The 70,786-nt window shown below is 52.8% G+C and overlaps 2 protein-coding genes across 2 annotated transcripts in view; one reads left to right on the forward strand and one right to left on the reverse strand.

Moving 5' to 3' along the window:
• LOC128917656 (adenylate cyclase type 10-like) overlaps positions 1–4,521 on the reverse strand; it is a gene marked incomplete at its 3' end in the record, with an annotated part of 5,420 nt that extends 899 nt beyond the window's left edge. The window contains exons 1-5 of the mRNA XM_054221004.1: positions 4,363–4,521; positions 3,968–4,072; positions 3,051–3,082; positions 277–306; positions 42–163 (exon numbers count right to left, since the gene is read on the reverse strand). Coding sequence (XP_054076979.1) covers positions 42–163; positions 277–306; positions 3,051–3,082; positions 3,968–4,072; positions 4,363–4,510 — 437 coding nt within the window. The remainder of the gene's footprint in view (positions 1–41; positions 164–276; positions 307–3,050; positions 3,083–3,967; positions 4,073–4,362) is intronic.
• Positions 4,522–42,105: 37,584 nt separating this feature from the next.
• LOC128917657 (adenylate cyclase type 10-like) lies at positions 42,106–59,107 on the forward strand (the record flags this gene model as incomplete). Its single annotated transcript, XM_054221005.1, has 8 exons — positions 42,106–42,139; positions 53,709–53,846; positions 54,137–54,241; positions 55,127–55,158; positions 57,903–57,932; positions 58,046–58,167; positions 58,759–58,835; positions 58,926–59,107. Coding segments are annotated over exons 1-8 (720 nt in total), but the record flags the coding sequence as incomplete, so codon positions are not given.
• Between the last annotated feature and the right edge of the window lie 11,679 nt (positions 59,108–70,786).

Genomic DNA, 70,786 nt, shown 5'->3' on the forward strand with positions numbered 1-70,786 from the left:
CCAGGCAGCATGCACCCCGCCGACCCCCGCCACACACTCACTCTGTTTCCTTGAGCATGGTGGAGCACGAGTTGAAGATCTCCAGAGCACTCTGCAGGGCGTGAAGGCTCTCGCAGGGCAGCTTGTTTCCAGGGAGTCCCAGCACGCAGAGGAACGTGCAGCCCTGCCCAGGACAGATGTGGAACATGTTGCTACAGCGCCTAAGAGGGAGTCTCTCCCTCGCGCTCACTGCCCACCCTCTGGCGCTGGGGGAGGCCACCGTTCCCCCCCACTCACTTTATCACACAGGAGGACTTTGTTGATGTGGCCCTTGTGAGGAGAGAGGATTTCTAGCATCACCCTGCTGGCCTCCTTGAGGACGGTGCTGAGATGCTCCGAGCTGGTACCTGCAGCAAGCTGCAGCTGGACAAAGATGCAGGTGACTGGCCGTAGCTCAGAGAGGAGGTCCATGGGCAGTCCTGCATCGAGCTGGAAGACAAGAGCACGACGGCTTCACCAGCCTGCTCTCCCGGGCTCTTACTGCCCACACCAGTACCGAGGGAGAGCAGGCGTGCTGGCGATAGCGGGTAATAGCAGAGGAAGGGATAAATCCTCCTCTCAGTGCAAAAGGGCGGGCAGGCCGCCCAGCCTGCGGCAGGCAGACGCCGAGTCATAACACAAATGACAAAGGAGAGAAGACTGCTCCGCTAACACGCCATCTGGGGACCGGTACGGACATGAGGGGAGACCCTCAGGGATGCTCCAGGGACTTCAGGGGAATCTCCCCTTTATCCCACCATCGTGTCCGCGGCACACCCAGAACCATAGCCACGGAAAAGACAGAGGGACAGGAGTCCTCCTCCTGCCACCCATGTCTCTCTGAGGACAACGCAGACAATGGTGCAGCACCGGTGCCCCTGGGCTCAGTTTCCCTGCGTTGTCATCGCAGGGCGCATTTTCTTTGATTGGTCTGTTCCCGTAAGAGCTCCATCTCTGCAAGGCACCACTTCTTCTGCCCTCCGAAAATGCAGCCCCCAGCAGCGGCGGCCTTGCCGTACCTTCCCGAGAGCAGCGACTGGTATGTACTTCCTAAGCACATCCTTGGCGTTCAGGTCACTGGGCAAGAGAAGAGCAGGCCTCATGGCACCTGAGGAGAGAAAAGGCAGGTGGTCGCTGGGTGGACGGGACTACGAGCCATTGCAAAGCAGGGCCTGGCCCTGGAACCGGGGGAGAAAGAGTCTTCTGCGCTTGCTCATGTTGCCACCTCCAGATGCTGAGGGCAGAGCTCTCCCCTGGAAGGAGGAGGCGGCAGCAGCCACCGCCCTGGGAGGCCCAACAGCCTGAGTGCTAACGGACAGAGGGAAGAGGGAGGAGGTGGTTCCTCTCTGGCCCCTGAAGCAGCAAAGCCCCACCTTTCGGGACAATCACAGAGCAAGGGGAAGTGGGCACTCACCTTCCCTTTTTGAGCGGTGTCTCACTGGGTCTTGTACGAGCTTGCGTAAGGCGTCTTGGCATTCGGACCAAGGCATCGGATCCATGCCCGTCACCTGAAGACACACAGAATGAAAGCACTGCCACTGGCCTCCCCAGGACTCCCAGGGGACAGAGCCTGCCCTCCACCGTCACTGCCCAGAGAAGGGGAGAAGTAGCCCACCTGGCTGGATGGGACAGCAGTGCTTCCTCAGAAGCACCGGAGCTGGACAGCCATTCTCCAAGCATGCCCATCTCCAAGCAACCACAGCTCCATGGCCCACAGAGGACATTGCTGCTGGGGCTCAAACCCTCCCAGCGCCTCCTGACCCCTCAAAGCAAGAAAGCCCAGCCCACGGTTACCCTTGAGATGGAAGGACAAGACCTTCCCCTGCCTGCCCGCTTTCCCACCTACAACTCTCTCCACATTCATCTCCTCAGCCTTCCGACACCTCCCTCCTTCATGGCCAGGCCCAGGCCCTCAGAATGGCTCTCGAGGCCGTCCCATCCACCTGCCTGCACAGCTCTTGTGCCTGCGAGATGCTTGGTCCTCAGCCGGTGCTGCTCACAGAGCTCCCAGCAGGTGGCTGAGAGGACAACTTCACCTGCACCCGCAACCTCTTCGGCATCACGAACTTCAGCCAGGCACGGGCCAAAAATGCAGAAGTGTTGCCAGCTCTCATCTCCGAAAACCGGGAGGCTCATGGTCCCTGCAGAGATCCCTGGGGAGAAGGAGAAGCAGAACTGACACAGGAACATTTGGAACTCCACAGCCCCCAGCATCTCGGCTGCTCAGAAGCTCCTCTGAAGCCCAGCGGGGAGACGGGCATTACGGAGGGGTAGAGCATCCTCCCTCCTCCTGGGGGAGACGCTGACACGAGTCCCTAAAACAGGCGTCTAGAAATAGACGAACCGAGTTGACATTGAGAATGTGTTGAGTGCGCCAGGCGTCATCCCCAGCTGCCTGCCCCAGAAGCCCAGCAAACCAGAAGCACCCTGTGGCATGGCAGAGTGCCACACAGCTGCGTCTGGCACAGCGCCCGTACCTATCTTCAGTTGGATCTTCTGCCCCACATCTGTGTCACGCCTTCCGTACTTCTTCTGGATCTGCTGGCTACAGTGCAGCACCAGGCTGATGGTCCTGGCCACCTCCTGGGGTGGTGTTCTCCACAGCACCAGCACAGCATCTCCTGGGGAAAGGGAGGGAAAGTAAAGGCTCTGCCGAGACCTGACTCTCCCTGACCTACGGTCTGGTTCTGCAGAGACAGCAGAAACCAGCTGCCGTGCGGAGGAAGATGGGCTTGTGGGAGGCCATCGTTCTGGGGGACCATGTCCTGGGCACCGGGACACCTCTCCTATCCCGGGCCAGCCACAGCAGCAGACGGCTGGCAGCGGTGACACCCCCTGTCCCGAGCGCTCCTCTGCAGCTGCAGCACTGGAGAGAGGGCACTGCTGGAGGGGTGCGTGCGTGGCCAAAGAGCTGGCTCAAGGCGCTGCACAGAGCCTCTTGAGAAGGAGCGCAGAGCAAACGGCCGCCACAGGAGTTAAATGCTACAGCTCAGTGCCCGAGGTCATCGTCGTCCCAAGAACCTACCAGCAAACTTCAAGATGTCTCCTCCAAAAATCAGGAACTCTGTGGACAGAGGGAAGAAAAGGCAGAGTCATGTGGACACCTTCTTCCAGAAGCCACCGAGCAAGGCCCTCTGCCTGAGGGGAGCACCGGGGCAAGGGTGCACTGTGGGGCACAGCTCAGGAAAGCACCGCTCCGGCCTCTCTCCCAGGCTCATGGTGGTCACAGCCCTTGTACCCGCACAGCAGGCAGGGAGGCAGGGCCTCCAGATGCCACCAGACCTCAGAAAGGTGAAGGCTGGAAGGTACCTCTGGGGTCCATCTGGTCCAAGCCCGCTGCTCAAGCCCGGCTGCACAGAGCCAGCTGACCAGGACGGTGGCTGATGGTTTCAGAATAGCTCTAAGGAGGGAGACTTCACAAGCTCCCTGGGCAACCTCTGCCAGTGCTCAGTCACCCTCACAGTCGAAAAGTGTTTCCTGATGCACAGAGGGAACCTCCTGTTCCACTCTGGGCACCACTGGGGAGAACCTGGCTCTGTCCTCTTTGCACCCTCTCTTCAGGTTGTAGGCACGTTTCTAAGGTCCCCCCCGCAAGCCTTCTCTTCTCCAGGCAAACCAGGCCCAGCTCTCTCAGACTTTCCTCATAGCACAGACGCTCCAGACCCTGGAGCACTTGCTGGATGCCCTCAGCCTGCTCTGGGCCCTGACGCAGCACTGAGACGGCTGTTCACGCCAGAGGCACCGAGGTGGCTGCTAAGAAAGTGGGTGCCTCCTCGGCCGCAGCGGGGAGCAGAAAGGACCCGTGCTGGTGCTGACCCGCCAGCAGACCCTGGCTGCGCTCACTGTTCCTCACAGAAAGCCCCAGCCCTTCCAAGGAGGCAGGACCAGGCTGCCTCCACCCTCCACCATCACGGCGCGATGCCACACAGTCCTGCAGCACGGCTCCTACCCTCCAAAATGTCGCACAGGTACTCATTGAGCGTTTGCGCCAGCTCATCAGTGCCTCTGTCCACGCCGCTCCTCTGCACGAATTTCTCGGTCAACGCAGTGAAACCTGGAACAGGGACATCCAGAAATCAGGAAATGCCCATGTGGGCCAAAAGACCTGGCAGCTGTTTCCACGATGCCCGGCCCGAGAGCCTGTAGGGGACACCTTCCCGTGCCAGCTCCGCACTGGTGGCAGCCATGATGGACCGCCCAAGGTCACCCATCCCGCTCTCTGTGGGCGTCCCAACAGAAGACCTCAGCAGTGACAAGATGACCACTCTGTCTGAGGGGCTCCAAAGGGCCTGCTGTGTCCCCACATGGCTCATGTCCGTGGCTGCTCCTCCCTGCTCCCCCCACCTGAGATATCCGCAAAGAGCAGCACTCCGTGGACACTCTGAGCGGTGTCGTTGCTCCTGAGGGAGCTATCAGCAAGGAGCGAGGGGAGGAAAGCGACTGCTTTCTGCAGGTCCCCGTAGTGACGATTCCTCTCCCAGGCAGAAGCCATCGTCAGCGCCCTGTGGCACACGGGGTACCTCAGGAGAAGACGGCCGTGCCCAGCCGGGAGGAGGACGAGGACCTCACTGCACAGTGCAAGCTGCACACTGGGCCCGGGGCCTCTGTGCGGGGCGACTAGCCCTCCGCCTTCCCGGGGTGGTCACAGTCACCAGGCGGCGGCCTCCTCTGCAGGTCATCGCTTGCCCGGCAACTCACCTCACGCATCACAATCGGCTCGCAGTGACATCTTCCGTCTGTCACCGCCATTACCCGGTGTCCTGCTGTGAGCGACACAGCACTAACTTCTCTTGTAATGCTGGGGAAAACTGCACTTCTAGAACTCTCTTGTCTGAATTTGGGAAAATATGTACTTCATAGCCAGCTAGCCTATGGGGGATTAGCGGTCTCGGTGCTTTTAAGCCTTCCCAGGTGTAGAAATGAGGACTTGAGGCACTTGACCCAGGCTGGCCCACAGCATTATTTCATACCACGAAATAATTTCATACCATGAAATAATTTCATCCTTAGAGAGAGAGCTTTTTATTTTCGTCTCCTTCTAGATACAGAAATTAATATTATTTTTCAATAGCTATCAAAAGAAGAGCTTGTTCTCTATTCCAGTGCCTCACACCCAGAGTTACAGGTTTGAACGTTTTTTAAACACTGCGACCCCCGCCCAACTTCCAGACATTTTGGGGCCGTGACCCACCTCTTTTGGGGGGAACTCAGCATAACCCGCACTTCCCCCCTCGCCTGCTCCTCCGCCATGTGGGCCGGGGGACGGAGAGACAGGGAGAGACGAGGTGGGCGGAGGGGGAATGGTGGGGGTGGCAGAGCCGGCAGTACCTGGCCATCCCGGCCACCGCCGTCTCGCCCCAGCAGGCCTTTGCCACCGGCCAGAGCGGCCTGGAGCATCGGCGAGCCGTCCTGGCGCCGGAGAACATGGGCCACATTCTCTCGGCACTCGCTTTCCCACCCCGCCTCCAGAGCCAAACTGCTCAAAACTCATCCCTTTCTATGGAATTTAAAAAATCACTCAGTGCTGCAACATCCCACTTCTTTTTCTTTGTTGAAAAGGAAACAGCCTCCAGGTTTTCTGCTGAAAAACTCCCAGTCCTCCCAGCTGGCAGGGCTGCCGCTGACTCCAGCCTTACTGGGAGGCCCGTCTTGGTTTCTGGAAGGCAGCCGGTTTCCCTTTGGAATCGTTAAGGGCTAGATAAAAACGTTCCTTTGAGGTTTATTTTGAAAAATACAAGCCTTGAGAAGCCCAAGGAGAACGTTCCCACACGCCTTCTGCTTTGGGGACAGGAGTTTATCGAGGCCCAGACCTGAGGATTGGTCCTTTCAAGAGAAAAACAGAACCAAAATATAGATTATTTTTCTTTCCACTGGACATGAATATTCAGCAAAAATTAAACAAAGTTATCAAAATCTGGTGGCTCGGAAACAAAAAAATCAGCCTTTTTTATACTGTTGGGAGAGACAAGATGCCTTTCTTTCCATTTCCTTCCTTCAACTAATCAAACCCTCCATGTTCCCTCCCAAATGCCATGTTAATTTATGCAAATAAGCACCAATTAATAAAATAAACATGCAACGGGTGCTTTAAATACGACCGAGATGCCTTGCCCAGAGCAAGGACTAGTCCCTGCAGAGAGCGAGCAACCAGTGCTCCCCCAAACTGACCGTCGAGTCACAAGGTCTCGCTTGTGTCTAGAGATCCAGCCGTGGTTGCTACCCGGTCGAAGGCTGCTGTTAAAAAAACTGTGGGCACCCAGACAGAGGCCCCACGCAAACATATGGGCAGCCAGGCCTCTGGCTGCAAAGAGTGCCGGAGCCTGGCACTCGCCATGGAGGGCAGCAGAGACAACACTTGTGTCAGATGTGAACAGGTAAATGATCTGCTCATTCTGGTGGCTGAGCTGAAGGAAGAAGTGGAGAGGTTGAGGAGTATGAGAGAATGCGAGAGGGAGAGTGACTGGTGGACCCGCTCCCTGAGAGAAAGGGAAGAGGGTGAGGCCCCACACAAGTCAGAGGACCCCCTCCCCTCTCGTCACCAGGCAATAGGAGGGGATCGCAGAGACGAGGGGGAATGGAAACCGGTCCCTGCGCGGGGAAGCAGGAGAATGCCCTCCCGGCCCCTCCCACCTTCCCAGTTACCTTTGCAGAACAGGCATGGAGTCCTGCAGGAGGAACTGGCTGTTGGAGAGGAGGATGATACACCCAGGCCAGGAACGTCAGAAAGACCAAGTCGCCATGGACCCAGCATCACAGCTGGCTCCAAAAGGAAAAGCAGACGGGTCATTGTGGTGGGTGACTCTCTATTGAGGGGGGCGGAGGGGCCAATATGCCGTCCAGACCCACTTCACAGGGAAGTCTGCTGCCTCCCTGGGGCACGGGTCAGGGATGTGTTAGGCAAACTTCCGGCCCTAGTAAACTCCTCTGACTACTACCCCCTCTTAGTATTTCAGGTGGGTAGTGACGAAGTGGGTAGGAGGAGCCCAAAATCGATTAAAAGAGATTTTAGAGCCTTGGGGCGACGGCTTAAGGGGTCAGGAACACAAGTTGTATTCTCCTCTATCCCTTCAGTGGCAATCATGAATGAGGAAATTAACAGGAAGAGGCAACAGGTCAACCCGCGGCTCCGGGACTGGTGTTATTGGCAGGGCTTTGGGTTTTTTGATCACAGGCTGCTATATGAGTCACCTGGCCTGCTGGTGGCAGGTGGGACGCACCTGTCCCAGAAGGGGAAAAGAATTTTGGGGCAGGAGTTAGCAAGGCTCATTGACAGGGCTTTAAACTAGATATGAGGGGGGAAGGGGAGACAACTGGGCCTGTCAGGAATAAATCCAAGGGAGGCATGCCAGGGCTTGAAGGATGGTGGGCTAGCGAGGACTCTCACTCTGACATTTCATTGGAGAGAAGGGATAGACGCTTAGAAATCATGGAAGCACCTGAAAGGGGTCTGGTGGGAAATGGGGCCCACACTCACAAAAAGGTGCTGGAGTCATTAGCACATCTGAAGTGCATCTATACCAATGCACGCAGTATGCGCAACAAACAGGGGGAGCTTGAAGCCATGATGCACCAGGGAAACTATGACACAGTGGCTATCACAGAAACGTGGTGGGATGCCTCACATGACTGGAGTGCCACAATCGATGGCTACAAGCTCTTCAGGAGGGACAGACAGGAAAGGAGAGGTGGAGGAGTGGCCCTGTATATTAGAGAATGCTACGAGAGCTCAGAAATCGAGTATAGTGATGACGGGGTGGAGAGCGTTTGGATTAGGTTAAGGGCCGATAAAGCTGCTATCGCTGTGCGAGTCTGCTATAGACCTCCCAACCAAAGCAGTGAGGCGGACGAAGCTTTCTATAAGCAGCTGGGGGAAATCTCGCGATCACTTGCCGTTGTTCTTGTGGGGGACTTTGACCTCCCGGATATCTGCTGGCAATACAGCACAGCTGAGAGGGAACAATCCGGGAGGCTCCCGGAATGTGTGGAAGATAACTTCCTCACACAGCTGGTAAGTGAGCCCACCAGGGAAGGTGCCCTCCTGGACCTGCTTCTTGTGAAGAGGGAAGAACTTGTAGGGGAAGTAAAGGTTGGTGGCCGTCTAGGGCACAGTGATCGTGAGATGATCGAGTTTCTGATTCTTGAGGAAACAAGGCGAGGGGTTAGTAAAACTGCCACCTTAGACTTCCGGAGGGCAAATTTTGACCTGTTCAGAAGACTGCTGGACAAAGTCCCTTGGGAGGCTGCCCTGAAGGATATAGGAGCCCAGGAAGGCCGGACGTACTTCAAGAGAGAAGTCTTAAAGGCACAGGAGGAGGCTGTCCCTGTGTGCCGAAAAACAAGTAGGCGGGGAAGGAGACGGGCCTGGCTAAATAGGGACCTTTGGCTGGACCTCAAGAACAAAAGGAGAGTCTATGACCTCTGGAAGAGGGGGCAGGTCTCTCATGAAGACTGTAAGGATATAGCGAAGCTATGCAGGGAGAAAATTAGGAGAGCCAAAGCGCAGCTCGAGCTCAACCTCGCTACAGCTGTTAAGGATAACAAAAAATGTTTCTATAAATTCATTAACAACGAAGGGAGGATTAGGGAAAATCTCCCTCCCTTACTGGATGCAGAGGGAAACATAGTCACAAAGGCTGAGGAGAAGGCTGAGGTGCTCAATGCGTACTTTGCCTCAGTCTTTAGCAGTGGAACTAACTGTTCCCTGGGCACCCAGCCTCGTGAGCTGGGAGACAGGGAGGGGAAGCTGCACGAGGCCATCGCAATGAAAGAGGAAGTGATCTACGACCTGCTACGCCGCTTGGATGCGCACAAGTCTATGGGACCGGATGGGTTACATCCAAGAGTGCTGAAAGAGCTGGCAGACGTGCTCGCCAAGCCACTTTCCGTGATCTACCTGAAGTCATGGCTAACTGGGGAGGTCCCAACGTGTGGGAGGATTTTTAGTACAAAGGGGTCATCCTGTGAACACTCCAAGCACCGAAGAATTGTTAACAACTGTGTAGGCCTTGTAAGTTTGAAGGTTATGTGAAAACATTGTAGCGGTGTTAGAAATGCTGAGACAAACAAGATAGGAGAAAGTGTGCTGAACTCAGCGTGCAAAATGCAGAACTTCGCCCAGGATATAGGAGGGGTGATTGTTCGCGTGGACAGATGTTTTAAGGCAATTATAATACGTTGCTTACTGCATGTACAGCTCATGCAACCAATCAGCAAATTGTCGGCGCGTGATGCGGAATCAGAATGTCTATAATAACTGAGCTATCTGTGCAATAAAGTGGCATTAACCTGATCATATTGGTCGTGGTGTTACTGTCCGAGCCTTCTGCGTCGACAAGTGGCGCCCGAACAGGGACCCTCAAATCGGTGTTGGGATCAGCGAATACCCGATGAGCAACCAACGGACGGAAGGGGCAGAAGAAGCCGGTCGATAGGTGAGTGCTGCCCCGGCACTCGGGAAGACGCTAGCGCATCAAGTTAGGGAATCTCACTCTGGCCAAGCGAGCGGCCGGGGAGGAGATGTGGTCTATGCACTCCAAAGAAGAAGAGGCGGTAGTTAAGCTCCTCCAACATATACTCTCTACGAGAGGACTGAAGTATGATACGCCTACCTTGAAGGCGCTCTTAGCATGGGCGCGGGATAAAGGACTTATCCCCACTGTTGCTGCCGCTTTTGCTCAAGATACGTGGGCTAAAATAGGAGCGGTGTTGTGGGATGAAGTAAGTAAAGGATCCAAGGAGGCACAGAAACTCTCCACCGTGTGGAGGTTAGTATCAGAGACTTTGAAAACAATGCAGGCAGAACGTGCTGCGGCCGCCTCTGCCTTTGCAGCATTAACACCCAGAGTTAAGGATGTTTCCCCCACGAGCCTTTCTTTTGGGGGATCGCCAGAAGCTGTCGTCCCTCAACCCCGGGGCTGCAGAATAACACAGGGGAATGTAGTGAGTCATGCCGTTACTGCCCCGAGCCAGCCTACTCCCGCTACAGACCCTCTTGAGACGCCTGTTTATGAAAGTGGAAAAGAGGAAGAAACTACGTTTCCTCCTCCCCCTCCCAAAGACACTGTTGTCGAAAGTACCGAAGGAGACCGCCCTGAGGATTCCAGGGATCAGCCAACGCCGTACCCTCCTCTGCCGCCCTCTACTCCGCCATCACCTGGCAGCAGCACTAGAGTACCACCTGGTGGACTGACAGACCTTCAATTCTGGGAGCTGTTAAAAAAGTTGGAAGCGTTGGAAGCTCGTCTAGACGATCAATCCAGTTCACGAGCTCCTCCAGCTTACCCTGCTCCTTTGCCACTGCCTCATCATGCCTTGTCGTGGCCGCCATTGTCGGGATTTGAGGGGCATGGGGGAGCGGTAGGAGGGGAGGAAGGATTGAAAAACCGATGGAGGGGAGAAATTAGAGACGCGGCAATTGAGGGCGTGTTTCTTGAGCCTATGGCGTTTCCGGTGTTTGCTAATGCTGGGGGTGGAAAGGATTGGGAACCGTTTGATTGGAAATTGTTAAAGGAGGCGAAACAGGCTGTTAGTTAATATGGACTAGGCTCTCCCTATACTAGGGCTATAGTGGAGCATTTATTTACTGCAAATTTACTCACACCACATGATTCAAAGCAGATTTCTCAAATGTTGCTCACCCCTTCTCAGCAGTTGCAGTTTTTCAGTGTGTGGCAGAACCTATGTGATCAGGCTGCTGCCACCCGGCGTCCTCAAGGTGATCCTTTGTATGGGGTACAGACACAGATGTTAATGGGGACGGGACCTTACGTTCGAACTGACTGGCAAGCTAATTTTGCTGTGGAGGTTTTGCAACTCAGTCAACAGCTAGCTCACAGGGCTTTGTTGGGGATTAGAGGGGAAAAAAACCCTCCTGCTTTTACAAATGTTCGCCGAGGACCTACGGAGCCTTATTCTGGGTTTGTTGATAGATTGCATGCAGCTATTTCTGCTCACCCTGACCTTGATGAGACCATGAAAGCTAAGTTTTTAGACTTACTTGCTTTTGATAATGCGAACGATAAAACCAAGAAAGCTCTTAGTACCCTACCTCGAGGCAGTACCACTGCTCAGCTGCTGGAAACAGCAGAACGGGTGCTTTCCCAAGAACAGGCTACCGTTATGGCTGCTGCTGTTGGAGCGGCGGTACGTCCGTTGGTGCAACAGCAATCAAAAGGAAAATGTAATAATAATGATAAGAAATGTTATAATTGCGGAAAATCAGGTCATTTTCGTAAAGAGTGCAGAAACGCAAGTAAGGGACAAGCGAGCGGGCAAGTAAGCTCCCCACGTCAGAGTGGAGGTAGATGGTGTGTGAATTGTCGAAGCGCCACCCATAATTCTGCGGAGTGTAGGCGATCGGGAAACCGGGTACCAAGCGCGATGCGTCCTCCTCGCGCTATGACACAAGTACAGGAGGCGGTATAGGGTGCCTGGACCGTTGCGCCAGCGCCACTGCAGGAAGCATGGGAATGGACCTGGCAACAGCAGTAGATACCACTTTAGTCACAACGGCGGTCACTCTAATTGATTCAGATCAACGAGGACTGCTGGGCCATGGACTGAGTGCTCTGTTAATTGGGCGCTCCTCCGTGTCCCGTCAGGGCATTTTTATTGTATCGAGCCTTATTAACACTGATTATACAGGGATTATAAAGATTATGGTATATACGCTGACCCCCCCGATTACCATTCCTCAGGGGTCAAAAATTGCACAATTGATATTATTTCGATTAATGGTCCCGAGGTCGCTGCCAAAACAGAGGGGTGCCGGAGGTTTTGGCTCAACAGGGTCTCCTGACGTCTTGTTAGCTATTGATATTGCACGAGGCAAGCCTGAAGAAAAGGTGGTTGTGACGCATCCTTCAGGATCGTCTATTACCCTGACTATGTTGATAGACACAGGTGCTGATGTTACGATTGTGCCTATTTCTAGCTGGCCATCAGCGTGGCCCCTTGTTCCTGCTGCGACGAGTGTAGTCGGGGTAGGGGGTCCACAAAGGACAATGATCAGCCAAACTTTAGTTTCTTTTACATTTATGGATGGAACCGTAGTCTCAGTCAAGACATACGTGATGCAGCTACCTGTCACCTTGATAGGTAGAGATGTGCTTTCTCAGCTTGGGGCTCGACTTGTGACATCGCCTTTTTAGGAGCGGTCACGGTCGAGCAGCCAACATTGAAGCTCACCTGGACCACTACAAGTCCTGTGTGGGTGGACCAGTGGCCGCTAAAAGAGGATCGGCTGCATATTGTTCAAATGTTAGTACAGGAACAGTTGGAGGCAGGTCATATTGTACCCTCAACGAGCCCTTGGAATACCCCTATTTTTACTATTCCAAAAAAAAATCAGGAAAATGGCGCCTATTACATGATCTCCGAGCCATTAATGCGGTAATGCAGGATATGGGGGCATTACAGCCAGGTTTACTATCACCTGCGATGATACCAAAAGAATGGAACTTGTTTATTGTAGATTTAAAAGACTGTTTCTTTACTATACCGTTGCATCCGGAAGATGCAGAAAAATTTGCCTCTTCCGTGCCATCAACAAATAAGAAAGAACCAGCTAAGCGGTATCATTGGGTTGTTCTGCCACAAGGAATGAAGAATTCTCCCACCTTGTGTCGAATGTTTGTGGCCTGGGCCTTACGTCCGTTTAGGGAAAATAATCCATTTTTGCTTGTATATCATTATATGGACGATATTTTAGTGGCAGGCCCAAATTTGGATGTTGAAGCAACCTTGAAGGAGTTAACTGAAACCATAGAGCAAAAGGGTCTGAAAATTGCTCCTGAAAAGGTACAAAAGAATGCACCATGGCACTATTTGGGTTGGATTATTACTCAAAGTACTGTTAAGCCTCAAAAGATTCAGCTAACGACCAAAATTAAAACTTTAATGGATGTACAGAAATTAATAGGAGATATTCAATGGGTGCGATCCGTATCCGGTATCACCAATGATGACCTGGCTCCTCTGATGGCATTGCTAGGCACCTCTACACAGGCTGAAATTTGTCGGCAACTCTCACCAACTCAAGAAAAGGCTTTAGATTTCATTGTTCAAAAAATCATGACTGGGTGCGTGCAACGCTTAACAGGAGTTCCCCTACAATTGATTGTGATAAATTCTGGGTCTGGCAGAGAACATTTGATAGGTTTGTTAGTACAACAGGTCAATTGTACGGTGTCTATAATAGAATGGGGTTTTCTATCTTACCAACCTAAGAATACTGTCTGCACTCGTATATAAATGTTTGCAAACCTTATTATAAAGGGCAGATGTCGTATCGTTGACTTAACTGGACATGAGCCAGAGGTTATATACGTTCCAATTACCCAGAGTTATCTGGATTGGCTTCTCTCTTCCTCAGAGGTTTTACAATATGCATTAACGGATTTTTCCGGACAGATAACTAATGCCTACCCACTAATGAAATTTTTGCCATTAATTCGAAATCAAACTTTTGAAGAGACTCCACGACGTTCGAATTCTCCGGTGTCTGGACTCACGGTATTTACAGATGCCGGAAAGAAATCAAAAAGGGCAGTGGTTACCTGGTGCCTTAACGGACAATGGCACTCCAAAGTACTAAATGGTGTTTTACAAGATTCTTTACAGACTTTAGAACTACGGGCAGTGGTGTGGGCTTTTCAAAACTGGCAGAATGAACCGATTAATGTTGTTTCAGATTCTATGTATGTGGTCGGTACTGTTATGAGACTGGAACGATCGATGCTTCGATCTCTTCGAAATTCTGTCTTATATCAGTTATTGTTACAATTGTTACATTTGTTAAATCAGAGAACGTATCCTTATTTTATAGTGCACATACGTAGCCATCAGCCTGATTATGGCCTGGCCATTGGTAATAATCGTGCTGACCATTTGGTTGCAGCAACCTGGGAGAACCGTCAAACCAACTTATTTGAACAAGCTCGAGTGTCTCATGAATTTTTTCATCAATCGGCTAGAGTATTAGCAAGGCAGTTTAATTTACCTATTTCTGAGACATGTGGTATTGTGCAATCCTGTCCGGATTGCCAAGGAACTGGTTTTGGGCTTGGCCTGGGCGTGAACCCACGTGGGTTGCATTCCTTGCAATTATGGCAAATGGATGTTACCCATGTTCCTGAGTTTGGAGGGCTCAAATATGTCCATGTAAGCATTGACACCTATTCGCACGCCATCTGGGCCACAGCACAAACTGGAGAAATGGCCAAACATGTTATTAAGCATATGTGTGCAGCTATAGCAGTTTTGGGGGTACCCCAGGAAATTAAAACCGATAACGGACCTGCCTATGTTTCTCAACGATTTGCTAAATTCTGTACTCCATGGGGTATACGTAAACATACTGGAATTCCTCATTCTCCCACGGGACAGGCCATAGTCGAGCGTGCACACACTACGCTGAAGGCGCTTTTGCAAAAACAGAAAGGGGGAGAAATTACCTCTTCTTCTGCAGAACGCCTTGCAAAAGCTTTAGATGTATTGAACTGTTTGCGGTTAACTGGAGAACGTGACTCACCTCCAATAGTGATTCATCACATGTCATTACGGTCTGGTTTGCAAGCAACCACACCAGGACGGGTACAGTATAAGGACTGGCAATCAGGGCAATGGAAGGGTCCAGTGGAGATAAAAATGATTGGTCGCAGATATGCTTGTGTTTTGACAGATCAAGGTCCAAGATGGGTACCAGCACGTTGGATTAAGCTGTGGAGGGAACCTAAAATGCAAGAGAGTGGAACGCGAGACGGTGATATGACCACGTGAACTCACCACTCTGGCTCTCGCAGGCTTGGCAACTGTCATATGTCCAGCTTGTAGAGGGTGTGAACCGTGCGTTCTTTGCGAGTGTAACGAGTGCAAGAAGCAGCTCTATCAACGTGCCGGATTAGCAGGGTTTTGGTGTTCGGCTTGCCTGGAAGTTCAGTATGCAAGGATACAACAGGCTGTTCGTATAGCCATTTTAACAGGGCATGACGTCGACGAGAATCATAATCGTCGGTTAGCTTGGGAAACACATTGTTGTGTGAGAGCAATTTGGAAGTATCAGGATAACTATGATCCTTTAGTAGTCAAGTGTAGCAAAGATGTTTTAATACCCCGCATTTGGAAGGTAAAACCGGAAGAGTGGGAGAAAACGAAGAAAAAGTGTGCAAGGCGATTTGGTTGGAAGCAAAAGGGAAAACCATAACGGCAACATGGGTTGGATAATTGGGATAATGATTATTGGTTTAGTGGGACCGGGAGTGGAAGGTATTACAAACATATCCCCTAGGCAGAACGTATGGGTAACATGGGCAAATCAGACAGGCAACTCGGCCTTTTGCTTATCCATGGCCACTCCATCAGATCCTTTCCGAACATGTTTGATTGGTTTTCCATTCCTGCGATTGGAGGATTTTGAAGGCTATGTATCCCAAGTCAATTTAACAAATAGTTTGCTGTTAGAATCAGAGCAGGTTAACGTCACTTGTAACCTGTTGTGAGGATCTGCAGACAGCTATTGGTGTCCAGAAGGAGTAGGACCCCTATTTCAAGGTCATCTCATTAATCATTTAAACCGATCATTTCCTCTCCCTTTGCAGGAATTGGATCTTTTGGGGTCACTTCCAGCAGTGGGACATCATGCTGGAAATAATACTGGCAGGCATATTGGCAACTTTAGCTTAGGATGTATCGAATTGGGAGGGCAAAATCCAGTATTATATAGAGGTTATGGGTTTAATATGACAGGTGCTCTCACTGGTATGCAAACTGTTACTCCCACTGTTTCATTTATTAAGAGTAATTATTGTCAAAACGGAGGTGCTGACCTAGGACTGTCGTATGGAGGGATTTGGAATAATGCATCTTTTCCTAAGCTACTTCCACCTGGGTATTTTTTGATATGTGGTGACCGAGCTTGGGGAGGCATCCCTAGTCATTCAGTAGGAGGACCGTGTTATTTAGGCGGACTTACCTTGTTTGCTCCTGACAGGATTAGTCTTATTAGTCTTAGGAACCAGTCACGGCGATCGCGACGAACGATTACCGATTTTACCCCTGAGTGCAGTGACCGCATCGAGTTTTGGCATCGCCCGTCAAAAATTTTTGCAGGCTTGTTAGCTCCAGGTGTGGCTGCAGCCAAGGCTTTAACGGATCTAGAAAAGCTAGCCTGTTGGAGTATAAAACAGTTTAACCTGACTTCTGAGATGATTTCTGCTTTATTAACAGATGCTGAGAGTATACGACATGCTGTGCTGCAGAATCGTGCTGCTATTGATTTTTTGTTAGCACAAGGCCATGGTTGTGAGGATTTTGAAGGGATGTGTTGTATGAATTTGTCTGATCGCTCACGCTCCATTCATGACCACTTAGCCCAGTTACAGCACAATATGCATAAGCTCACTCAGGGTCATTCGTGGTTGGAGCAATTGTTTAATTCTTGGGGACTGGCTGGCTGGGTACAAGATTTGTTGAAACAGGGCCTTGTAATTTTGATTGTTGTAATAATATTGCTGATCATTTTACCTTGTTTGTTTTCTTGTCTACAAAGATCTTTAGAAGTGTCTATAGAAAAAATGTTTTCAGGTGCTTGGATTGTTCAAAAACAAAAAGGGGGATCTGTGGGAGGATTTTTAGTACAAAGGGGTCATCCTGTGAACACTCCAAGCACCGAAGAATTGTTAACAACTGTGTAGGCCTTGTAAGTTTGAAGGTTATGTGAAAACATTGTAGCGGTGTTAGAAATGCTGAGACAAACAAGATAGGAGAAAGTGTGCTGAACTCAGCGTGCAAAATGCAGAACTTCGCCCAGGATATAGGAGGGGTGATTGTTCGCGTGGACAGATGTTTTAAGGCAATTATAATACGTTGCTTACTGCATGTACAGCTCATGCAACCAATCAGCAAATTGTCGGCGTGTGATGCGGAATCAGAACATCTGTAATTACTGAGCTATCTGTGCAATAAAGTGGCATTAACCTGATCATATTGGTCGTTGTGTTATTGTCCGAGCCTTCCGCGTCGACACCAATGGACTGGAGGGTAGCAAATGTAGCGCCCATCTACAAAAAAGGCAGAAAGGAGGATCCGGGAAACTATAGGCCTGTCAGTCTGACCTTGGTAGCAGGGAAGGTCATGGAGCAGATCATCTTGAGTGCCATTACAACTCATCTAATGGACAAGCAGGGGATCAGGCCTAGTCAGCATGGGTTTAGGAAAGGCAGGACCTGCCTGACAAACCTGATCTCCTTCTATGACAAGATGACCCGATTATTGGATGAGGAAAAGGCTGTGGACATTGTCTACCTAAACTTTCGAAAAGCATTTGACACTGTCCCCCATAGAAATCTCATGGAAAAACTGGCGGCTCATGGCCTGGATGAGCATACGATCTGCTGGGTCAAGCACTGGCTGGATGGGCGGTCCCAAAGAGTGGTGGTCAATGGAGTTAAATCCAGCTGGCGGCCGGTCACAAGTGGTGTCCCTCGGGGCTCAGTGTTGGGACCGTTTCTGCTCAACGTCTTTATTGATGACCTTGATAAGGACATAGAGTGTATCATCAGCAAGTTTGCAGCTGACACGAAGCTAAGCGGGAGTGTTGATCTACATGAGGATAGGGAGGCTCTACAGAGAGACTTGGATAGATTGGACCGATGGGCCAATGCTAACGGTATGAGCTTCAACAAGGCCAAGTGCCGGGTCCTGCACTTGGGCCACAACAACCCCATGCATCGCTACAGGCTTGGGGAAGTGTGACTGGAGAGCTGCCTGGCAGAAAAGGACCTGGGGGTTCTAATTGACAAGCGGCTGAACATGAGCCAGCAGTGTGCCCAGGTGGCCAAGAGGGCCAAAGGCATCCTGGCTTGTATTAGAAATAGTGTGAGCAGCAGAAGGAGGGAGGTGATTGTCCCCCTGTACTCAGCACTGGTGAGGCCGCGCCTTGAGTATTGTGTCCAGTTCTGGGCACCTCAATACAAGAGAGATATCGAGGTGCTGGAGCGAGTGCAGAGGAGGGCAACGAAGCTGGTGAAGGGCCTGGAGAATAAATCTGATGAGGAGCGATTGAAGGAGCTGGGACTGTTTAGTTTGAGGAAGAGGAGCCTGAGGGGAGACCTCATCGCTCTCTACAACTGCTTGAAAGGCCATTGCAGAGAGGTTGGTGCTGGTCTCTTCTCACAGGTAATTAGCGATAGAACAAGAGGGAATGGCTTCAAGCTGCAACAGGGTAGGTTTAGGCTGGATATAAGGAAAAAATTCTTCACGGAAAGAGTGGTCAGACACTGGAATAGGCTGCCCAGGGAGGTGGTGGAGTCACCATCCCTGGATGTGTTTAAGGCTCGTTTAGATGTGGTGTTAAGGGATATGGTGTAAGGGAGAACTTTGTAGAGTGGAGATGATGGTTGGATTCAATGATCCCAAGGGTCTTTTCCAACCTAAATGATTCTATGATTCTATTCTATGACCCGGGGGTTTGGGGGGGACACGGGTGTTTGGGGAGTCGCGTTTTGGGGGGACGCAGGGGGTTGGGGACAGGGGTGGTTGGGGGGACTGAGGTGTTCAGGGGGGACTCAGGAGGTTTGGGAGGACCGAGGAGATCGGTGAGTTGGATTGTGGCCCCTCACGCACCATCCCCCACCCATCTCCACGCCGTACACCCCACCTCTGCCCCCGCGCCCCCCCCCAATCTTCCAGCCCCCCACAAACCCTCGTGCAAGACCTCACGTGAATCTTCATGTGAGTCTCTGTGCGAGCCCTCGTGCAAACACCCTCGTGCACTACCACCCGTCCCCTCCGCACTCCCCCACCCCCAAGCCCAACCCTCGACCCCTCCCCAAAACCCCAACCACCCCCAGGGACCCTTGTGTGAATCCTTGTGGAAATCCTCGTGTGAATCCTCGTTCAGGACCCCCGCACGCACACCCCCCGGCACTCCCCCTCCCTCCAAATCCCCCTTCAACCCCCTCCTTCATCCCCCAAATCACTGCTCCCCCCCAGCACCCTACAACAAGCCCTCGTGGAAGTCCTTGTTGAAGGCCTCGTGCAAAAATGCCTTGCACAACATCCATTCCCTTCCCCACCCCCAAATACCCCCTCAAACCCATCCCCCACCCACAAATCCTTGTGCAAACCCTTGTGTGAATCCTTGTGTGAGGCCTCGTGCAAATCCTCCTGCAAAACCCCCTCATGGGCCACCGTCCATCCCACTCCCCCCTCCCCCACGCCCTAAGTCCCCCCTCAACCCCCTCCCCAGCCCCTACAAACCCTCGTGCGAATCTTTGTGCGAGCCCCCTCGTGCCTCACCCCCAGCTCCCACACCCCTCCCCCACCCCCAAAGCCACCCCACCCCGTCCCAATCCCCTCTAAGCCCCTCCCCCAACCCCCCCAGTCCCCTAGGAACTGCCATGTGAGTCCTTGTGCGAGGCCTCGAGCAGAATCCCAATCCCACGCCACCAGTCCTGCTACGAACCCTAGTGCAGGGTCTCGTGCGAGCCCCCCCGTACCCCACGTCCTACCCCTCCCACCCCAAATCTCCCCTTCCACCCTCTCCCCCACCCTTGAAACACCCCCAGCCCTACAAACCCTACAAACTCTTGTGCGAGTCCATGTGCAAAATACCCTAAATGCCACCATCCCCCATCCCCCCTCCCCAGCCTCTGAACCCCCCCAAACCCTTGTGCAAACCCACCACCCACACCCCCCAAATTCCATCCAAAAACCTCCCCCAGCCCCCTACAAACCCTCGTGAAAATCCTCCTGCGACCCCCTCATGTGCCAACCCCCAACCTCTGCCCCCACCCCCCGAATCCACAGTGAACCCCCTGCCCCACCCCTTCAAGCGCCTTACAAAGCCTCGTACAAATCCTCGTGCAAACGCTCATCTACCATCAGACTCCCCCACCCCCTCAAAATCCCCCTCAAATCCCTCCCTCACCCCTCAACCCCCCCAGCCCCCATGAACTCTTGTGCAAACACTCGTGTGAGACCCCTGCCCTACCCCCCAATCTTCCAGCTCCCCACAAAACCTTGTGCAAACCCTCGTGCGAACCCTTGTGCAAGCCCCTCCTGTGCCACCCTCCCCAAATCCCCCCTCACCCCCTCCCCCCCCACCACGAACACTTGTGCAAACCCTCGTGCAAACCCTCGTGCAAACGCTCCTGGGAATGCTCCCCCAGCCTCTCAACCCGCCCGAACCTTTGTGTGAACTCACCACCCCCCTCACACGTGTCCCCCCTCAACCCCCTCCCCCACCCTCTACAAACACTTGTGTGAATCCTGCAAGGGCTTGTGTGAATCCTCGTGCGAGCCCCCCTCACGCGCTTCCCCCCCCTACCCACCCCCACCCCCCGCCCCCTCCCAACCCCCCAAACCCCTCCCCCACCCCATCAAGTGTCCCCTCAGCCCCCGACGCACCCTCGTGCAAACCTTTGTGCAATACCCACCACGCATCAACGCCCACCCCACCCTGTGCCCCGATCCCCCTCCACCCACCTCCCCCGCCCCCTCATTTCCCCCCAGCCCCTGAAGAGCCCTCGAACAAACCCTGGTGTGAGGCCTTGTGCAAATCCTCGTGCCAAGTCCTGGGGTAAGAAAGGCAGGTATTGCTTTTGCAGAGGAGAAAAGCCGTTGCCATCAGAGGTGACACGATAAGGGAATGACTAAGACAACGAGGCTCCAGCAAAGGCTTGTAGAACATCTCTTATCACACAGACAAAAGGACAAACTCATTCCTACTGCATTAGTGTCTAGAAGGGCAGTCAAACATTCAACCAGGGCTAATGACATTGAGCAAGTTTTTTGTTACCAAAAAGGAAGGAAATAAACTAGTCAGATAATCCCTTTGGGTGTAGCATAGAGGGAAGTAAACAGAGGCAGGACACCCGGGAAGAATTTTAGGCGCCTTGGACAGACTGTGAACCCTGCAGTACCCAACCAAGGGGAAACAGGGGAGGGAAAAATTCGGCCGGGATTAGGAAATAAAAAGGTGTGTTTCAAGAACTGAAAGTGTGCCTACTTGCTAGGTCACCCGCTCTTGCAAGAACGTGAATAAAAACGTGCTTCACAGAGGATTCTGCCTGAGCCTATTTCATTCGGACCAGAACTTATTTCTCACAATCTGGGGGCTCATCCGGGAGCAGAAGTCATCTTCTTGGGAGTCCCTGTCGCCGAAGGATGGGAAGACGCGCCCCGTTGATTTCAATGGTCTCATGGATCGTCGGCGGGGATTCCGGGAGGAATCGACTAAGATCTCAAGACCCAGTTGGACGGCAGACTCTGTGAAGCACAGGGGCAAAAGGGATAGGTGCAGTAGGCACAGAGAGTATGACCATGACCAGGCAACTCCGTGCACGGACCAAGGTAAGGAAAATCGGACTGTTAAAGTATTGCCTTGGTGGTCGGGACATTCTAAGAGACTTGTGTGTGAGTGACTGAGACGTACTGCGGTACGAAGCGGGTGTGGAGTCCGGATCCGCGGTTCTGTAGTCCCGCGAGGGGCGCAGCCGGAGAAGGACGAAGCGAAAGGAAGGGGTGTAAGAAAAGTCTCTGTTCAGAATGGGAAATAAGGGTTCTAGGCCTAGGGATGAAAAAGGGGATACTAAGAAAGACCCCGGGAACATTCCCCCAGACAGTCCTTTAGGGGAGAATGTTGAGGTTTCAAAATGATTCTTCTTGTACAAGGGATAAAGATAAAAAGAAAATGATTTGTTCTGTTTGGACCGCATCGTGGAGGGGCCAGGGGTGGATGGGGGGGCCGTGGACATCCTGGGAAGGGTCTCAGGGGTGTCCTAGGGGTCCTGTGTCTGTCTTCGAGGATCCCAGAGGTGTCCCAGGGGGGACATGTTTGCATTTGCATTTGAATTTGTTTGGACCAAAGAACCCATAAGATCTCCTAGTGTATTTTGGCCCAAATTTGGATCTGATGAAGACTGGGTCTGTCAGACTTTAAACATGTATGTGAATAATAAGGAATAATAAGGAATTAGAAGAAGGTGAATATGCTTTTTGCCGGGTCAAGATGAATAGATTCAGGATTCAGGGATGCCCAAATCCATTTTATATGTTCCCAGCCCGGGCTGTCGCTGATGTTTCAATCGACAAAGAAATTGAATCCCCGAAGTGGGACCCCTTAGACTATTACTTGGGGGCGAGGAAGAGGGGTGAATAACAGGGGACGAGGACTGCCCCGACCACTCCTACCAGCAGCTCGGGGTTCACCGGCAGGGTGTTATCATTGTGGGAAAATAGGCCATTTGAGGCGGGAGTGCCCTGACTTGAGAAGGGAGGAACGAGTGTTGTCGTTGATGGATTTCGATTATGTAGCATAGGGAAGTCAGGGGTTCCCCAGCTCGAGGTCCCACCGGGAACCCTTGATAAATTTAAAGGTGGGACCTCGGGAAGAGGAAGCAGTCGTCTTAGTCGATACTGGAGCTTCTAGAACTTCTTTGAATTTTATACCCCAAGGGGCAAAATTGTCTAATCAATGAATAGTTGTGTCAGGAATAAAGGGTGAAGGTCTCTCAGTCCCTGTTTTTGAACCCATGATTGTGGGAAGCGAAACTGAAAAAGTGATGGGAACTCTGCTATACATACTGGAAGCTGGGAGTAACCTCCTAGGTAGGGATCTTATCACTGGTTTAGAATTAAAGATAGAAACTTTAAGAGAACAGATAATGGTACCTATGAAGTTGCTAACAGAACAGGATGAGCAAAAGATAAGTCCCGAGGTATGGGTGAGTGAAGGGAACCGAGGAGGGTTAAAAATAGAACCCCTCAGGGTAAAACTCATTCTGCATTCAAATGTGATTCGACAAAAGCAGTACCCAATTCCCCTTGAGGGAAGGCGAGGGCTGCAACCAGTAATACAAGCACTAGCCAAAGATGGGTTAATAGAACCCTGTATGTCCCCTTTTAACACTCCGATCCTGCCAGTACGAAAAACGGATGGTTCATATGGCTTAGCGCAAGACTTGAGAAAGATTAATGAAATAGTGCAGGCACGACATCCGGTGGTCCCGAATCCCTATACGCTAATGAGTAAAATTCCTCCTCATCATAAATGGTTTAGTGTAGTGGATTTAAAAGATGCTTTTTGGGCTTGTCCTCTAGATGAAGGGAGCAGAGATCTATTTGCATTTGAATGGGAAGATCCAGATACAGGGAGAAAGCAACAATATAGATGGACAGTGCTACCACAGGGATTTACAGAATCTCCTAATTTGTTTGGGCAAGTGTTAGAACAAGCGCTTGAACAATTCAAACATCCATCGGGAATAGCCCTGCTTCAGTATGTGGATGATTTGTTAATCTCGGGAGAAGAAGAAAACAAAGTAAAAGAAGCTACCAATGAGTTATTAAATTTTTTAGGTCAGCAGGGGTTAAGAGTCTCAAAACCAAAATTACAGTATGTAGAATCAGAAGTGAAATATTTAGGAGATTTGATTAGTGAAGGAAGCCACAAGATAAATCCTGAAAGGATTAAAGGAATAGTGGAATTACCCTTGCCTGAGACCAAAAAGGAATTGAGAAAGTTTTTAGGATTAACCGGGTACTGCAGGCTGTGGATAGAAGGGTATGCACAAAGGACTAAAGGACTGTATTCTAAATTATTAGTAGATGAGCCAAATATATTAAGATGGACAGAGGAAGAGAAAAATTTGATATGCGAATTAAAGCAAAGCCTAATAACTGCTCCAGTTTTAGCTTTACCATCCTTGGAGAAACCATTTCAGTTGTTTGTGACTGTAGAAAAAGGGGCTGCACTGGGAATATTAACTCAAGAACGGGGGGATAAACGACAGCCAGTAGCATATTTGTCAAAGCTTCTAGACCCAGTTTCTCGAGGATGGCCCGAATGTGTGCAGGCAGTAGCCGCTACTGCTTTATTAGTAGAAGAAAGCAGGAAGCTTACCTTTGGGGGAATGATAGAAGTTAGCACCCCCCACCAAGTCAAAACCATTTTAGCCCAAACTGTGGGAAAATGGCTAACTGATTCAAGAATACTGAAGTATGAAGGAATTTTAATTGAAAAGGATGATTTGATTTTAACTACCAGCCCTTGCCTTAACCCAGCGAGCTTTTTGTGAAAAAAAAAAGAGGCAAAGGATGAAGAACTTACACACGAATGCATAGATGTAATTGAGTACCAGACTAGGATACGGCCTGACTTAAGGGAAGAACCCCTATCTGGGGGTCTTCATTTGTTCGTAGACGGTTCTTCAAGAGTGAAAGAAGGAAAGAGGTGTAATGGATATGGGGTGGTGCATGGAGTGAGTTAACTGTGGAATTTGGATAATGAGGTGAAGTGTCTGTGCTCAAAGAGAAATTAAGACTGACTGGCTTTGCTATCTCTTGTGCAGCCCAGGGGAGTGAAGGCCTGTCCGGCTATCACAGGATACATAAATGGTAGTCTTGGGGAGCCAGGACAGCCCTGCTTTTCGTCAGCAGAGACAGTAAAATCAAGATAACAGAGCCACCCCTGTCCCCACTACGAACCCTCGTGCAAACACCCACCATCATCCATCCCATCCCGCAACCCCCAAATTCCCCTCAAATCCCTCCCGCAACCCCCATCCCCCATGAACCCTTGTGCAAACACTCGTGTGAGCCCCCTCCCCAGCCCAACACTCCCAGCCCCTGACTCTTTGCACGAGGGTTTGCACGAACCCTGATGTGAATCCTCGTGTGAGTCTCCTCACCCACCCCACCCCCAAATCCTCTGCAATTCCCCCCTGAAACCCCTCCCCCACCCTTTCAAACCCCCTGCGAACCCTCGTGCAAATCCTCCCGCAAAAGCTCCTCATGTGCCACCCCCTCCCCACCTCCAAAATCCCAAATCCCCCTTCAAAACCCTCCCCCACCCTTCAATCTCCCAGCCCCCCACAAACCCTTGTGCAAGCCCTTGTGCAAGGTCTCGTGCGAATCCCTGAGTGAATCTTTGTGCGAGCCCTCCTGTAAATCCTTGTGCGAACTCCTGTGCAAGTCCTCGTGAAGGCCCTTCATGTGCCACCCCCAAATCCCCCCTTTTCCCACACCTCCAACCTCCCCCACCTGTACGAGCCCCTGTGCAAACCCTCGTGCAAATGCTCGCGTACCACCCTCCACTCCCTCCCCAACCCCTAAGTCCCGCCTAACCCCTCCCCAGCCCCCTGCAAATCCTTGTGCAAATCCTCGTGTGAGCCCCCTTGTTCCCAACCCCCAGCTCCCCCACCCCAAAATCCTGTATCTCTCCAACCTGCCACCCCCCCAGCCCCCTACAAACTCTTGTGCGAGTTGTCGTGCAAGACCTTGCACAAATTCTCATGCGAATCCTTGGGAAAGTCCCCTCATGTCCTGCCGTCCACCCCCATTCCCACCCCCGGAGCCCCCTTAACCCCTCTACCACATCCCCCCACCCCCCATGAATCCTCGTGCAAATCCTTGTGCGAGCCCCCTCCTGTGCCACCACTCACCCTGTCCCCCCTCTTCCTCCCCTCGAACCCACCCTCAAACCTCTCCCCCACACCCCCTGAAAAACCCTCATGTGAACCCCCATGCAAAACCTGCTCGTACGCTCTCCACACCCCTCCCCCACCCCTAAAATCCCCCCCAAACCCCTACCCACCCCCAAAACCCCCTCATTCCTCTACGAACCCTTGTTTGAAGCCTCATGCGAATCCTTGTGCAAAACGCCCTAAAGTCTCACCACCCCCTTCCCCCCTCCCCAGCCTCTCAACCCCCCCAAACCCTTGTTTGAACCCACCACCCACCCCCCCATTCCCCAAATCCCCCCAAAGCCCCTCCCCCACCTCCAACCCCCCCAAACCCCTACAGACCCTTCTGTGAACCCTCCTGCAAATCCTTGTGCGAGCCCCCTCATGTGCCAACACCTGACCTCTCCCCCTCCCCACCCCCAAATCCCCCGTGAAACCCCTCCCCCACCCCTTCAAGCCCCCTGTGAAGCCTTGTGCGAACCCTCCTGCAAACCCTCACGTACCATCATCCACCCCTTCCCCCACCCTCAAATCCCTGCCAGCCCCTCCCCCCCTCCACCTCCCCATGAACCCTCCTGCAAACCCCCGGCCCAGCCCCCACCCCACCAGCCTCCCTGCCCCCTCCCCCCACAGCCCCTCGCCCAACCCCCATCAACCCTCGTGCAAACCATGGTGGAAGGCCTTGTGTGAACCCCCGCACACCATCATCCGCAGCCCTGCCCCTTCCCCCCACCCTCCAAATCGCCCTCAACCCCCTCCCCCAGCCCCCTGCAAGGCCTCGTGCGAATCCTCGTGTGAATCTTTGTGCAAATCCTCATGTGTAAATCGTAGTGCACCACAGCCTGTCCTCCTCTAAGGTCACGCCCCCCAAAACCCCCCCAACTCCTCCCCAAACCCCCCTGTCACCACGCACAACCCCCCACCCCACTCCCCAAATCCCCCCTCAACCCCCTCCCCCACCACCCCACATGCCCACTCCCGTCCCCCCAGCCCCCTGCAACAAGTCATCGTGGAGATCCTCGTGTAAACCCTCGCGCAAAACCCCCTCGTATGACCCCCCTGTAATAAATAAAATCATGTTTGTTAATCAAACCAGGCTTTCTTAAAGGCTGGTGAAAAATTACAATGTTTTGACCCTTCACATACTTAAATCACAGGCATCCGCTGTGCTATCTGGTGCGCTTTGACACCTCAATACCTAAATCGCAGGCATCTGGTGTGCTTTACCACTTCAAAGGGAAGAGCTAAGTTGTGCGATAAGCTGAAAAGAGTCACCCAAAGGACACCGATAAAGATGAGGAGCCTTCAGCCTCACGACCACCAGGAGGCGGACAAGACCGACCCCCTAGCAACACGTCGCTCAGACACAATATACCAGGATTGACACATATACGGGAACCAGAAGAGTATAGAATCAGCTACTTTCGGGAAGTGGGTGCGCGCCGTTGGCGGAGCAAAGACTCCCCGGCCGCCCAGCGCTGTTTTGCTTGCTGCCGTTTGCTTAATAAACTAATTTGATTAATTGGACTGGTTCCTGTCAATTATTGGGCCACAATCTATAACAAATTTGGTGCCGTGACTCGGATAGAGGCAATTTGGCTGTAAACCGCTGAGTAAGCGGCCCCTGTTGGGGGTTTTTACACCCAAAACCTCTACCGACGAACTCGAAATTCAGCAGCAAGCAAATAAAAGCCGGCAACCCCGTAAACTTTGTGCACCGAATGAAGACTCAGGAGTGAGTAAGTATGGGCCGGTGATCCGTTCGGTTGGGGTTGGGTATCCCGGAGTGTGCCTGTGTGAGACGTCCACTTGAGGACGAAGCAAGTGCGGACCCCTTAGTAGTGCGGTTCCCATCTCCCGCGAGGGACTGGGCCACGAACAGGGGGAAAAGATTGTGTGTGTGTGTGAAGGCACTCCGGAAGATGGGACAGAAGAAAAGCAAGCCTTCTGATCCCATGGGTGGGTTGGTGCCTGAGGTTAGGTTACCCCAGATACCGCCAGACAGTCCGTTAGGATTAATGATTAAATATTGGGATGATTACCCTTCTAGGCAGGGTAAGGATAAAGCAAAAATGATACATTATTGTATGGAAGTTTGGGGTGGGAAACAAATTAGAAGTGACCACCTGTATTGGCCCGTTTTTGGGTCCTTTGAAGATTGGATATGCCAGGCTTCGCATATTAATGTTAATTCTAAGGAACCCTTTAGCCTGGAGGAGAGTGAATATGCACACTTGTGGATAAGGTCAGAGACTAGAGTAAATCTATATCACTTGAGAGAGAAGAAACAGGGGGGTAGGAAAAAACCCCGGGATGAGGATGAAATCCCTACCTCACCCCCCTCTTATGTACCACCAGCACCACCGCCACAGCCTTCACCGCCCCCAACAGCACCAGACTTTTTCAATACAGATTCTCCCTCTGGTTCTTCTGAAACTAGACGAGTAACTCGAAGTCAAACTAGGATGGGGGAGGATAAAAGTAACTTATATCCGCTTAGAGAAGTTGCATTGGGGGGAGCGCAACCTGGCATGGGATATGTTTCTGTCCCTCTGAACTCCGGGGACGTTAGGGAATTTAAGAAAGAAATGGGAAACTTGTTAGAGGATCCCCTAGGAGTTTCAGAACGGGTAGACCAGTTCCTAGGACCCAACATTTATACCTGGGATGAACTGCAGGCCCTATTGGGCATATTGTTCACTGCAGAAGAAAGGGAAATGATCAGGAGAGCTGGGATGAGGATTTGGGACCAACAACACCAGCAGGGTCCTGCGGCAGATATCAAATGGCCTCTTCAGAGACCTAATTGGAATAACCAAAAGGAAATAGACAGAGGCCATATGCAAGATCTGAGGACCATAATTGTCCAGGGGATAAGGGAATCTGTCCCTAGGGGACAGAATACAAACAACGCCTTTAGTGAACATCAAAAGAAAGATGAAACCCCTACAGAATGGTTAGAGAGATTGAGAAAGAACCTCCAATTGTATTCAGGGCTGGACCCTAGTACACCGGTAGGGCAAGCCTTGTTAAAAACCCAATTTGTAGCTAAATCATGGACGGACATTAGAAAGAAGCTGGAGAAAATGGAGGATTGGCAGGATAGAGGTTTGGATGAATTGTTAAGGGAAGCCCGGAAAGTGTATGTCCGCAGGGAGGAGGAAATACATAAGAAACAAGCCAGAATGTTGGTAGCTGCAGTCAGAGAAGGGCAAAGGACGTCAACCCCTGGAAAAGGGTTTGAAGCTCGCCAGATAAGACAGGAGACCCGAAAACCTTTAAGAGGGAGAGAATGGGGAACTGTGGTTTGTTTTTATTGTGGAGGAAAAGGGCATGTTAAAAAGGACTGCAGAAAGAGAATGATGGATGAGAAAATGTTCAAAGAAGACTAGGGGTGTCAGGGGCTCTATTTGCTGGGAACCCGAGAAAAAACAGAGCCCTTGATAAAACTAAAAGTGGGTCCCCAGCAACAAGAAATTGAGTTCCTAGTGGACTCGGGAGCAGAAAGATCTACCGTTCAAAAATTGCCCCAAGGATGTAAAATATCCTCGGCGACTATACAGGTTATTGGAGCAAAAGGAGAACCTTTTGGAGTACCCGTAATAAAGGATGTTGTTATAGTTGAATTTAAAATAAATCAAGTCCGAAATAGATTCAATAAATATTTATTGAGGTAGGAAGGCAAAAGCGGCGCTGGGCGGCCGGGGAGTCGCAGCTCCACCAAAGGCTCGCAAATTCAAGCAAGCTGAGCAGCTCTTTTTATCTTCACGGAGGTCGGTTTCGGTTTCGACATCTTCGGTACGCCCCTCTGTAGCTTCTTGCTTGAGGTAGTTTAGATAAAATGTTGGTCACAGAATCAGCTTAAAACAATACATTCTGATAACATTGTGGTTAAGCTTTTTGTCAAACAGGAGTTCCCATGTTGGTGTAGCAAGATAACATTGTGGACATGTCTCTTCTGGTTAAACAGGGAGTTCTCAAGACTGCCACAATGGGTTCGTTCCTCTTGCTTAACTTGTTCGATCAGCAAATCACCTTTAGTTACTTATTACAATGTGTTTTTTGAAACCCATTCTAAGGAAGGGATGGGGTCCCTGCTACTCATGCCTGAAGCAGACTATAATTTATTGGGCCGAGATTTGATGATTGAATTAGGAATTGGCTTAGAAGTAAAAAATGAAACACTAAGAATTAAACTGTGTCCCTTACGAGTAATAGATGAAGAGAAAATAAATCCTGAAGTCTGGTACACCCCGGAAACAGTAGGTAAGTTAGATATTGAACCCTTTTCAGTAACAATAAGGAACCCAGAAATACCAGTCAGGATAAAACAATACCCCCTTCCTAGAGAAGGGAGGCTAGGTTTGAAACCTGAGATCCAAAGATTACTTGAAAAGGGCTTGCTAGAACCCTGTATGTCTCCTTTTAATACTCCCATCCTGCCTGTAAAAAAAAAAAGCCGGATGGAAAATATAGGTTAGTACATGACTTAACGAGAAATTAACCAGAGAACAATAGCTAGATTCCCGGTGCTGGCGAATCCACACACCCTCCTGAGTCAAATAGGGCCCGATAATCAATGGTATAGTGTAGTAGATCTGAAGGATGCATTCTGGGCATGCCCTCTCAAAGAAGATTGCCGAGATTACTTTGCTTTTGAATGGGAAGACCCAGATAACCATCGGAAACAACCATTACGGTGGACGGTATTGCCCCAAGGGTTTACCGAATCTCCGAACTTCTTCGGACAAGCCTTAGAACAAATCCTGAAGGGGTATGAGTTAAGTGAAGGAGTCACACTGGTCCAATATGTGGATGATTTGCTCCTAGCTGGTGATAGCAAAGAAAAAGTGAGGCAGGAGAGTATTAAGTTACTAAATTTTTTGAGTTTACAAGGATTGAAGGTATCAAAATCAAAACTACAATTTGTTGAGAAAGAAGTAAAATATCTGGGACACAGATTAAGCGAGGGAACTAAGAAATTAGACCCCGAAAGGGTGAATGGCATATTGTCATTACCGGCCCCTAGAACTAAAAGACAGGTTAGGCAATTATTAGGTCTCTTTGGCTATTGCAGGCAATGGATTGAGAACTATAGCAAAAAGGTGAAGTTCCTCTATACCAAATTAACTAAGGATGGATTATTGAAATGGTCGGAGGATGATGATAAACAATTAGAAACACTAAAAACTGATTTAGTAAATGCCCCAGTTTTGAGCCTGCCAGATGTAAAGAAACCATTTTATCTATTTATCAGTGTTGATGAAGGGACCGCATTTGGGGTATTAGCACAAGAATGGGCAGGAAGAAAGAAACCTGTGGGATACTTATCTAAACTCCTGGACCCCGTAAGTAGGGGTTGGCCTACCTGCCTTCAAGCAGTTTTACAGTGCAGGAAAAAGATAAGCTGACTCAGATGGGAATCAGGGAGACAGAAAAAGGAAAGCGGAAACTCCCGGATGGCCGGGAAGTTCTCCCAAAGCCTCTGGCTTTGAAAATCATGCAAAAATTTCATGAGAACACCCATTGGGGAACTCAGGCATTAGTGGATCAGTTTGCCACAAAGTATATGTGCATTGGTGTATACAATATAGCAAAGAGAATAGTTAGCGAATGTATGACATGCAAAAGGTCAATAAACATCAGTTACGGGAAAAAGCCCTGGGGCGAAGAGAACTGGCTCACAGACCATTTGCTAAAATCCAGCTAGACTTCACTGAACTTCCAAAGGTGGGACGATATAAATACTTATTAGTAATCATAGATCACCTAACCCATTTTGTGGAAGCATTCCCGACAGCTAGAGCCACCGCTCAAACCGTAGTGAAGACTTTGCTGGAAAATATAATCCCTAGGTATGGATCCATTGAGGTAATAGACTCTGATAGGGGCTCCCATTTTGTTTCAAAAATAGCAAGGGAAGCTCTCTCCTCTTTGGGGACAAAATGGAAATATCATACTCCCTGGCATCCACAAAGCTCGGGAAAGGTAGAAAGAGTAAATGGGGAAATAAAGAAACAGCTCACAAAATTGATGTTAGAAACTAAGATGTCATGGGTAAAGTGCCTCCCCTTAGCACTATTGAATATAAGAACACAGCCCCGAACTGATGTAGGAATTTCCCCCTTTGAAATGTTATATGGGATGCCATACAATTTAGAAATTCCGCAGGACCACCCCCAACTTGAAAATTCACAAATTAGACCTTATATAATTCAACTCATGGCCATGCATAACATAAAGCCAGCAGACAAAGTGCTAATCAAATCATGGAAAGAGTCCTCATTAACCCCCCCCCCCCCCGTTGGGAAGGGCCCTATCTCGTTTTACTCACCACAGAAACAGCCATCCGGACAGCAGAGAGAGGCTGGACCCATGCGAGCCGCGTAAAAGGACCATTAAAAGACTATTCTTGGGAAGTGACAAGCCCGCCTGGAGATCTGAAGATTGCCTTCCGGAGGTTGTAAATGGACACACGTATAACTGTGGTACAAGTGAGCGACTACAGCATATCGGTGGGGTACGGTTATGGTGATACAGGGGACATAAGAATCAAGTGTGACATTCTGAGCTGTAACTGTTATCCTTTTTATTTGTTTTATTTGTAAAGGGTGTCGAGAACGGAGGGGGACCCATTGCCGTTACGGGATACCCCCTCGAGGGGTTTGCCAACCTTGTGGGGACAAAGAGCGTGAGCTCACCAAATTGGCTCTAGACATAAAAATATTTAATGGTGAAATCCAGGAGCAATCTAGTGAATGGCGGGAGATATTTGCATGGGGTATTAAACCCGAGTACTATTGCTATCACCCTAGCGAGCCTGCTCCATTTGTAATTGACATTATTAAAGTGTGTTGTCGCAAGGTGTCCTCGCACAAGGATTTGCAGGAGGGTTCACAGAAGGGTCTGTAGGGGGTCGGGGGGGTTGGAGGTGGGGGAGGGGCTTTGGGGGGATTTGGGGAATGGGGGGGTGGGTGGTGGGTTCAAACAAGGGTTTGGGGGGGTTGAGAGGCTGGGGAGGGGGGAAGGGGGTGGTGAGACTTTAGGGCATTTTGCACAAGGATTCGCATGAGGCTTCAAACAAGGGTTCGTAGAGGAATGAGGGGGTTTTGGGGGTGGGTAGGGGTTTGGGGGGGATTTTAGGGGTGGGGGAGGGGTGTGGAGAGCGTACGAGCAGGTTTTGCATGGGGGTTCGCATGAGGGTTTTTCAGGGGGTGTGGGGGAGAGGTTTGAGGGTGGGTTCGAGGGGAGGAAGAGGGGGGACAGGGTGAGTGGTGGCACAGGAGGGGGCTCGCACAAGGATTTGCACGAGGATTCATGGGGGGTGGGGGGATGTGGTAGAGGGGTTAAGGGGGCTCCGGGGGTGGGAATGGGGGTGGACGGCAGGACATGAGGGGACTTTCCCAAGGATTCGCATGAGAATTTGTGCAAGGTCTTGCACGACAACTCGCACAAGAGTTTGTAGGGGGCTGGGGGGGTGGCAGGTTGGAGAGATACAGGATTTCGGGGTGGGGGAGCTGGGGGTTGGGAACAAGGGGGCTCACACGAGGATTTGCACAAGGATTTGCAGGGGGCTGGGGAGGGGTTAGGCGGGACTTAGGGGTTGGGGAGGGAGTGGAGGGTGGTACGCGAGCATTTGCACGAGGGTTTGCACAGGGGCTCGTACAGGTGGGGGAGGTTGGAGGTGTGGGAAAAGGGGGGATTTGGGGGTGGCACATGAAGGGCCTTCACGAGGACTTGCACAGGAGTTCGCACAAGGATTTACAGGAGGGCTCGCACAAAGATTCACTCAGGGATTCGCACGAGACCTTGCACAAGGGCTTGCACAAGGGTTTGTGGGGGGCTGGGAGATTGAAGGGTGGGGGAGGGTTTTGAAGGGGGATTTGGGATTTTGGAGGTGGGGAGGGGGTGGCACATGAGGAGCTTTTGCGGGAGGATTTGCACGAGGGTTCGCAGGGGGTTTGAAAGGGTGGGGGAGGGGTTTCAGGGGGGAATTGCAGAGGATTTGGGGGTGGGGTGGGTGAGGAGACTCACACGAGGATTCACATCAGGGTTCGTGCAAACCCTCGTGCAAAGAGTCAGGGGCTGGGAGTGTTGGGCTGGGGAGGGGGCTCACACGAGTGTTTGCACAAGGGTTCATGGGGGATGGGGGTTGCGGGAGGGATTTGAGGGGAATTTGGGGGTTGCGGGATGGGATGGATGATGGTGGGTGTTTGCACGAGGGTTCGTAGTGGGGACAGGGGTGGCTCTGTTATCTTGATTTTACTGTCTCTGCTGACGAAAAGCAGGGCTGTCCTGGCTCCCCAAGACTACCATTTATGTATCCTGTGATAGCCGGACAGGCCTTCACTCCCCTGGGCTGCACAAGAGATAGCAAAGCCAGTCAGTCTTAATTTCTCTTTGAGCACAGACACTTCACCTCATTATCCAAATTCCACAGTTAACTCACTCCATGCACCACCCCATATCCATTACACCTCTTTCCTTCTTTCACTCTTGAAGAACCGTCTACGAACAAATGAAGACCCCCAGATAGGGGTTCTTCCCTTAAGTCAGGCCGTATCCTAGTCTGGTACTCAATTACATCTATGCATTCGTGTGTAAGTTCTTCATCCTTTGCCTCTTTTTTTTTTCACAAAAAGCTCGCTGGGTTAAGGCAAGGGCTGGTAGTTAAAATCAAATCATCCTTTTCAATTAAAATTCCTTCATACTTCAGTATTCTTGAATCAGTTAGCCATTTTCCCACAGTTTGGGCTAAAATGGTTTTGACTTGGTGGGGGGTGCTAACTTCTATCATTCCCCCAAAGGTAAGCTTCCTGCTTTCTTCTACTAATAAAGCAGTAGCGGCTACTGCCTGCACACATTCGGGCCATCCTCGAGAAACTGGGTCTAGAAGCTTTGACAAATATGCTACTGGCTGTCGTTTATCCCCCCGTTCTTGAGTTAATATTCCCAGTGCAGCCCCTTTTTCTACAGTCACAAACAACTGAAATGGTTTCTCCAAGGATGGTAAAGCTAAAACTGGAGCAGTTATTAGGCTTTGCTTTAATTCGCATATCAAATTTTTCTCTTCCTCTGTCCATCTTAATATATTTGGTTCATCTACTAATAATTTAGAATACAGTCCTTCAGTCCTTTGTGCATACCCTTCTATCCACAGCCTGCAGTACCCGGTTAATCCTAAAAACTTTCTCAATTCCTTTTTGGTCTCAGGCAAGGGTAATTCCACTATTCCTTTAATCCTTTCAGGATTTATCTTGTGGCTTCCTTCACTAATCAAATCTCCTAAATATTTCACTTCTGATTCTACATACTGTAATTTTGGTTTTGAGACTCTTAACCCCTGCTGACCTAAAAAATTTAATAACTCATTGGTAGCTTCTTTTACTTTGTTTTCTTCTTCTCCCGAGATTAACAAATCATCCACATACTGAAGCAGGGCTATTCCCGATGGATGTTTGAATTGTTCAAGCGCTTGTTCTAACACTTGCCCAAACAAATTAGGAGATTCTGTAAATCCCTGTGGTAGCACTGTCCATCTATATTGTTGCTTTCTCCCTGTATCTGGATCTTCCCATTCAAATGCAAATAGATCTCTGCTCCCTTCATCTAGAGGACAAGCCCAAAAAGCATCTTTTAAATCCACTACACTAAACCATTTATGATGAGGAGGAATTTTACTCATTAGCGTATAGGGATTCGGGACCACCGGATGTCGTGCCTGCACTATTTCATTAATCTTTCTCAAGTCTTGCGCTAAGCCATATGAACCATCCGTTTTTCGTACTGGCAGGATCGGAGTGTTAAAAGGGGACATACAGGGTTCTATTAACCCATCTTTGGCTAGTGCTTGTATTACTGGTTGCAGCCCTCGCCTTCCCTCAAGGGGAATTGGGTACTGCTTTTGTCGAATCACATTTGAATGCAGAATGAGTTTTACCCTGAGGGGTTCTATTTTTAACCCTCCTCGGTTCCCTTCACTCACCCATACCTCGGGACTTATCTTTTGCTCATCCTGTTCTGTTAGCAACTTCATAGGTACCATTATCTGTTCTCTTAAAGTTTCTATCTTTAATTCTAAACCAGTGATAAGATCCCTACCTAGGAGGTTACTCCCAGCTTCCAGTATGTATAGCAGAGTTCCCATCACTTTTTCAGTTTCGCTTCCCACAATCATGGGTTCAAAAACAGGGACTGAGAGACCTTCACCCTTTATTCCTGACACAACTATTCATTGATTAGACAATTTTGCCCCTTGGGGTATAAAATTCAAAGAAGTTCTAGAAGCTCCAGTATCGACTAAGACGACTGCTTCCTCTTCCCGAGGTCCCACCTTTAAATTTATCAAGGGTTCCCGGTGGGACCTCGAGCTGGGGAACCCCTGACTTCCCTATGCTACATAATCGAAATCCATCAACGACAACACTCGTTCCTCCCTTCTCAAGTCAGGGCACTCCCGCCTCAAATGGCCTATTTTCCCACAATGATAACACCCTGCCGGTGAACCCCGAGCTGCTGGTAGGAGTGGTCGGGGCAGTCCTCGTCCCCTGTTATTCACCCCTCTTCCTCGCCCCCAAGTAATAGTCTAAGGGGTCCCACTTCGGGGATTCAATTTCTTTGTCGATTGAAACATCAGCGACAGCCCGGGCTGGGAACATATAAAATGGATTTGGGCGTCCCTGAATCCTGAATCTATTCATCTTGACCCGGCAAAAAGCATATTCACCTTCTTCTAATTCCTTATTATTCCTTATTATTCACATACATGTTTAAAGTCTGACAGACCCAGTCTTCATCAGATCCAAATTTGGGCCAAAATACACTAGGAGATCTTATGGGTTCTTTGGTCCAAACAAATTCAAATGCAAATGCAAACATGTCCCCCCTGGGACACCTCTGGGATCCTCGAAGACAGACACAGGACCCCTAGGACACCCCTGAGACCCTTCCCAGGATGTCCACGGCCCCCCCATCCACCCCTGGCCCCTCCACGATGCGGTCCAAACAGAACAAATCATTTTCTTTTTATCTTTATCCCTTGTACAAGAAGAATCATTTTGAAACCTCAACATTCTCCCCTAAAGGACTGTCTGGGGGAATGTTCCCGGGGTCTTTCTTAGTATCCCCTTTTTCATCCCTAGGCCTAGAACCCTTATTTCCCATTCTGAACAGAGACTTTTCTTACACCCCTTCCTTTCGCTTCGTCCTTCTCCGGCTGCGCCCCTCGCGGGACTACAGAACCGCGGATCCGGACTCCACACCCGCTTCGTACCGCAGTACGTCTCAGTCACTCACACACAAGTCTCTTAGAATGTCCCGACCACCAAGGCAATACTTTAACAGTCCGATTTTCCTTACCTTGGTCCGTGCACGGAGTTGCCTGGTCATGGTCATACTCTCTGTGCCTACTGCACCTATCCCTTTTGCCCCTGTGCTTCACAGAGTCTGCCGTCCAACTGGGTCTTGAGATCTTAGTCGATTCCTCCCGGAATCCCCGCCGACGATCCATGAGACCATTGAAATCAACGGGGCGCGTCTTCCCATCCTTCGGCGACAGGGACTCCCAAGAAGATGACTTCTGCTCCCGGATGAGCCCCCAGATTGTGAGAAATAAGTTCTGGTCCGAATGAAATAGGCTCAGGCAGAATCCTCTGTGAAGCACGTTTTTATTCACGTTCTTGCAAGAGCGGGTGACCTAGCAAGTAGGCACACTTTCAGTTCTTGAAACACACCTTTTTATTTCCTAATCCCGGCCGAATTTTTCCCTCCCCTGTTTCCCCTTGGTTGGGTACTGCAGGGTTCACAGTCTGTCCAAGGCGCCTAAAATTCTTCCCGGGTGTCCTGCCTCTGTTTACTTCCCTCTATGCTACACCCAAAGGGATTATCTGACTAGTTTATTTCCTTCCTTTTTGGTAACAAAAAACTTGCTCAATGTCATTAGCCCTGGTTGAATGTTTGACTGCCCTTCTAGACACTAATGCAGTAGGAATGAGTTTGTCCTTTTGTCTGTGTGATAAGAGATGTTCTACAAGCCTTTGCTGGAGCCTCGTTGTCTTAGTCATTCCCTTATCGTGTCACCTCTGATGGCAACGGCTTTTCTCCTCTGCAAAAGCAATACCTGCCTTTCTTACCCCAGGACTTGGCACGAGGATTTGCACAAGGCCTCACACCAGGGTTTGTTCGAGGGCTCTTCAGGGGCTGGGGGGAAATGAGGGGGCGGGGGAGGTGGGTGGAGGGGGATCGGGGCACAGGGTGGGGTGGGCGTTGATGCGTGGTGGGTATTGCACAAAGGTTTGCACGAGGGTGCGTCGGGGGCTGAGGGGACACTTGATGGGGTGGGGGAGGGGTTTGGGGGGTTGGGAGGGGGCGGGGGGTGGGGGTGGGTAGGGGGGGGAAGCGCGTGAGGGGGGCTCGCACGAGGATTCACACAAGCCCTTGCAGGATTCACACAAGTGTTTGTAGAGGGTGGGGGAGGGGGTTGAGGGGGGACACGTGTGAGGGGGGTGGTGAGTTCACACGAAGGTTCGGGCGGGTTGAGAGGCTGGGGGAGCATTCCCAGGAGCGTTTGCACGAGGGTTTGCACGAGGGTTTGCACAAGTGTTCGTGGTGGGGGGGGAGGGGGTGAGGGGGGATTTGGGGAGGGTGGCACAGGAGGGGCTTGCACAAGGGTTCGCACGAGGGTTTGCACAAGGTTTTGTGGGGAGCTGGAAGATTGGGGGGTAGGGCAGGGGTCTCACACGAGTGTTTGCACAAGAGTTCATGGGGGCTGGGGGGGTTGAGGGGTGAGGGAGGGATTTGAGGGGGATTTTGAGGGGGTGGGGGAGTCTGATGGTAGATGAGCGTTTGCACGAGGATTTGTACGAGGCTTTGTAAGGCGCTTGAAGGGGTGGGGCAGGGGGTTCACTGTGGATTCGGGGGGTGGGGGCAGAGGTTGGGGGTTGGCACATGAGGGGGTCGCAGGAGGATTTTCACGAGGGTTTGTAGGGGGCTGGGGGGGGTTTTTGGATGGAATTTGGGGGGTGTGGGTGGTGGGTTTGCACAAGGGTTTGGGGGGGTTCAGAGGCTGGGGAGGGGGGATGGGGGATGGTGGCATTTAGGGTATTTTGCACATGGACTCGCACAAGAGTTTGTAGGGTTTGTAGGGCTGGGGGTGTTTCAAGGGTGGGGGAGAGGGTGGAAGGGGAGATTTGGGGTGGGAGGGGTAGGACGTGGGGTACGGGGGGGCTCGCACGAGACCCTGCACTAGGGTTCGTAGCAGGACTGGTGGCGTGGGATTGGGATTCTGCTCGAGGCCTCGCACAAGGACTCACATGGCAGTTCCTAGGGGACTGGGGGGGTTGGGGGAGGGGCTTAGAGGGGATTGGGATGGGGTGGGGTGGCTTTGGGGGTGGGGGAGGGGTGTGGGAGCTGGGGGTGAGGCACGAGGGGGCTCGCACAAAGATTCGCACGAGGGTTTGTAGGGGCTGGGGAGGGGGTTGAGGGGGGACTTAGGGCGTGGGGGAGGGGGGAGTGGGATGGACGGTGGCCCATGAGGGGGTTTTGCAGGAGGATTCGCACGAGGCCTCACACAAGGATTCACACAAGGGTTTGCACAAGGATTTGTGGGTGGGGGATGGGTTTGAGGGGGTATTTGGGGGTGGGGAAGGGAATGGATGTTGTGCAAGGCATTTTTGCACGAGGCCTTCAACAAGGACTTCCACGAGGGCTTGTTGTAGGGTGCTGGGGGGGAGCAGTGATTTGGGGGATGAAGGAGGGGGTTGAAGGGGGATTTGGAGGGAGGGGGAGTGCCGGGGGGTGTGCGTGCGGGGGTCCTGAACGAGGATTCACACGAGGATTTCCACAAGGATTCACACAAGGGTCCCTGGGGGTGGTTGGGGTTTTGGGGAGGGGTCGAGGGTTGGGCTTGGGGGTGGGGGAGTGCGGAGGGGACGGGTGGTAGTGCACGAGGGTGTTTGCACGAGGGCTCGCACAGAGACTCACATGAAGATTCACGTGAGGTCTTGCACGAGGGTTTGTGGGGGGCTGGAAGATTGGGGGGGGGCGCGGGGGCAGAGGTGGGGTGTACGGCGTGGAGATGGGTGGGGGATGGTGCGTGAGGGGCCACAATCCAACTCACCGATCTCCTCGGTCCTCCCAAACCTCCTGAGTCCCCCCTGAACACCTCAGTCCCCCCAACCACCCCTGTCCCCAACCCCCTGCGTCCCCCCAAAACGCGACTCCCCAAACACCCGTGTCCCCCCCAAACCCCCGGGTCATAGAATAGAATCATAGAATCATTTAGGTTGGAAAAGACCCTTGGGATCATTGAATCCAACCATCATCTCCACTCTACAAAGTTCTCCCTTACACCATATCCCTTAACACCACATCTAAACGAGCCTTAAACACATCCAGGGATGGTGACTCCACCACCTCCCTGGGCAGCCTATTCCAGTGTCTGACCACTCTTTCCGTGAAGAATTTTTTCCTTATATCCAGCCTAAACCTACCCTGTTGCAGCTTGAAGCCATTCCCTCTTGTTCTATCGCTAATTACCTGTGAGAAGAGACCAGCACCAACCTCTCTGCAATGGCCTTTCAAGCAGTTGTAGAGAGCGATGAGGTCTCCCCTCAGGCTCCTCTTCCTCAAACTAAACAGTCCCAGCTCCTTCAATCGCTCCTCATCAGATTTATTCTCCAGGCCCTTCACCAGCTTCGTTGCCCTCCTCTGCACTCGCTCCAGCACCTCGATATCTCTCTTGTATTGAGGTGCCCAGAACTGGACACAATACTCAAGGTGCGGCCTCACCAGTGCTGAGTACAGGGGGACAATCACCTCCCTCCTTCTGCTGCTCACACTATTTCTAATACAAGCCAGGATGCCTTTGGCCCTCTTGGCCACCTGGGCACACTGCTGGCTCATGTTCAGCCGCTTGTCAATTAGAACCCCCAGGTCCTTTTCTGCCAGGCAGCTCTCCAGTCACACTTCCCCAAGCCTGTAGCGATGCATGGGGTTGTTGTGGCCCAAGTGCAGGACCCGGCACTTGGCCTTGTTGAAGCTCATACCGTTAGCATTGGCCCATCGGTCCAATCTATCCAAGTCTCTCTGTAGAGCCTCCCTATCCTCATGTAGATCAACACTCCCGCTTAGCTTCGTGTCAGCTGCAAACTTGCTGATGATACACTCTATGTCCTTATCAAGGTCATCAATAAAGACGTTGAGCAGAAACGGTCCCAACACTGAGCCCCGAGGGACACCACTTGTGACCGGCCGCCAGCTGGATTTAACTCCATTGACCACCACTCTTTGGGACCGCCCATCCAGCCAGTGCTTGACCCAGCAGATCGTATGCTCATCCAGGCCATGAGCCGCCAGTTTTTCCATGAGATTTCTATGGGGGACAGTGTCAAATGCTTTTCGAAAGTTTAGGTAGACAATGTCCACAGCCTTTTCCTCATCCAATAATCGGGTCATCTTGTCATAGAAGGAGATCAGGTTTGTCAGGCAGGTCCTGCCTTTCCTAAACCCATGCTGACTAGGCCCGATCCCCTGCTTGTCCATTAGATGAGTTGTAATGGCACTCAAGATGATCTGCTCCATGACCTTCCCTGCTACCAAGGTCAGACTGACAGGCCTATAGTTTCCCGGATCCTCCTTTCTGCCTTTTTTGTAGATGGGCGCTACATTTGCTACCCTCCAGTCCATTGGTGTCGACGCGGAAGGCTCGGACAATAACACAACGACCAATATGATCAGGTTAATGCCACTTTATTGCACAGATAGCTCAGTAATTACAGATGTTCTGATTCCGCATCACGCGCCGACAATTTGCTGATTGGTTGCATCAGCTGTACATGCAGTAAGCAACGTATTATAATTGCCTTAAAACATCTGTCCACGCGAACAATCACCCCTCCTATATCCTGGGCGAAGTTCTGCATTTTGCACGCTGAGTTCAGCACACTTTCTCCTATCTTGTTTGTCTCAGCATTTCTAACACCGCTACAATGTTTTCACATAACCTTCAAACTTACAAGGCCTACACAGTTGTTAACAATTCTTCGGTGCTTGGAGTGTTCACAGGATGACCCCTTTGTACTAAAAATCCTCCCACAGACCCCCCTTTTTGTTTTTGAACAATCCAAGCACCTGAAAACATTTTTTCTATAGACACTTCTAAAGATCTTTGTAGACAAGAAAACAAACAAGGTAAAATGATCAGCAATATTATTACAACAATCAAAATTACAAGGCCCTGTTTCAACAAATCTTGTACCCAGCCAGCCAGTCCCCAAGAATTAAACAATTGCTCCAACCACGAATGACCCTGAGTGAGCTTATGCATATTGTGCTGTAACTGGGCTAAGTGGTCATGAATGGAGCGTGAGCGATCAGACAAATTCATACAACACATCCCTTCAAAATCCTCACAACCATGGCCTTGTGCTAACAAAAAATCAATAGCAGCACGATTCTGCAGCACAGCATGTCGTATACTCTCAGCATCTGTTAATAAAGCAGAAATCATCTCAGAAGTCAGGTTAAACTGTTTTATACTCCAACAGGCTAGCTTTTCTAGATCCGTTAAAGCCTTGGCTGCAGCCACACCTGGAGCTAACAAGCCTGCAAAAATTTTTGACGGGCGATGCCAAAACTCGATGCGGTCACTGCACTCAGGGGTAAAATCGGTAATCGTTCGTCGCGATCGCCGTGACTGGTTCCTAAGACTAATAAGACTAATCCTGTCAGGAGCAAACAAGGTAAGTCCGCCTAAATAACACGGTCCTCCTACTGAACGACTAGGGATGCCTCCCCAAGCTCGGTCACCACATATCAAAAAATACCCAGGTGGAAGTAGCTTAGGAAAAGATGCATTATTCCAAATCCCTCCATACGACAGTCCTAGGTCAGCACCTCCGTTTTGACAATAATTACTCTTAATAAATGAAACAGTGGGAGTAACATTTTGCATACCAGTGAGAGCACCTGTCATATTAAACCCATAACCTCTATATAATACTGGATTTTGCCCTCCCAATTCGATACATCCTAAGCTAAAGTTGCCAATATGCCTGCCAGTATTATTTCCAGCATGATGTCCCACTGCTGGAAGTGACCCCAAAAGATCCAATTCCTGCAAAGGGAGAGGAAATGATCGGTTTAAATGATTAATGAGATGACCTTGAAATAGGGGTCCTACTCCTTCTGGACACCAATAGCTGTCTGCAGATCCTCACAACAGGTTACAAGTGACGTTAACCTGCTCTGATTCTAACAGCAAACTATTTGTTAAATTGACTTGGGATACATAGCCTTCAAAATCCTCCAATCGCAGGAATGGAAAACCAATCAAACATGTTCGGAAAGGATCTGATGGAGTGGCCATGGATAAGCAAAAGGCCGAGTTGCCTGTCTGATTTGCCCATGTTACCCATACGTTCTGCCTAGGGGATATGTTTGTAATACCTTCCACTCCCGGTCCCACTAAACCAATAATCATTATCCCAATTATCCAACCCATGTTGCCGTTATGGTTTTCCCTTTTGCTTCCAACCAAATCGCCTTGCACACTTTTTCTTCGTTTTCTCCCACTCTTCCGGTTTTACCTTCCAAATGCGGGGTATTAAAACATCTTTGCTACACTTGACTACTAAAGGATCATAGTTATCCTGATACTTCCAAATTGCTCTCACACAACAATGTGTTTCCCAAGCTAACCGACGATTATGATTCTCGTCGACGTCATGCCCTGTTAAAATGGCTATACGAACAGCCTGTTGTATCCTTGCATACTGAACTTCCAGGCAAGCCGAACACCAAAACCCTGCTAATCCGGCACGTTGATAGAGCTGCTTCTTGCACTCGTTACACTCGCAAAGAACGCACGGTTCACACCCTCTACAAGCTGGACATATGACAGTTGCCAAGCCTGCGAGAGCCAGAGTGGTGAGTTCACGTGGTCATATCACCGTCTCGCGTTCCACTCTCTTGCATTTTAGGTTCCCTCCACGGCTTAATCCAACGTGCTGGTACCCATCTTGGACCTTGATCTGTCAAAACACAAGCATATCTGCGACCAATCATTTTTATCTCCACTGGACCCTTCCATTGCCCTGATTGCCAGTCCTTATACTGTACCCGTCCTGGTGTGGTTGCTTGCAAACCAGACCGTAATGACATGTGATGAATCACTATTGGAGGTGAGTCACGTTCTCCAGTTAACCGCAAACAGTTCAATACATCTAAAGTTTTTGCAAGGCGTTCTGCAGAAGAAGAGGTAATTTCTCCCCCTTTCTGTTTTTGCAAAAGCGCCTTCAGCGTAGTGTGTGCACGCTCGACTATGGCCTGTCCCGTGGGAGAATGAGGAATTCCAGTATGTTTACTTATACCCCATAGAGTACAGAATTTAGCAAATCGTTGAGAAACATAGGCAGGTCCGTTATTGGTTTTAATTTCCTGGGGTACCCCCAAAACTGCTATAGCTGCACACATATATGCTTAATAACATGTTTGGCCATTTCTCCAGTTTGTGCTGTGGCCCAGATGGCGTGCGAATAGGTGTCAATGCTTACATGGACATATTTGAGCCCTCCAAATTCAGGAACATGGGTAACATCCATTTGCCATAATTGCAAGGAATGCAACCCACGTGGGTTCACGCCTAGGCCAAGCCCAAAACCAGTTCCTTGGCAATCCGGACAGGATTGCACAATACCACATGTCTCAGAAATAGGTAAATTAAACTGCCTTGCTAATACTCTAGCCGATTGATGAAAAAATTCATGAGACACTCGAGCTTGTTCAAATAAGTCGGTTTGACGGTTCTCCCAGGTTGCTGCAACCAAATGGTCAGCACGATTATTACCAATGGCCAGGCCATAATCAGGCTGATGGCTACGTATGTGCACTATAAAATAAGGATACGTTCTCTGATTTAACAAATGTAACAATTGTAACAATAACTGATATAAGACAGAATTTCGAAGAGATCGAAGCATCGATCGTTCCAGTCTCATAACAGTACCGACCACATACATAGAATCTGAAACAACATTAATCGGTTCATTCTGCCAGTTTTGAAAAGCCCACACCACTGCCCGTAGTTCTAAAGTCTGTAAAGAATCTTGTAAAACACCATTTAGTACTTTGGAGTGCCATTGTCCGTTAAGGCACCAGGTAACCACCGCCCTTTTTGATTTCTTTCCGGCATCTGTAAATACCGTGAGTCCAGACACCGGAGAATTCGAACGTCGTGGAGTCTCTTCAAAAGTTTGATTTCGAATTAATGGCAAAAATTTCATTGGTGGGTAGGCATTAGTTATCTGTCCGGAAAAATCCGTTAATGCATATTGTAAAACCTCTGAGGAAGAGAGAAGCCAATCCAGATAACTCTGGGTAATTGGAACGTATATAACCTCTGGCTCATGTCCAGTTAAGTCAACGATACGACATCTGCCCTTTATAATAAGGTTTGCAAACATTTATATACGAGTGCAGACAGTATTCTTAGGTTGGTAAGATAGAAAACCCCATTCTATTATAGACACCGTACAATTGACCTGTTGTACTAACAAACCTATCAAATGTTCTCTGCCAGACCCAGAATTTATCACAATCAATTGTAGGGGAACTCCTGTTAAGCGTTGCACGCACCCAGTCATGATTTTTTGAACAATGAAATCTAAAGCCTTTTCTTGAGTTGGTGAGAGTTGCCGACAAATTTCAGCCTGTGTAGAGGTGCCTAGCAATGCCATCAGAGGAGCCAGGTCATCATTGGTGATACCGGATACGGATCGCACCCATTGAATATCTCCTATTAATTTCTGTACCCGTTAAAGTTTTAATTTTGGTCGTTAGCTGAATCTTTTGAGGCTTAACAGTACTTTGAGTAATAATCCAACCCAAATAGTGCCATGGTGCATTCTTTTGTACCTTTTCAGGAGCAATTTTCAGACCCTTTTGCTCTATGGTTTCAGTTAACTCCTTCAAGGTTGCTTCAACATCCAAATTTGGGCCTGCCACTAAAATATCGTCCATATAATGATATACAAGCAAAAATGGATTATTTTCCCTAAACGGACGTAAGGCCCAGGCCACAAACATTCGACACAAGGTGGGAGAATTCTTCATTCCTTGTGGCAGAACAACCCAATGATACCGCTTAGCTGGTTCTTTCTTATTTGTTGATGGCACGGAAGAGGCAAATTTTTCTGCATCTTCCGGATGCAACGGTATAGTAAAGAAACAGTCTTTTAAATCTACAATAAACAAGTTCCATTCTTTTGGTATCATCGCAGGTGATAGTAAACCTGGCTGTAATGCCCCCATATCCTGCATTACCGCATTAATGGCTCGGAGATCATGTAATAGGCGCCATTTTCCTGATTTTTTTTTGGAATAGTAAAAATAGGGGTATTCCAAGGGCTCGTTGAGGGTACAATATGACCTGCCTCCAACTGTTCCTGTACTAACATTTGAACAATATGCAGCCGATCCTCTTTTAGCGGCCACTGGTCCACCCACACAGGACTTGTAGTGGTCCAGGTGAGCTTCAATGTTGGCTGCTCGACCGTGACCGCTCCTAAAAAGGCGATGTCACAAGTCGAGCCCCAAGCTGAGAAAGCACATCTCTACCTATCAAGGTGACAGGTAGCTGCATCACGTATGTCTTGACTGAGACTACGGTTCCATCCATAAATGTAAAAGAAACTAAAGTTTGGCTGATCATTGTCCTTTGTGGACCCCCTACCCCGACTACACTCGTCGCAGCAGGAACAAGGGGCCACGCTGATGGCCAGCTAGAAATAGGCACAATCGTAACATCAGCACCTGTGTCTATCAACATAGTCAGGGTAATAGACGATCCTGAAGGATGCGTCACAACCACCTTTTCTTCAGGCTTGCCTCGTGCAATATCAATAGCTAACAAGACGTCAGGAGACCCTGTTGAGCCAAAACCTCCGGCACCCCTCTGTTTTGGCAGCGACCTCGGGACCATTAATCGAAATAATATCAATTGTGCAATTTTTGACCCCTGAGGAATGGTAATCGGGGGGGTCAGCGTATATACCATAATCTTTATAATCCCTGTATAATCAGTGTTAATAAGGCTCGATACAATAAAAATGCCCTGACGGGACACGGAGGAGCGCCCAATTAACAGAGCACTCAGTCCATGGCCCAGCAGTCCTCGTTGATCTGAATCAATTAGAGTGACCGCCGTTGTGACTAAAGTGGTATCTACTGCTGTTGCCAGGTCCATTCCCATGCTTCCTGCAGTGGCGCTGGCGCAACGGTCCAGGCACCCTATACCGCCTCCTGTACTTGTGTCATAGCGCGAGGAGGACGCATCGCGCTTGGTACCCGGTTTCCCGATCGCCTACACTCCGCAGAATTATGGGTGGCGCTTCGACAATTCACACACCATCTACCTCCACTCTGACGTGGGGAGCTTACTTGCCCGCTCGCTTGTCCCTTACTTGCGTTTCTGCACTCTTTACGAAAATGACCTGATTTTCCGCAATTATAACATTTCTTATCATTATTATTACATTTTCCTTTTGATTGCTGTTGCACCAACGGACGTACCGCCGCTCCAACAGCAGCAGCCATAACGGTAGCCTGTTCTTGGGAAAGCACCCGTTCTGCTGTTTCCAGCAGCTGAGCAGTGGTACTGCCTCGAGGTAGGGTACTAAGAGCTTTCTTGGTTTTATCGTTCGCATTATCAAAAGCAAGTAAGTCTAAAAACTTAGCTTTCATGGTCTCATCAAGGTCAGGGTGAGCAGAAATAGCTGCATGCAATCTATCAACAAACCCAGAATAAGGCTCCGTAGGTCCTCGGCGAACATTTGTAAAAGCAGGAGGGTTTTTTTCCCCTCTAATCCCCAACAAAGCCCTGTGAGCTAGCTGTTGACTGAGTTGCAAAACCTCCACAGCAAAATTAGCTTGCCAGTCAGTTCGAACGTAAGGTCCCGTCCCCATTAACATCTGTGTCTGTACCCCATACAAAGGATCACCTTGAGGACGCCGGGTGGCAGCAGCCTGATCACATAGGTTCTGCCACACACTGAAAAACTGCAACTGCTGAGAAGGGGTGAGCAACATTTGAGAAATCTGCTTTGAATCATGTGGTGTGAGTAAATTTGCAGTAAATAAATGCTCCACTATAGCCCTAGTATAGGGAGAGCCTAGTCCATATTAACTAACAGCCTGTTTCGCCTCCTTTAACAATTTCCAATCAAACGGTTCCCAATCCTTTCCACCCCCAGCATTAGCAAACACCGGAAACGCCATAGGCTCAAGAAACACGCCCTCAATTGCCGCGTCTCTAATTTCTCCCCTCCATCGGTTTTTCAATCCTTCCTCCCCTCCTACCGCTCCCCCATGCCCCTCAAATCCCGACAATGGCGGCCACGACAAGGCATGATGAGGCAGTGGCAAAGGAGCAGGGTAAGCTGGAGGAGCTCGTGAACTGGATTGATCGTCTAGACGAGCTTCCAACGCTTCCAACTTTTTTAACAGCTCCCAGAATTGAAGGTCTGTCAGTCCACCAGGTGGTACTCTAGTGCTGCTGCCAGGTGATGGCGGAGTAGAGGGCGGCAGAGGAGGGTACGGCGTTGGCTGATCCCTGGAATCCTCAGGGCGGTCTCCTTCGGTACTTTCGACAACAGTGTCTTTGGGAGGGGGAGGAGGAAACGTAGTTTCTTCCTCTTTTCCACTTTCATAAACAGGCGTCTCAAGAGGGTCTGTAGCGGGAGTAGGCTGGCTCGGGGCAGTAACGGCATGACTCACTACATTCCCCTGTGTTATTCTGCAGCCCCGGGGTTGAGGGACGACAGCTTCTGGCGATCCCCCAAAAGAAAGGCTCGTGGGGGAAACATCCTTAACTCTGGGTGTTAATGCTGCAAAGGCAGAGGCGGCCGCAGCACGTTCTGCCTGCATTGTTTTCAAAGTCTCTGATACTAACCTCCACACGGTGGAGAGTTTCTGTGCCTCCTTGGATCCTTTACTTACTTCATCCCACAACACCGCTCCTATTTTAGCCCACGTATCTTGAGCAAAAGCGGCAGCAACAGTGGGGATAAGTCCTTTATCCCGCGCCCATGCTAAGAGCGCCTTCAAGGTAGGCGTATCATACTTCAGTCCTCTCGTAGAGAGTATATGTTGGAGGAGCTTAACTACCGCCTCTTCTTCTTTGGAGTGCATAGACCACATCTCCTCCCCGGCCGCTCGCTTGGCCAGAGTGAGATTCCCTAACTTGATGCGCTAGCGTCTTCCCGAGTGCTGGGGAAGCACTCACCTATCGACCGGCTTCTTCTGCCCCCTCCGTCCGTTGGTTGCTCATCGGGTATTCGCTGATCCCAACACTGATCTGAGGGTCCCTGTTCGGGCGCCACTTGTCGACGCAGAAGGCTCGGACAGTAACACCACGACCAATATGATCAGGTTAATGCCACTTTATTGCACAGATAGCTCAGTTATTATAGACATTCTGATTCCGCATCACGCGCCGACAATTTGCTGATTGGTTGCATGAGCTGTACATGCAGTAAGCAACGTATTATAATTGCCTTAAAACATCTGTCCACGCGAACAATCACCCCTCCTATATCCTGGGCGAAGTTCTGCATTTTGCACGCTGAGTTCAGCACACTTTCTCCTATCTTGTTTGTCTCAGCATTTCTAACACCGCTACAATGTTTTCACATAACCTTCAAACTTACAAGGCCTACACAGTTGTTAACAATTCTTCGGTGCTTGGAGTGTTCACAGGATGACCCCTTTGTACTAAAAATCCTCCCACACGTTGGGACCTCCCCAGTTAGCCATGACTTCAGGTAGATCACGGAAAGTGGCTTGGCGAGCACGTCTGCCAGCTCTTTCAGCACTCTTGGATGTAACCCATCCGGTCCCATAGACTTGTGCGCATCCAAGCGGCGTAGCAGGTCGTAGATCACTTCCTCTTTCATTGCGATGGCCTCGTGCAGCTTCCCCTCCCTGTCTCCCAGCTCACGAGGCTGGGTGCCCAGGGAACAGTTAGTTCCACTGCTAAAGACTGAGGCAAAGTACGCATTGAGCACCTCAGCCTTCTCCTCAGCCTTTGTGACTATGTTTCCCTCTGCATCCAGTAAGGGAGGGAGATTTTCCCTAATCCTCCCTTCGTTGTTAATGAATTTATAGAAACATTTTTTGTTATCCTTAACAGCTGTAGCGAGGTTGAGCTCGAGCTGCGCTTTGGCTCTCCTAATTTTCTCCCTGCATAGCTTCGCTATATCCTTACAGTCTTCATGAGAGACCTGCCCCCTCTTCCAGAGGTCATAGACTCTCCTTTTGTTCTTGAGGTCCAGCCAAAGGTCCCTATTTAGCCAGGCCCGTCTCCTTCCCCGCCTACTTGTTTTTCGGCACACAGGGACAGCCTCCTCCTGTGCCTTTAAGACTTCTCTCTTGAAGTACGTCCGGCCTTCCTGGGCTCCTATATCCTTCAGGGCAGCCTCCCAAGGGACTTTGTCCAGCAGTCTTCTGAACAGGTCAAAATTTGCCCTCCGGAAGTCTAAGGTGGCAGTTTTACTAACCCCTCGCCTTGTTTCCTCAAGAATCAGAAACTCGATCATCTCACGATCACTGTGCCCTAGACGGCCACCAACCTTTACTTCCCCTACAAGTTCTTCCCTCTTCACAAGAAGCAGGTCCAGGAGGGCACCTTCCCTGGTGGGCTCACTTACCAGCTGTGTGAGGAAGTTATCTTCCACACATTCCGGGAGCCTCCCGGATTGTTCCCTCTCAGCTGTGCTGTATTGCCAGCAGATATCCGGGAGGTCAAAGTCCCCCACAAGAACAACGGCAAGTGATCGCGAGATTTCCCCCAGCTGCTTATAGAAAGCTTCGTCCGCCTCACTGCTTTGGTTGGGAGGTCTATAGCAGACTCGCACAGCGATAGCAGCTTTATCGGCCCTTAACCTAATCCAAACGCTCTCCACCCCGTCATCACTATACTCGATTTCTGAGCTCTCGTAGCATTCTCTAATATACAGGGCCACTCCTCCACCTCTCCTTTCCTGTCTGTCCCTCCTGAAGAGCTTGTAGCCATCGATTGTGGCACTCCAGTCATGTGAGGCATCCCACCACGTTTCTGTGATAGCCACTGTGTCATAGTTTCCCTGGTGCATCATGGCTTCAAGCTCCCCCTGTTTGTTGCGCATACTGCATGCATTGGTATAGATGCACTTCAGATGTGCTAATGACTCCAGCACCTTTTTGTGAGTGTGGGCCCCATTTCCCACCAGACCCCTTTCAGGTGCTTCCATGATTTCTAAGCGTCTATCCCTTCTCTCCAATGAAATGTCAGAGTGAGAGTCCTCGCTAGCCCACCATCCTTCAAGCCCTGGCATGCCTCCCTTGGATTTATTCCTGACAGGCCCAGTTGTCTCCCCTTCCCCCCTCATATCTAGTTTAAAGCCCTGTCAATGAGCCTTGCTAACTCCTGCCCCAAAATTCTTTTCCCCTTCTGGGACAGGTGCGTCCCACCTGCCACCAGCAGGCCAGGTGACTCATATAGCAGCCTGTGATCAAAAAACCCAAAGCCCTGCCAATAACACCAGTCCCGGAGCCGCGGGTTGACCTGTTGCCTCTTCCTGTTAATTTCCTCATTCATGATTGCCACTGAAGGGATAGAGGAGAATACAACTTGTGTTCCTGACCCCTTAAGCCGTCGCCCCAAGGCTCTAAAATCTCTTTTAATCGATTTTGGGCTCCTCCTACCCACTTCGTCACTACCCACCTGAAATACTAAGAGGGGGTAGTAGTCAGAGGAGTTTACTAGGGCCGGAAGTTTGCCTAACACATCCCTGACCCGTGCCCCAGGGAGGCAGCAGACTTCCCTGTGAAGTGGGTCTGGACGGCATATTGGCCCCTCCGCCCCCCTCAATAGAGAGTCACCCACCACAATGACCCGTCTGCTTTTCCTTTTGGAGCCAGCTGTGATGCTGGGTCCATGGCGACTTGGTCTTTCTGACGTTCCTGGCCTGGGTGTATCATCCTCCTCTCCAACAGCCAGTTCCTCCTGCAGGGCTTCATATCTGTTCTGCAAAGGTAACTGGGAAGGTGGGAGGGGCCGGGAGGGCATTCTCCTGCTTCCCCGCGCAGGGACCGGTTTCCATTCCCCCTCGTCTCTGCGATCCCCTCCTATTGCCTGGTGACGAGAGGGGAGGGGGTCCTCTGACTTGTGTGGGGCCTCACCCTCTTCCCTTTCTCTCAGGGAGCGGGTCCACCAGTCACTCTCCCTCTCGCATTCTCTCATACTCCTCAACCTCTCCACTTCTTCCTTCAGCTCAGCCACCAGAATGAGCAGATCATTTACCTGTTCACATCTGACACAAGTGTTGTCTCTGCTGCCCTCCATGGCGAGTGCCAGGCTCCGGCACTCTTTGCAGCCAGAGGCCTGGCTGCCCATATGTTTGCGTGGGGCCTCTGTCTGGGTGCCCACAGTTTTTTTAACAGCAGCCTTCGACCGGGTAGCAACCACGGCTGGATCTCTAGACACAAGCGAGACCTTGTGACTCGACGGTCAGTTTGGGGGAGCACTGGTTGCTCGCTCTCTGCAGGGACTAGTCCTTGCTCTGGGCAAGGCATCTCGGTCGTATTTAAAGCACCCGTTGCATGTTTATTTTATTAATTGGTGCTTATTTGCATAAATTAACATGGCATTTGGGAGGGAACATGGAGGGTTTGATTAGTTGAAGGAAGGAAATGGAAAGAAAGGCATCTTGTCTCTCCCAACAGTATAAAAAAGGCTGATTTTTTTGTTTCCGAGCCACCAGATTTTGATAACTTTGTTTAATTTTTGCTGAATATTCATGTCCAGTGGAAAGAAAAATAATCTATATTTTGGTTCTGTTTTTCTCTTGAAAGGACCAATCCTCAGGTCTGGGCCTCGATAAACTCCTGTCCCCAAAGCAGAAGGCGTGTGGGAACGTTCTCCTTGGGCTTCTCAAGGCTTGTATTTTTCAAAATAAACCTCAAAGGAACGTTTTTATCTAGCCCTTAACGATTCCAAAGGGAAACCGGCTGCCTTCCAGAAACCAAGACGGGCCTCCCAGTAAGGCTGGAGTCAGCGGCAGCCCTGCCAGCTGGGAGGACTGGGAGTTTTTCAGCAGAAAACCTGGAGGCTGTTTCCTTTTCAACAAAGAAAAAGAAGTGGGATGTTGCAGCACTGAGTGATTTTTTAAATTCCATAGAAAGGGATGAGTTTTGAGCAGTTTGGCTCTGGAGGCGGGGTGGGAAAGCGAGTGCCGAGAGAATGTGGCCCATGTTCTCCGGCGCCAGGACGGCTCGCCGATGCTCCAGGCCGCTCTGGCCGGTGGCAAAGGCCTGCTGGGGCGAGACGGCGGTGGCCGGGATGGCCAGGTACTGCCGGCTCTGCCACCCCCACCATTCCCCCTCCGCCCACCTCGTCTCTCCCTGTCTCTCCGTCCCCCGGCCCACATGGCGGAGGAGCAGGCGAGGGGGGAAGTGCGGGTTATGCTGAGTTCCCCCCAAAAGAGGTGGGTCACGGCCCCAAAATGTCTGGAAGTTGGGCGGGGATCGCAGTGTTTAAAAAACGTTCAAACCTGTAACTCTGGGTGTGAGGCACTGAAATAGAGAACAAGCTCTTCTTTTGATAGCTATTGAAAAATAATATTAATTTCTGTATCTAGAAGGAGACGAAAATAAAAAGCTCTCTCTCTAAGGATGAAATTATTTCATGGTATGAAATTATTTCGTGGTATGAAATAATGCTGTGGGCCAGCCTGGGTCAAGTGCCTCAAGTCCTCATTTCTACACCTGGGAAGGCTTAAAAGCACCGAGACCGCTAATCCCCCATAGGCTAGCTGGCTATGAAGTACATATTTTCCCAAATTCAGACAAGAGAGTTCTAGAAGTGCAGTTTTCCCCAGCATTACAAGAGAAGTTAGTGCTGTGTCGCTCACAGCAGGACACCGGGTAATGGCGGTGACAGACGGAAGATGTCACTGCGAGCCGATTGTGATGCGTGAGGTGAGTTGCCGGGCAAGCGATGACCTGCAGAGGAGGCCGCCGCCTGGTGACTGTGACCACCCCGGGAAGGCGGAGGGCTAGTCGCCCCGCACAGAGGCCCCGGGCTCAGTGTGCAGCTTGCACTGTGCAGTGAGGTCCTCGTCCTCCTCCCGGCTGGGCACGGCCGTCTTCTCCTGAGGTACCCCGTGTGCCGCAGGGCGCTGACGATGGCTTCTGCCTGGGAGAGGAATCGTCACTACGGGGACCTGCAGAAAGCAGTCGCTTTCCTCCCCTCGCTCCTTGCTGATAGCTCCCTCAGGAGCAACGACACCGCTCAGAGTGTCCACGGAGTGCTGCTCTTTGCGGATATCTCAGGTGGGGGGAGCAGGGAGGAGCAGCCACGGACATGAGCCATGTGGGGACACAGCAGGCCCTTTGGAGCCCCTCAGACAGAGTGGTCATCTTGTCACTGCTGAGGTCTTCTGTTGGGACGCCCACAGAGAGCGGGATGGGTGACCTTGGGCGGTCCATCATGGCTGCCACCAGTGCGGAGCTGGCACGGGAAGGTGTCCCCTACAGGCTCTCGGGCCGGGCATCGTGGAAACAGCTGCCAGGTCTTTTGGCCCACATGGGCATTTCCTGATTTCTGGATGTCCCTGTTCCAGGTTTCACTGCGTTGACCGAGAAATTCGTGCAGAGGAGCGGCGTGGACAGAGGCACTGATGAGCTGGCGCAAACGCTCAATGAGTACCTGTGCGACATTTTGGAGGGTAGGAGCCGTGCTGCAGGACTGTGTGGCATCGCGCCGTGATGGTGGAGGGTGGAGGCAGCCTGGTCCTGCCTCCTTGGAAGGGCTGGGGCTTTCTGTGAGGAACAGTGAGCGCAGCCAGGGTCTGCTGGCGGGTCAGCACCAGCACGGGTCCTTTCTGCTCCCCGCTGCGGCCGAGGAGGCACCCACTTTCTTAGCAGCCACCTCGGTGCCTCTGGCGTGAACAGCCGTCTCAGTGCTGCGTCAGGGCCCAGAGCAGGCTGAGGGCATCCAGCAAGTGCTCCAGGGTCTGGAGCGTCTGTGCTATGAGGAAAGTCTGAGAGAGCTGGGCCTGGTTTGCCTGGAGAAGAGAAGGCTTGCGGGGGGGACCTTAGAAACGTGCCTACAACCTGAAGAGAGGGTGCAAAGAGGACAGAGCCAGGTTCTCCCCAGTGGTGCCCAGAGTGGAACAGGAGGTTCCCTCTGTGCATCAGGAAACACTTTTCGACTGTGAGGGTGACTTAGCACTGGCAGAGGTTGCCCAGGGAGCTTGTGAAGTCTCCCTCCTTAGAGCTATTCTGAAACCATCAGCCACCGTCCTGGTCAGCTGGCTCTGTGCAGCCGGGCTTGAGCAGCGGGCTTGGACCAGATGGACCCCAGAGGTACCTTCCAGCCTTCACCTTTCTGAGGTCTGGTGGCATCTGGAGGCCCTGCCTCCCTGCCTGCTGTGCGGGTACAAGGGCTGTGACCACCATGAGCCTGGGAGAGAGGCCGGAGCGGTGCTTTCCTGAGCTGTGCCCCACAGTGCACCCTTGCCCCGGTGCTCCCCTCAGGCAGAGGGCCTTGCTCGGTGGCTTCTGGAAGAAGGTGTCCACATGACTCTGCCTTTTCTTCCCTCTGTCCACAGAGTTCCTGATTTTTGGAGGAGACATCTTGAAGTTTGCTGGTAGGTTCTTGGGACGACGATGACCTCGGGCACTGAGCTGTAGCATTTAACTCCTGTGGCGGCCGTTTGCTCTGCGCTCCTTCTCAAGAGGCTCTGTGCAGCGCCTTGAGCCAGCTCTTTGGCCACGCACGCACCCCTCCAGCAGTGCCCTCTCTCCAGTGCTGCAGCTGCAGAGGAGCGCTCGGGACAGGGGGTGTCACCGCTGCCAGCCGTCTGCTGCTGTGGCTGGCCCGGGATAGGAGAGGTGTCCCGGTGCCCAGGACATGGTCCCCCAGGACGATGGCCTCCCACAAGCCCATCTTCCTCCGCACGGCAGCTGGTTTCTGCTGTCTCTGCAGAACCAGACCGTAGGTCAGGGAGAGTCAGGTCTCGGCAGAGCCTTTACTTTCCCTCCCTTTCCCCAGGAGATGCTGTGCTGGTGCTGTGGAGAACACCACCCCAGGAGGTGGCCAGGACCATCAGCCTGGTGCTGCACTGTAGCCAGCAGATCCAGAAGAAGTACGGAAGGCGTGACACAGATGTGGGGCAGAAGATCCAACTGAAGATAGGTACGGGCGCTGTGCCAGACGCAGCTGTGTGGCACTCTGCCATGCCACAGGGTGCTTCTGGTTTGCTGGGCTTCTGGGGCAGGCAGCTGGGGATGACGCCTGGCGCACTCAACACATTCTCAATGTCAACTCGGTTCGTCTATTTCTAGACGCCTGTTTTAGGGACTCGTGTCAGCGTCTCCCCCAGGAGGAGGGAGGATGCTCTACCCCTCCGTAATGCCCGTCTCCCCGCTGGGCTTCAGAGGAGCTTCTGAGCAGCCGAGATGCTGGGGGCTGTGGAGTTCCAAATGTTCCTGTGTCAGTTCTGCTTCTCCTTCTCCCCAGGGATCTCTGCAGGGACCATGAGCCTCCCGGTTTTCGGAGATGAGAGCTGGCAACACTTCTGCATTTTTGGCCCGTGCCTGGCTGAAGTTCGTGATGCCGAAGAGGTTGCGGGTGCAGGTGAAGTTGTCCTCTCAGCCACCTGCTGGGAGCTCTGTGAGCAGCACCGGCTGAGGACCAAGCATCTCGCAGGCACAAGAGCTGTGCAGGCAGGTGGATGGGACGGCCTCGAGAGCCATTCTGAGGGCCTGGGCCTGGCCATGAAGGAGGGAGGTGTCGGAAGGCTGAGGAGATGAATGTGGAGAGAGTTGTAGGTGGGAAAGCGGGCAGGCAGGGGAAGGTCTTGTCCTTCCATCTCAAGGGTAACCGTGGGCTGGGCTTTCTTGCTTTGAGGGGTCAGGAGGCGCTGGGAGGGTTTGAGCCCCAGCAGCAATGTCCTCTGTGGGCCATGGAGCTGTGGTTGCTTGGAGATGGGCATGCTTGGAGAATGGCTGTCCAGCTCCGGTGCTTCTGAGGAAGCACTGCTGTCCCATCCAGCCAGGTGGGCTACTTCTCCCCTTCTCTGGGCAGTGACGGTGGAGGGCAGGCTCTGTCCCCTGGGAGTCCTGGGGAGGCCAGTGGCAGTGCTTTCATTCTGTGTGTCTTCAGGTGACGGGCATGGATCCGATGCCTTGGTCCGAATGCCAAGACGCCTTACGCAAGCTCGTACAAGACCCAGTGAGACACCGCTCAAAAAGGGAAGGTGAGTGCCCACTTCCCCTTGCTCTGTGATTGTCCCGAAAGGTGGGGCTTTGCTGCTTCAGGGGCCAGAGAGGAACCACCTCCTCCCTCTTCCCTCTGTCCGTTAGCACTCAGGCTGTTGGGCCTCCCAGGGCGGTGGCTGCTGCCGCCTCCTCCTTCCAGGGGAGAGCTCTGCCCTCAGCATCTGGAGGTGGCAACATGAGCAAGCGCAGAAGACTCTTTCTCCCCCGGTTCCAGGGCCAGGCCCTGCTTTGCAATGGCTCGTAGTCCCGTCCACCCAGCGACCACCTGCCTTTTCTCTCCTCAGGTGCCATGAGGCCTGCTCTTCTCTTGCCCAGTGACCTGAACGCCAAGGATGTGCTTAGGAAGTACATACCAGTCGCTGCTCTCGGGAAGGTACGGCAAGGCCGCCGCTGCTGGGGGCTGCATTTTCGGAGGGCAGAAGAAGTGGTGCCTTGCAGAGATGGAGCTCTTACGGGAACAGACCAATCAAAGAAAATGCGCCCTGCGATGACAACGCAGGGAAACTGAGCCCGGGGGCACCGGTGCTGCACCATTGTCTGCGTTGTCCTCAGAGAGACATGGGTGGCAGGAGGAGGACTCCTGTCCCTCTGTCTTTTCCGTGGCTATGGTTCTGGGTGTGCCGCGGACACGATGGTGGGATAAAGGGGAGATTCCCCTGAAGTCCCTGGAGCATCCCTGAGGGTCTCCCCTCATGTCCGTACCGGTCCCCAGATGGCGTGTTAGCGGAGCAGCCTTCTCTCCTTTGTCATTTGTGTTATGACTCGGCGTCTGCCTGCCGCAGGCTGGGCGGCCTGCCCGCCCTTTTGCACTGAGAGGAGGATTTATCCCTTCCTCTGCTATTACCCGCTATCGCCAGCACGCCTGCTCTCCCTCGGTACTGGTGTGGGCAGTAAGAGCCCGGGAGAGCAGGCTGGTGAAGCCGTCGTGCTCTTGTCTTCCAGCTCGATGCAGGACTGCCCATGGACCTCCTCTCTGAGCTACGGCCAGTCACCTGCATCTTTGTCCAGCTGCAGCTTGCTGCAGGTACCAGCTCAGAGCATCTCAGCACCGTCCTCAAGGAGGCCAGCAGGGTGATGCTAGAAATCCTCTCTCCTCACAAGGGCCACATCAACAAAGTCCTCCTGTGTGATAAAGTGAGTGGGGGGGAACGGTGGCCTCCCCCAGCGCCAGAGGGTGGGCAGTGAGCGCGAGGGAGAGACTCCCTCTTAGGCGCTGTAGCAACATGTTCCACATCTGTCCTGGGCAGGGCTGCACGTTCCTCTGCGTGCTGGGACTCCCTGGAAACAAGCTGCCCTGCGAGAGCCTTCACGCCCTGCAGAGTGCTCTGGAGATCTTCAACTCGTGCTCCACCATGCTCAAGGAAACAGAGTGAGTGTGTGGCGGGGGTCGGCGGGGTGCATGCTGCCTGGGACGGCGCAAGGGGGCTTCCCAGAAAGAGATGTGCCTTCTAGCTTGCTCTCCCTTGTCCCTGGCAGGAAGGAGGCAGTGCCCTGAGAGGTGCAGGCAACCCCTGGGCTCAGCCCACGGCAGCCAGACGGAGTCCCTCCAAGCACACTCTGCTGGCCACCGTGCTGGAAAGAGCCCTCGTGAGGGCCAGAGGCCGCTGCGGCCAGAGGCAGGCCCTTCTGGGCCACTGCCCCATGAACGGGGATGGGGCCCAGCCACCTGATCCCAAGTGGCTGTCATCGCCAGGCGGTGACATGGCGGGCGCCTTCTTCCCTCTCTCTTTGCTCACAAGAGGGCTGTGGCCCTGCCCGTGCTCTGCCCCTGCCCCTTGTCCCTTGCAACCTGCAGATGTTGCACCCCTGAGCTCTCCACGTCCCCGAGACCCACGCTGGCAGGGCAGCACAGCCGGTGGCCCAGGCTGGCACCGAGGGGAGGTGTGGGAAGGGATGAAGCCAGGCGGGCAGGACTGCGCCTGGGGCGCTGCTCAAGCCCTGCTGTTTCTCTGTGTGCCAGGACAATGTCTGTGGCAGTTACCAGAGGGACGATGTTCTGCGGAGTCACTGGCCACCCGCTGAGACACGAATACACAGGTATTGGCCTGGAAGGGTGCCGCGGGGCTGGCGGCACGGGCCACACCGACGCATGCTCTCTCTCTCTAACGCGTGCTCTCCCTCTGGCAGTCCTTGGCCAGAAGGTGAACTTGGCTGCCCGGATGATGGTGCACTACCCTGGGCTGGTGTCCTGTGATGCAGTGACCTACGCCGCCTCCCGGCTGCCCGCTTCCTACTTCAAGGAGCTGCCGGAGAGAGAGATGAAAGGCCTCAGCCAGCCTGGCCCTGTCTATCAATACGTGGGGGTCACCGAGGAGAGGTGAGTGTCCTCCGAGACGGTCGGAAGCCCTGGCGTGGCAGGCTTTTTGCCCCTCTCCCCTGCTGTCTCCAGCTGCTGAGAGAGCAGGAGTGAAACCACAGGCATGGGGAAGGTTTGTCTGTTTTGGTAGACACAACCTGGCCTTGTGGGCTGGGTCTAAAGGGCTTTGGGCTGTGCTTTCCGTGCTGTGCTTGCTCCACCACGTGCCCTGGGAATGCTGACCCAAGGAGTTTTCTGTCCCAGCTGCTCCGAGCAGGAAGCTTTGGGCCAGTCTGGTCCCCATGGGGAAACGTGGACCATCGGGACACTCTTCCTCAGGTCTTCCTGCAGAAATCTCAGCTCTTCTGGGCCAGGATTTCACCTTCCCTTTAGAGGACGGTTTGAAGGTTACCACTGCCGTCTCTTTGAGACTGCGGGAAGACTTGAGCCAAAGGTGCCAGGTGCTTGGCGTCCCAAGCCCTTCAGGGACACAAGTCCCCCTTTCAAAGACGCTTGGTGTTCTTGGCCAAAGTGGTAAAGCTGTCTCCCAGCCAACAGCACGCCCTGGCTTCTTTCACGTGTCTTCTCCTGTTTCTCTGGGTTTGGCCTCTGGGGATGGACTCTTGATATGTTCTTCTGTCCCACCGTGGCCGCTGGGCTTCTTTACGCTTGAAGCTGTCGTAGCGTGTCAGCTTGAACTTTGGCTGGGAAAGCGTGCAGGGGATAACAGCCTGCTCCAGAGAAAAGCCGGTACCCGAGGAGCACCTCCTTCCCTACCACGCCAGGCTGCTTCTCTAGGTCCCCTGGCTTCTCACCATCTCATTGACTTGTGTTGTCTTTTCCCCTGCTTCTAGCATCTTTGGCGTGGGTCTTACCAAGAAGAGGTCGGAGTACGTCCCCTTGCTGGGTAGGTGGAGAACGCCTTGCTCTTCTGAAGCCCAGGTTCTTCCCCTTGGTAACTTTTAGTGCCTTGCTGGGAAGGGAGAGGCTTTTACCAGGGATGGTGTTGCCTGCAGCAGCCCTAAGAAAGCGCCGCCTGTCTTGGTCTCTGCTTGCTTGATATCTTTGGGTGGAAAACGAGGTGGGGCGCCTGCTGCTCCCTGCTGTCTTCCAGAGCTGGTAGGAAGGTTGCTTTCAACTGTGGAGCTGCTCACAGCCTGGGGGCTAAACTGATCCCTGTCTTTGGGGTCAGGAAAGAGATTTCCTTCTGCCAAATCGATGGAGAGTTTTGACGGTGGGTTCTCCTCCTTCTACTCCTCAGAGCTGCTTTCTTGGCAGCATCTGGGCGAAGACACGGAAATGTCAGGAGGCAGGGGATGCCTGTATTCACTCGGGGTCTTGCCGAATGTTTTGGGCCCTGTTGTGGGTTAACCCCGCTTGGCAGCTCAGCCCCACAGAGCCACTCGCTCCCCACAGTGGGATGGGGAAGAGAATCGGAAGGGTTAAAGTGAGAGCACTGGTGCGCTGAGATACAGACAGCTTAATAGGGAAAGCAAAAGCTGCACACACGCCCAAAGCAAAATCAGGCATTCATCCACTGCTTCCCATGGGCGGGCAGGCGTCTTGCCATTTCGAGGAAAGCAAGGTTTCATCACGTGTGACGGTGACTTGGGAAGACAAATGCCATCACTCCGAATGTCCCCCCTTCCTCCTTTCCGCCGGATTTTCTTGCTGAGCACGGCGTTGTATGGTCTGGAATAGGCCTTTGGGCAGTTGGGGTCAGCTGTGGCGGCTGTGGCGGCTGTGCCGCCTCCCAGCTTCTTGTGCACCCCCAGACTGTTCGCCAGCGGGGCAGCGTGAGCAATGGAAAAGGCCTCGACGCTGCGCAGGCGCTCTTCAGCCATAACTAAAACCTGGTTGTGTTATCAACAGCGATGTTTGGTCACAAATACAAAACATAGACCTGTACAGGCTATTGCTGAATAAAATTAACTCTAGCCCGGACCAAACCAGAACGGGACTGGCGACGCTGCCTTAGCTACTGGGAGGTGCTGTGCAGCTCACGGCACAGCGAGGAGATGCTTTGAGTCTGTTTGGGACGCAGCTGCCTGAACCGGCTGCAGTCATCCCTTACAGTCTCGTGCTGGATCGCTGCGGGGAGTCGCATGGGGCCGGCAGAATCTCCGTGCCTGTGGGATAGGGGAGAGGGCGAGGGGGCTGCGCTGTGGGGCAGGCAAGCAGGTGGCCCCGTGACTGCTCTGAGGAAGGCAGAGGTGCCCAAGCGTGGACGAGCAGGTGGGAAGGAGGCCTGGGTGCCGGCAGGCTGGCCGATGTGGTAGCGGGGAGGGAAGCTGCGGTGGAGGGTGCCCGCAAAAGGGACGGCTCTTTGCTTTTCAGCACGCCCCCAGCAGCTCGTTCTCTGGTTTGTCTTCGCAGGTCGGAAGCAGGAGACTGACCTCTTTGTCAGCTGCTTGAACGCCTATAGGGATTCAGGCCAAAGGAACATCCTGGCGGTTGAGGGCACGATGGGCTGTGGAAAGAGCCACTTACTTGCTGAACTGGCCTCTCTAGGCCAGGATGCTGGCCACAGGTACAGGTTTTCCACCTGTAGCTTTGCGACGCTGCCCCTGCCCATCCCCTGACAGCCGCGAAACGCTCCAGCCCCTCTGCCAGGGTACCTGGCCCTTGGACTGCAGCCTCCCGACAGAGCCTCCTGGAGACACTGCCTGGGAGCACCTGCGTGCTCCGCTCCCGCCTCTGCCTCTTTGGGGAGTTGGAGGTGGCTTCTGGAGCCACGGCCTTTCCTCCTTCCCCCCTGGGTCAGGCGCAGATAGAAGGAAAGAGCCCAAGCTCAGTGCTTTTCATCCCACTCCAGACCCCAGAGACAGCAGGGCTGCCTGTCTCAGAAGCCCTGCTCGCCCTCGGCGTGTTTCCCAGGAGGAGCACGGGGGCCTGTGCTCTGGCAGGCAGACCGATAAGGTCTGGAGCCCAAAGGCAAACCCACCACTTGCTCCATTCTTGCCTCTCAGCCCCGTGAGTTCCTCTGCAGGGGGCACGTAGGGAGACCTAGGCCGGCGCTGCAGAGACACAGGCTCTGGACCCGGCTCTCCCGCTGGCTTGGCAGCAACTGCCCCTCTGTGCCCTTTCTCGTACGAGGAGGGAAAGGCTTGGCCTTCTGTGGGAAGCGCTTGGAGATGGGGGGCTGAAGAGCTCCCCCCAAAGGGCACCTCCGCCCCTCTTGTCTTAGAAGGCTGGGGCTGTGGGGAATCTCAGTGCCTTTTGCTTTTGCACCGCAGGGTGGTTGCCCTGGAACTGCTGGAGATCGACATGAGGCAGCCCTTCTCTGCCATCCGCATGCTGATGGCCAGGGCCCTGGGCCTCCAGGACTGTGAATCGCGCGGCGACAGGCAGCGCGTGCTGAAGACAAAGCTGCAAGGGACAATCGAAGAGAGCAGCTACTGCCTCCTCAATGACATTTTCGGTGTCAAGGTGAGAGCCAGAGGCCCCTGTGGACGTTGAGAAGGCCTTCTCCTGAGCTTGTCTGGGTCTGACCTTGAGTGGGCACGCTGCTGGGAGTGCCTTAGCTCCGGGGTGGGCATTGCGGGGGTCACAGTGTGCATTTGCCATGCCTGGGCCCGGGGGGCTCCCTGTCTGTGGGGCTGGTGTCCTGCGCCGCATCCGCAGTGCCCGGTGCCTTGTTCGGCACCCTGGAAGTGGCACTGGAGAGCGGCTGTTCCTGACCTCGTGCCAAGGTCACCGCTGTGCGAGGGGTCTGCCCCAGCCAGCCCACGATTCCCACAGCCAGAGAACCGGCTCAGCCCAAGCCCCAGCTCTGCAGAGACCCTCAGCAGAGGGCCTTTGCTTTAGGCTCTGGGTGGAGTCCCCGCTGCGGCTCCCTGCCCCTGTGCTGGGCAGAGGTGAGGTGCTGAGGCTGTCAGAGACGGTGGGCTCTGCGGTCTTGCGTGCTGGGTAGGTGTGCCGAGCCCCGGAGCCGTGTTTCTCCCTGACTCTGCTTTTCTGGCCAGTTCCCCATTTCGGACAATGTTCGCGAGATGGATGAAACTCAAAGAAAACTGGAATTGCACTCGACTCGGGTGAAAGTGCTGGAGAAGGTGAGCATTTCTCCTTCCTTCCCCCTGGGTCAGAGAAGGAAAAAGCCTGCCGTCTGCGGGCTCTGTACCACTGAGGTGTGAGCAGGCGGGATGACTGCGCACCTGGGTCATGGCCCGTCAGAGCCCGAGAAAGCCCTCGCCCCCCCACTTCCCCCCGCAGCCCCACAAACACACCCGAGGACTTTCCTCCCGTAAAGTGTGCCCTGGAGGAGGAACAATGTCTTCTGGGTTCCCTTGCCCGAGCTCCCTCCTTCTGCAGGGCAAGTGATGTTAGGTATGACCCTCCAGTCTCAAAGAGTCAGTAAGCTTCCGAGCGGGAAAGTGGCTGGGGAGAGACTTCAGAGCATCCTCTCAAGAGCCGGAGGCTAAATCTCGTCCCCTGCAAGACAGCTGAGAATCCACTGGATTCCCCTCAGAGCAACCTGCTTTTTTTCAGACCCTTACAGGAGATTTTGGCATATTTGTCATCGACAATGCCCATTTCATCGACCCTGACTCCTGGTTCATCATGTCACCCGTGCTCCAAAAGGTCTCCCTCTTCATGGTCATGAGCTTAGCCCCAGGCTACGAGATAACAGAGAGCTTTCGCAAAGCCGCAGCAGACAACGCCACGTCCCAGAAAATCACTTATCTTCATCTGGACAAGCTGAAAGCTTCAGTTGTGATGCAGAAAGTCTGCAAGGAGCTCGGAGTGGTCAGCATCCCCAGGGATCTGGTGAGGTAAGTTGGAGGCAGGGGAGCTCTTCCTGAGGGCCTGAACCTCTGCTGACCGTGGTAGGGAATCAGCCCCCCAGGCAAGGGAGCGCAGGGCCGCTAGAAGCATCCCGGACTCTAGCGAGTGCCAGGCGTGGGCGGCTTGTTATGCCTCACCCTGGTGGGTGTGCGCTGAGAGCGGGCAACTCCCGAGACACCCAGCCTGGGAGGTGTCAGCCTTGGCTGCCGCACAGGGAGGAAGGGAGGAAGAGTCCTGAGCCCAGCTGTGTCTGGGTGTGAACAGAAAAGGCCTTGGTCTGGGTGGCTGGGCTGTGGGGGAGATTCCCCGGGGCAGAGGTCCATCCTCTCCAGGCTCCTGAGGAGAAGAAAGGCAGGGCTCGCTGCTCTGCGCTTTGGGCATTGTCCGCAATTCTTTTCCCGTGGACTTCGGCAAAGGCTGGAGGGTTCAGGGGGCACAAAATCCCAAGGCAGTGGGAGGACGATCCCTTTCCAAAGTGAGGTGTAGCTGTGATGAAGATGCTGGCTACCCTGGTATGCCTGAGTGACTGGCCGCCCACCTGGACTGTGTTTCACCTTACTTTCCTTGTGCTGGTCCCCGACGGGTCTGCTCCTGTGCAGGTTCCTGATCCGAACCAGCTCAGGGATCCCATATTACTGCGAGGAGCTGCTGCGCTGCCTTCGTGCCAACGACATGCTCCAGTTCTGCACCCGGAGGCAGTCTGGAAAAGCAAAGGACAACTGGGAGAGCCTGATCAGTAAGCACCTTGGCTGCGACTAGCGAGTTGCTGTGGCGTGTTCTCCACAGCAGAGTCTTGCCCCGTTGTTCCCCCGTGGCTCTGGGCAGAGTCAGATCTTGGTCTGGCGGAGGTGCGGGCTCCTGTGCGCCTTGCTGTTGGGACAGGCAAAGCAGGGGCAGTGAGTTCTGGTGGCTCGGAGGGACCTACGTTCTTGGGGCGGGGGTTGTGGGGCTAAAACACAGGGGAAATCCTTCCGAAGCACATGTGCTTGTGGTGTTTCTTAGGCATTCCAATGGGCATGCAGTTTAACTTGGCCAAAGGCTAGCTCACTTGAGAACAAACCCCAGCTTGAGGTGAGGGACGAGCCCAGGAAACTTGAATGCCAAACCATAAATCCCCACAAGAGTGCCGGTAACGGAAGAAAACGGTGGTAATGCCATCCGAGAGAGCAATGCCAGCCAGAGTGCCGCGGCCTTGGGAAGAGCCAGGACTGAGGCCACGTCTTGCATTAGCACCAGCAGTTTCCCTGGCTGGGAACTGGTGGGAACTGTTTTGCTCTGCTTCATGACCACCACATTCAGGGCAGGCACTGGACCATGTCGGGGGCGACTTGTCCCATCCCAAGTGAATCGTGAAGCGCTCGCGAGCTGCGAGTCGCTTTGCGAACTGCCTTATCGGTGCTCTCTTGCTCCGCCCAGCATCTGCAGCCGAGGCTTCATCCCTCGCAGCAACCTGGAGCTCCGAGGCGGGGAATGACGGGAGGGTCTGCCTCCTCAGGCCAGGCGTGACCCTGGAGAACACCGCGCTGCCCATCCCCTTGAAAGGTAAGGAGCCGAGCGCCGCTCTGCCGGCTGTCGGCTGTGCTGGGGCTCCTTCCCGGGGCAGGGGCTGGAGGGAGGCCGGGCATCCGTGTGCTGCAGAGTCACCCTCTCAGCGTGGGGGCTCTGCTGGGAAGGCGGCTCCGGTCCCACCAGAAACAGGCCTGGGGCTGCAGGCAGCCGCTTTCCCCTCCTGTGAGCCTGCTGGCTGCTCTCCGTCAGCAGGTAGGAGAGAAAAGGTTATCCGTGCAACACTGAAATGGCTCCCTTTTCTCACCAAAACAAATACTTTGCTGGGAAAAGGCTTTGACTTGCCTCTGTCCCAACTTTGACGCAGCATCTGTGTTGCTGTTCTCTTTTTAAGTTCCCCAGCTAATGCTGGTCTCAAGGCACTTAATCCAAACCAAACCTCTCTGGCCATAGACATTTGTTATGAATTGTGAAGAAACATCATGCTAAAGTATTCCTGCTGTGAAGTGGCTTTGTCCAAAAAAAAAAAAAAAAGAAAACCAAGAGAAAGGAATAGTATTGTCTGGCCAAGTTAAGGCAAGCGTTGTGGGGAGCTCTGTGTCCACCTGTGATGTGGGGAAAGTTCTCTGTGTGCGCTGTTGGGCAAAAGCCTACTCCAGATCTGGTAGGGCACATCATGGGATGCGCATACCTGCTGGGTCCTGCCCTCCCTGCCCTCGGTGGGGGAGCATTTGTTTGAGCATCTGGCTTTTCCCCAGGCCTCATGGCCTGCGATTCCATCAGGAGCGGAGCCAGTTTGAAGATGCCTACCCTGGGTTGCGATTGCCCAGTAGGTGCAGCCGCAAGCAGAGGAGGCCAAAGTCTACCCCATCTCATGGGTTGAAACTTTCCAGCCTCTCCAGCCTCAGCATGGGGAAGAGGCAAGAGAGACGTGTTGTTTCTTCTTGACAGAGATTGCGCTGACTCAGCTGGATCGGATGCAGCCGCTCACGCGGATGGTTGTGAAGTTTGCAGCCATCATCGGGCCGGTGTTTACCACCCAGCTCCTGTTGCACATCCTTCCCACTGGCCTCAGGACCCATATGAATTCCTCCTTGGACGAGCTGGTGAGCGACAACATCCTGAGGTGGCTGAAAAACACAGAGGTGCCAGAAGATGTGCAAGATCCTACCGAGGGGCCAGCCACCTCTTCGCAGGTGGAGAGCAGTAAGTGGTAGCGGGCAGGTGGACAAGGGAGCTCCCAGCTGTGTCCCGGCAGGGCTCCCCAGGGCATGGTGCGCTTCCCCTGCCGTGAGGGGTGGCTGGGGCTCAGGCAGGCACGGCTCTTTGCGATGGGTTGTTCAAAGACCTTACGGGTCAGTCTCAAAGCCCGCTAGCTTTGCGCTGGAGGGAGGTTCCCACCAAGTGCCATCCCGAGTGCTGCTCGTAGCGCAGGCACGGGAGGGCGTGTGGAGTCCCTGACATCCTCTCCCAGCCACCTGATCAAAGATGCTCTCCAGGTTGCCCCGGGGCCCTTGACGGGCTTTTATTCAGCTTTGACTCCCCTGTGGCGCAGGAGGAAGCTCAGGAGGCTGGGGACTGCCTTGCCAAGAGCAGGGAGAAAGTGCTGGACGGGGCTTGCTTGGGCTGGCGGTGACATGCCCAGCTCCTGCCTGGAGCGCAGCTGAGCGCTGTGTCTGCGGGGCTGGGCTAGCGTCAGCAAGGCAAGCTGGGCCCTTTTGCCCCGTGCTGCAAGGCTCGGTGTGCAGCAGTGCTGGTTGGCTGGCAAGGGTGCACGCCAAGGCATGACTCTCGTGCCCCGGCTGCGACGGCCCTGAGCTGGGGCTGATGCCAAGGCCCTTTGCCTTGCAGGTGTGCAGAGGCCCTCTCCCAGCACGAGGACCGAGGAGCAGCAGCCTGGCGTCTTGGCCTTCTGCGTCCCACTGCTGCAGAAGGCTGCGTACGAGCTGTGGCCCGAGAGGCAGCGAGTCGCCTTGCACGGCAAGTGTGCCGCCTTCCTGGAGCAGCACGCGCACAAATGCAGGAGCTGCGGCCAAGGGGAGTTTGTCGCCTTCCACCACTTCGCCGTCACCAGCAGCCAGGACGGAGGCAGCTGTCGGGACCCTGCCGACGGAGGCGACTCATGCAGCTGGGAGGCCTTGGTGCTGGCTGGAGAAGAGCTGAAGCAGGATAGGACCCACGCCACTGGGGGTACGCTGTGCACCGTGCTCCACAGCCCGGGCCCTCCAGGAGCCCAGGGGTGTATGCTGGGGATCGGCTGGGAGGAGGTCTGCCGGGGACGAGCCCAGGAGCTGAGGACAACCACCGCAGACTTTGCTCAGCGTGTCGGCACCCTCGCAAGGGTCCTTGAAGCCCAGTGGGAGAGCGAGAGCAGCTCTTCCCCTGGGGCAGGCGAGGAGGTGTCTAACCCCCTGTTTTCTTTGCAGATGCCGCAGAGCAGCAGGCTTTCATGGAGGAGGAAACTGGGTGAGCAGACAAGGGTTTGATTCTCTGTAAAGGCAGGGGCCTCAGGGGTCTCCAGAGGAGACCAAGGAAGCGCTGGCATTTGCCTGCCGGTTGTGACTCTAGCTTAAGGAAGAGGCTTTCTGTGAGGTGGGAGCGGGGAAGAGATGGCCACGGAGGTGAGACAGTGCTGGAGGAAGCCCGTGGGCTCCTAGTGATGGTCACACTACCCTGGAGCAGGCCTTGCTTTCCAGTTCCTCGAGAGGAGCGCTACAAGATCTGCAGGCGAAAAGCCACCACAGGGAGCCGGGTGGTTTGCCTGGGGGAGGTGACAGAAAGCCCAGCTTGTCTTCTTCTCCCTGGCTACAAAGCAGCTGTAGGAGTCATGCCTGCCCGTGGGCTCGCGCTCTCTTTTGAACAAAGGGCTTTTGATGGCCTCTCTGTGGGGCAAAAGACCAGTGTAGGTGATGCCTGTGCATTCTTTGCTCTCTTCTTCCCCTGGGAACGGTGCTCTGACTAGTGTGGCGGAGCGGCTTCTGCCAGAGGGCGAAGAGACAACTGAGCTGCCCGACGAGACCGACAGGCAGCACAACGGCACACACTGGTGTGAATGCCGAGCCATCGTGGAATCGGTGCTTGTGCCTTTGGCTCGCCACTACGTGGCAATGGGCGATGCCGACCGAGCCTTTTACTACCTTCTGGAGTGTGCTGCTGCCTACCTGCACGTCTCCAACAGCTACATGGTGAGTTGCCTCGCTCGCCAGTGCCCACCGTGCACGGAGTCCTCTCAGTCAGCTGGCTCTGGGCAGGACAACTTCACCGCTGCAATAGGGCGTGCCTTGACGGGGCCTTGGAAGGGACATGCTGGGGTCAGAGCCTGACTTCTTCCTCCGGCTTGCCTCTTCTGTGGACGGAGACACAGGCCACCGTGCCCATAGCAGGAGGGGAATTAGCAGGGAGGGGATCTGAAGGAGCACTGGTGCCTGTGCTCTGAGCCGGCGTGACTGTGTTGGGGCGGGCATCAGCAGGGGGAGAAACGGGCCCTCTTAAGACAGATGCCAGAGGCAACAGGGGAGGACGAGGCTGGCCATGGGCTCTGCATCACGCTCGCCTGCTCTCTCTGTGCTTGCGCAAAGGCCCTCATGAAGCTGAACGAAGCGGAGGTCCTGAGGAAGATGAAAGCCACTGCGATAGCCTGCTTTGAAGAGGCCACCTTCTTCAGCCTCAAAGGGGAGGTAAAGAGATGGGGAGGTCTGGAGGGGTGTCCTGGGGGATGGAGCTGGATGCTTTCCCCGGCTGCAGGGGCTATCCCTGGCATCACCAGCCACCGGCAGACTCCGGCAGTCTCTTGGCCGACTCGAGCAGATCAGGGTGTTTCCCTTTTCCTCTGCAGGTTTGCTGGTGTATGCAACGCCTTCAGCTGGCAGAGAAAATGATGAGGCAGGCTTTGAGCTTGCTCAGAAGGAACTTCCCCGAGACCTTCCTTGGCGCCTTTGTCAAGGCTCAGGTGGAAAAGTTGCCTTGTGTCGCTTACGTCAGAAGAGCAGCCTGCCTTCTGCAGAAGGGCCGGTAAGGAGCAGAACTGAGAACCTAGGGGAGGAAGAGCCATTTCCTACCTGGTCCCAGACCTGCCTGGGCTTGAGGCCACACGTGACCTGACGCACGGCCCTTACAGGACCGAGGGGTTAAGGAGCGATATGCGGGTGGAATGGGGAACGACAGAGCCCCACACTCCCTCCCCCCTGCACGCTCCTTCCCCCCTGGGTAAAAAGCAGCTCACAGCCGGGGCTGTGCCTGCCGGCACGCGTCGACGGCGGCAGGGCCTTGGTGGTGGCTGGGGACAGAGAGCTGCAAACAGGGAGTAGAGGCTGACGAGGGGCAGGGCTCAGGAGCCTGGGAAGGAGCAGTGGGTGGGGGTGAGGTGTGAGAGCGAGGAAGCTCAGAGGGCGATAACCCTTTTCTTGCCGGTTCCCAGCTTTGCTTGGGCCCCCGGGCGCTGTAGCGCCAACGCGCCCTCTCGAGCGGTCAGCTTCCCCTGGCGGCACTGCTTTGTTTGCCCCCTTCCTCTCCATCAGCTCCCTTTCCTCCCAGGAGGTGCGACTGGCTTGTCCGCCGCCCTGCTTTCCCCCAGCCCTGGCTGATTTAGCGCTGTACAGCGAGAGCCTCTGGGCCCAGCAGTTTCTCTCGTGCAGCAGGATGAAGAGGCTGGCCTGGCTGCTGCAGCAGAGCTGCTGCCTTTCCTTACTGGAGCGCCTCTTCAGCCTGGAGGGCACTTCCAGCGGACGGAGGTTCTCCCGCCTGGCAGCGCGCATGAAGGCCAACACGGACAGGGCGTTGGACTCCTGTTGGACAGCAGAACTCCCGCCACGCACAGACTTAGGACACAGACAGATGCCAGCACAGACGCAGACACAGGTACAATTGGGCACACAGGCACCGTACAGAGACCTTCACAGACGCCGGCACCAATACAGGCAGGGACACCCGTACTGATACCATCAGAGATACCACCGCCCATTCCGTTGCAGGTGCAGATGCCGTTGTAGAGGCCGTGGCAGACACAGATACCGCTGCAGACGCCCTTGCAGAAACCAGGTAGTCTTTCAGATGCAACTGCAGACGGAGATGCCATGGGAGAGACAGATGCCACACCAGATACCCTTTCGTGCGCCACTGCAGATGTAGACAAGACTACATCAATGATGTAGACATCCGATGTAGACAAGACTACTACTCTGTCACCAGAGCTGTATATTTGTTTTCCAAATAAAATGGTTCTTATTAAAACTCAGGAGTTCTGTTCTCCGCCATACAACTCTGCAATGACCAAGTCAAGTGGTATCGCCAGAGCGTTTCAACCTACTAGACTTCAGGAGACATTGATTAGCATTTGTAAAGCAACTTGACAGTGTTTTGGAGGGCTACAAAAGTAGAATTTGTAATGGCATGTTGCAGTTCC

The sequence above is a fragment of the Rissa tridactyla genome, chromosome 14 (genome assembly GCF_028500815.1).
Source record: "Rissa tridactyla isolate bRisTri1 chromosome 14, bRisTri1.patW.cur.20221130, whole genome shotgun sequence".
In the NCBI taxonomy this organism is placed as follows: Eukaryota; Metazoa; Chordata; class Aves; order Charadriiformes; family Laridae; genus Rissa; species Rissa tridactyla.